The following is a 72,089-nucleotide window of genomic DNA, read 5'->3' on the forward strand; positions in this document are numbered from 1 at the left end:
AGAGGACACCGTGTGCTGTGGAGTGTTTTCAGTGAACATTAGTGACCACATGCCATTTTTTGTTTTTTACCTATCATCTAAAGACATAGCGGACCCCAAACTGAAACATCGCGCAGATTTATCAGCGATAATGGCATTGCGCAATCCGTAACCTTCTATCAGAAACAACATGGTATGACGTCTTGAGCACCGACGACCCGAACGATGCGTATAGCTCATTCATTCGTACAGTAAAAGAATTATATAATATTGCTTTCCCTCTCAAGCAAATAAAAAGAAATAAGAAAGGGAGAAAACCATGGATTACAGATGAATACATCAATAGACTGAACTATAGAAATAACCTGTTCCACTCATTTATTGCGACTAAAGATAGCTCTAAATTCCTAGAATTCAAAAAGGTTAGGAATAAGTTAAACGCTGACTTAAAGAAAGCCCGTACATCGTACTACATGAACAAGTTTACAGCAGCTTATACCTGTCCGAAAGAAGCATGGGCACTTATGCGCTCTCTTGTCTGTAAAAATCAAGATTTTGTTCCCCAGCAAATAGTCATTGATGGCAAAACCTATTCAGGTCCTTCACTGGCAGATAAATTTAATGCTCATTTTCTAGCATCTGGTGCGTCACAGAGCACGCAGAGCTGTTCATCTAGGAGTTACATAACTAAGATAGAAACTAGTTCCATATTCTTGTCCCCAACCACGCCAAGTGAAATCGAAACAGTCATCAAAAGCCTCAAAGATACTATGCAGCCAAATATTATTTTTTATTTTTTTATTTATCAAATACTGCCGGCTGCCCTTCGGTGGCCAAGGCAGGAGGGGGTACAAACAAAATATAATAAAAAATACACTCTTGGCGTTCACATGAAGTTACAAAATGAACACTTTATAATCAAAAGAACAACATCAAAAGAAGTTAAGCAGTACATGGTAGATATGCTGTGGGGAGAGCAGATATGAGCAGCGAGAATTGTGATGACGCACAAAGAAAACACATGCACAAAAAAAGACAAAAGGTCCAGTAGAGTGCTAGGCATCGCTTTGCCAGCCATCGGTTGGAGCAATTTCTGTAATGCTTGTGTGCGCGAAAAATGAAGCAACGATATGGCGCGTTATGTGACATGATTTTTTAGAGCAGTTAAAAATGAGTCGATTGATGGGATGTTCACTATTTCAGCTGGCAGTGCATTCCATTCTGCTATGGTTCGCGGAAAGAAGGAGAAGCGGTGCCCGTTAGTTCTAGTTAGTGGCATAACAATTGTTTTCTCATGTTTCCATCTGGTTAATCTGGTTCTGCTAAACTGTATGTAGGTGTTAACATCCATTTTTGTTCTATTGTTGATTATGTTATGAAGCATCTGCAGCCGACGAATCCTACGTCTTGTTTCGAGTGTTGGAATGCCGTTTCAGTCCCTAAGATTACTAACAGATATATGCCTGCCATACGCGTTATAGATGAATCTTATCGCTCTTCTCTGGACACTTTCAATGGCATTGATATCTGTTTTAGTGTGTGGGTCCCAAATAATATCGCCATATTCCAATAATGGTCTTATTAGTGATGTGTAGGCCACTAACTTGGTTTCAGATGTGCAATGTTTCAGGCGCCGTTTCAACAGCCAGAGCTTCTTAGTCGCCGCCGAAACAATATGCTTAATGTGGCTACTCCAGTTTAGAGTTGACGTAATATGGATTCCCAGATATTTGAACTCAGTGACGGTTTTAACTGCGCCATGGTTTATTTTGTAAGTATAGGCTAGGGGGTTCTTTTTGCGATTTAAGGTCATTTGAGTGCATTTGGAGATATTTAGTTTCATGTGCCACGTAGCACACCAACTATTAATTAAGTCCAAGAAGTAATTCAGGACGAGTTGGTCAGCCGGAGTCTGTATCCTAAGGTACACTAGACAGTCGTCGGCGAAAAATTGACAGCGAACTGCTGTCGATGGTACTAAATTCTTAGTCGCCAACTCACGAAATATAGATTTTCCAACTTACAGCGGGCTGACAGATTTTCGACTTAAATTTTTATTCTGCGCACAAACGAGTTTGTAATGCAGCAGGCATAAGTTTAACTGAGTAGCACTCGTAGCTCGGCGTGTTGGTGCATACTCAGACAAGATACAGTAGCCCAAAGGCGAACACGGTCGTGGTGGTGGAGGCGCTCGCCTTGTTCCCTCACCACGTTTGTGTTCGCCTTTTGCGCTACGGTGTCTGTCCGGATATAACTTTATTAATGCGAGAACACTATATGACCATGTACGCGTCATCAAAAAATGTCCGTAAGTTTATCCGCACGTTCATGTCTTTCTATAAATAGACAAGAAAAATTTCAGGGGGGGGGGGGCACTTTGCTGTCTAAAAGTGCGGTGAGCCGAAAGCCTTTAGCGCTGTGTTGATGATTGTGTCACTGATGTATGGTTAAGATGTTAAGCTTCGCCTCTAAGAGTGGAACGCGACAGCGTCTTGCAACGCTGCCAGGCAGTCCTTAGAACGCCGTCGCCCGTTCGGCTGTACGCCTGGCTCGTCGGTAAATTGGTATTCGAAAAAAAGAAATATCTCGCATATCTCGGTGGACACCTGAACCTCGCCGTAACGGGAAGGGAGGGAGATGGGAGTGAACGAAGACATCGTATTCACTAGACGCGCCTTTGTTCATTCCAAACCATGGGCTGGCGTGGTGGAGTGGTTAGCGTGCTCGACTCGCATTCCGGAGATCTTGGTTCGATTCCCTAACTCGACCAATATCCTACTCAGTTTATTTATTTATGTGGTCTGACTATAAATGTTAATTAGTCTCAATTAGTCATTAATTATCATGCCATTATAATAGAATACCTAAAATCGCGTTCTGATTTCATTCAAATGCCATCGATTACGTATGCATTAAGTAATCATTGGCATATGCCGATATAAGGCACGTAACCGCAACGCGGGCACGTCTGCCGACACGGCTGCTAACGAGAGTAAAGGCTTTCGTTTTAAAAAATTGGATTGCATTATGTACTGCGGCGAAAATTTTGCCAAATTGCAAATTTGGTTTGTGTGCAGTAATAAGTTGACGAATTAAACGCGAAAACACACCTAGATGTCGCAATAGGCACAAACATTGATATACCACTTGGACATCAGAATAGTCATGGCGTCCGTATAGTATGTGGACTTTTCGCATTCGCGTTGATCCATCCGAAAAAAAAAACTCAAAAAAGAAGTTGAAAATAGTAAAAATTGGAGGAAGAAAAGCAGGACAGGGAAAGTCTTTCGCATTTTTGATCTTAAGCAAACTTTAGTGCATTCCTGTGATATCCTTGATTTATTCATATTTTCGCCTTAAACAAAGTGAGGAGGGTGGAGAGATCTCTGATATCCTACTGTTAACTTGAAGAGATGGCTCAGAAAATGACTTAAATGAGGAGTGAGAGTGGCAGTCAGCCAACTTATGCTTAAACTATGATAGGAAACTTGCACGCCAGTAGTTCTTGGAGACATGCGGATCGAGTTCACTTTGTCATAACCATCATTAGCATAACAACTTCTAGAGGAATATAAAGAGCTCTTCCACATCTCTTCAGTCAAACCGCAGTTGTGCCAACTAATTATCCTCACAAGCTTTCTAATCTCTACCACCCACGTGACCTTCTGCTTTTCCCCTATCGTCTCTCAATTTCTCTCAAGATTGCAATTCTCGCCGGCAGCTCTTCACATGCGATCCCTGAGAGAGGAATTTTCAGCTGCAGCCACCCCATGCTATTGCCAGGGTTCGCAGTAGATGATGACTCAACAAACTGGTTTGGTTTATTGGTTAATTGGGGTTTAACGTCTCAAAGCGACTCCGGCTATGAGGGACGCCGTAGTGGAGGGCTCCGTAAATGTCCACTACCTGGGGTTCTTCAACGTGCATTTGATAGTGCGCACGCCATACGCGCGTACGTCATAAATATTTCTTAAATTATTTGAACAGACGCGGTTTGTAGCATGTACGTGTTCACACATGTCGTAAACAGAACTGAACACAGCCATTAAGACGGGCCTAACTCACGAAACAACGCACAGACTAGCAAGAAACAAAGCGCAAATTCCAAGAAACACACAGGCGTGCTTCTAAAAACGCCTCCAGATGTTTGATACACACACAGATGATCGATGTACATATTTGAAGTGCAAGGAATGTGTTTAGGTAGTCTCGCACTAAAGCGAAACTTTGATTGACCTTTTGATTGAAGGGGCTGTTTACTGAGCAACAATTAACGCGCTTAGTTTCTCTTGATTTTTGTACTGGGGTCCAGACTGTGCCTTCATTTTCACCGCATCTTGGCTGCAATATCACTCAGGAATATCTATCATAGCAGTCACTAAAATATATATGTCTGAGTTGCGCGCCTGCCTTGGCTGAGCCCTTACTTTCATCGAAGTGCATAAGACTGCTTACTACAGCTGACGCTTACCTTGGGAGATTACTGCAATGTCACTAATGATGAAAACAATACATTATGGTGGCATTTTAAGAACAGAAGCGATCACATGACGAATGCACTGGCAGTTTGATGATGATATCTCTCCTTTTTTTTTTGCTGACACTTTTGGAGACTCTTGCTACATAAGTCCTTTGTTTAAACTTTGTCACGATGTGATGACGAAGGCGCTAGTGAGTGCAAGGAAATTTTGGAAAGGTGTGTCACCGAGTGGCAGAACATACGGCGGGGTAAAATTGTGAGCACTGCAAAGAGTGTGAACCACGACTTGATGGGATAAGGATTCTGGGCAGGAGCGGTGATAGTAAGGCACGGGAGGTTTTGGAGGCGTAACACATAAGGAAAAGAGGAAAAAGTTGTGTCAGCGATACGTCAGTGAACCTTTTTAAAACTGAAATTTCATATCTTGAACGGTTCTGTTGATTGCACATGAGGTTACTTTCTGCGCATGCCTACGCTTTTGTATATTTGCTCGCTTTTCAGATGTTAAAGTCAGATGAAGTGAGCGCTTGTCCTACGTCGTTCTTGAACTGTGTGTGTGTTTTTCGGCGCTACTGTTTTTCCTTTCTCGAGTACAATGAACCATCTAGCCCAAATAGAAGTTCTTCAAAATTTTGAAATTTTTGTTCACTGCTCATGTGCTGGCTTTGCGCTACCAAAATGAGAGACAAGCTGTGAGCAGCCACGCAATAAACCCAAAATGAGCAGTCATAGGAATCACGGAGCAACATGTACAAAAGAATAAAAACTAGTAAAGGTTTAACGTAGTTAAGCCGAGCAGACGTGTGAACACACGTGTTCAGCCTGGTTGGCTCATGGTTTTGTTTTGTTGGGTCGTCGGCATGTCTGGCTACATATTAGACTCAGGTTAAGCTCTGATCTGTTTGTTCAGGCGGAAGTTGATGAAGACAGCAATGTGCAATGCGCACCACGGGAGTGTGTTGCAGTTTAACAGAGACGTGATTGGCAGCGGCGATAGCGCAGTGCTCTCGTGCAGTGGCCAGCGAAGCTGATCTGTTTGCGCCGTGGCGGCTTCAAAAGCCAGTCACGGCACTATTTATTTCATTTCTGCACCCTCAAAGTCGGGGATGCCACTAGATTCTTGGTTGGGTTTGACCCCGTGAAGTAGTGCTTTCGCACCAAAACCGTAAGCACATTGAAGAGTACAGCTGTCTGAACTGCAATATCGTCACAGGTTCGTGCTCAAGTACACTGGTAGGTCTTTGAATATCCGTTGGATGGCGCCGGGCCTAAGTTTCAGCTTCCCACCTTGCAGCGACACTGCTTCTTTGTTGACCAGGAGCGTTGTCAGGCTGAATTAAATCCGCTGGGGCCAAATGCCTCTTGCAGACACGGACAAGCTTGGAGTGGAAGCTACATCCACCACTTTCCTCTTGGGGTATCGCCCGCTTCTATATTTTACTCTGCTCAGCGTCTCTCGGCAGACAGAACAGCGAGGCCTTTTCCTTTGTACCTTTGTAGCCGGAGCGGCAACCCGTCACGCAGCAAGTATACGGCATAGCAGGCTTGCGCATCATGTGCACTGTACTTGTTTGCGAACAAAGGCAAAGTCGAGAGAGAAAATAGTTTTTTCCACACCACCGGCATCCCTTTCCGCCTGTATTCATGCAACCATACAGATACTGGCTTGCTCGCGTCACTGCCCCCACAGGACTGTTAGTGCCGCCTAGTGGAAGGCACGGTCAACATATGAAGCTCTCGCATAGCATTATGGAAGAGTTTCATGACCCTAAAATCATTGAAGGACAGTGGTTAAGGTCAAAGACTGTAGCTATGCCCCTCAAGATTTCTGGTAACTGCACCTAACCAAATGAATTCTGCAAAGCCACTGTTGGCTGACAGCTTTCGCATGTAACGCTATTTTGATGGCAGCTGTCACTGAAACAGGACAGAGTAATGGTCACACACAACAGCACAGAAGGTCGCCCACTCCACAGGCTACGCCACCCCAGAAGCACCAGCCAAGCACCAGCTTCTGGGGTCGTTTGCACCCTCGCCAATCAGTGAAGATGCAAAGACAACAGTCGCTCAGTGTGGAGGCTAGTAAACGAAGCTTCACAGTAAGCAGCACAGTGGCACCATCTGTGGTTAAATATTGCAACAAAGGGTTGCTTCAATCCTGGTCCAAGCTGTTTCCAAGAGCATGGAAAGGTACAAAGTATAGAGAGGACGGCTTCATTTGCAATCCTCTCAATGTACTACTAGTTTACTTGAGTAGAAAAAAAGATGAACAATTTACCAGGTTAAAGTTAAATGCGACGCAGGTGCAATCGCATGGTGCACAATCACACCTTCTTTGGTACACTACGCCAGTTACATTCGGTGCAGAGTGTGTTCTTCCACTGTGTGCTGCAATCTGAACACGTGTCTAGAAATGGCGCGACGCAAATGACTGCCTTTCCTCTCGGCGTGATGCAGATTTCCCCCTTTCAACTGAGCTGAGACATGTTTCACCTTGGGGGCAACCAGTTCCACACTGATGCAGCTGCTGTGAAACAGGTGTCCCCTCCCCTTGCCATCCTCAGGCTTCAACTGCAGACAGGACGGCTTTGTCGGCAGCAAACCATCTACCTAGTGCTAGCACACTGAAAAAAAAAAACACTAGTGCAGCTTGAGAAGGGGTGATAACTCCAGTAAAGTTTTGTGTACATGTGCTAAGGCTAGCATTGGTGGCCACACTGCAAGCTTCAAGTGTGTGGGGATGCACTCGCCTCCCCGTGGTTCGCTTTCCCGCGATGCACCCCAGCTGCAGTTCGCTCCCCCGAAACACGCTCTTCCCAGTGTGGTTACTTTAACTAAGAGGGGAGGGCGCTCGCGTCGCAGCAACACCAGCGCCACGGATGGCGTTTTGCTGCACGCTCGCGGGGAGCGACGGGCTCTCTTCTCCCTGGGACCGGGATAGCAAGCGGACGTTTAGCTCACGGCTCCGCTCTTCGCCGCAGGCGCCTCGTGGTCAGAACTTACTCCCGTCACCCCGTCCCATCTGGCCTCGGGGTTTCCCTTTGCCCTAGCGTGGGCGAACGTTCGCTCGTAACCGTGCTGGTGAGTCGGACATCCTCGATTCCTCAGTGTATTTTGTTGCTAGCTGGCGTTATTGTTGTTATAGCAATAAATGCCTTGTTTGTGTCAGCCAGTGTGTCGTTCCTTTGTTCCCGCAGAGCATGGCCCGCCGTGGTCGGCGTGCGCTCGATAGCGCTCGCGACCACGGGGTGGGGTCCGCGCGGGTTTGAACTCTGTCAACCATAGTTAAGCGGGGAGAACGCATATACAGTGGGCCTCTTCGATTAACCGCGCTCGGGCAGCCCGCTGGCGGCCCGCAAGTTCGCCTCTGACAGGAAAACGCATCATGATCACGTGGGCTGGCGGCCACCGGAACCAGCCAGCCGGCAATCACGGCGGCAAGCAAGGCGCGGATCACGGAGGGCAGATGCTCTCTCTAGCTTCGCGTTCTGCGTCTCACGCGCGAAAGGTAGGAATCGGCTGCTTGGTATCGAAAACAACGACTCGCAGTTATTGAGGGCTGCGTGCCGCAGACTGCAGAACATGCAGCTGATCAAGCTCGCACTCGTATACATCGGAAACAACAACGCGAGCGTGTGCCTTCGGTGCACTGTGTAAGCTTCAAGCATAGGACGGAAAAACTGCCCGTGCGTTGTTTATCAAACGACAAGCCGTACTCTCGGATTATTGCGTGTTTGCTTACTACGCAGTAAGTATATAATACTGGTATGACCGCCGACGATCGACCCTGGTGGACTCTGCTGTGGTCGTTGCGGTTTCTCCTGTAAGCTGTATAAGCAGCTGAAAAGAATCGGGATACGTTCGTTCAACTGTAGTCTGTCGGCCGCCGGCTTTTGCTGCGGGCAAGGAACGCATAATCTCGGCAAAAGCGCATATCAGCTTGTTGAACGTCCACCTAGAACAAGTGGGTGCACTGTATAAATTTAGCTGCTTCGTTTCTGTAATAATACAGCTTTATAGCAGAGAACTAGCACTGGAATGAAAGGCGCTACAATAAAGCCCTGCGTGTCGGCGCCTCACGTTCCGCGTGTGTTTGCATGACGATCAGCGCTAGAGCTCATTTTTATCTCTTTTTTAAATAAGCCAAACGCGAGGAGGTGCATGCCTATGGTAATTCTCAGATATTTTGAGCATATGTGGCAGAAGGCCCGAGCATGAGGCTGTACAACAGTTGGCGACGACAGAATCAGCACTTGGTAGGCGCGACAATTATTGCCCGCAGAGATGTCTCGAGCAATGTGCTCGTGAGGGCTTTTAATAAAGGACATGTTTCAGTCAAGCGTTTTTCAAAGCATATCCACTTTTGCACTGCGCCAAACGCAATGAAGACCACACGTACGCTCCCGTATCGCGCTCAACCAACCCTTCGTAAAACACGTTCAGCACATGCATATATGCGCGCGTCTGAACGCGTACTCGGAACTGGAATCCGGCGGCTCTCGTGAAAGGCCTCGAACACCATCGCAATATCCGCCGGGCGCACGAAATTAACAGCCGAAATATTTTGTGAATCAGAAGTATGCGATCGTAATATGAAGCGAGCAATTGTGCTTGCGAGGTGGTGAGACGATCGAAATATGATCGCGCATACGCACGCAAAACATATCAATAAACACCGAGAACTACCGCAAAAGGTGCCATTGCAGGCGACACAGTCGATATGCACCGTGGCCTAGTCGAAACAAGCCCCTGCATCGCGCAAAACATCGCATGAAGAACCGCGGTCCTTCTAGTCCTTATAAAAATGGCCGCGCGAGCTTCCCGCTACCGTACACCTCTCTGTCGTCTGCTAGCTGCCCGAGCGCTGCCAGCACAAAATCGTCCTGGCGAGTCTGGCCGCCGGCTGGCAGCCCGAAACCGCCCAGCCAGAGAAAAACGAACGCGTTCCGGGCAGCCACCGGAAGTGGGCGGAGCAACCCGAGAAAATCGAGCGCGTTCGGGCAGCGCGCAAGCAACCCGCGGGCTGCCAGAGGCGGATAATCGAAGAAGCCCAGTAAAAGCTCGTTAATTCGAACTCACGGGACCGGGAAAAAAGTTCAAATTATCAAATGGCCGCGAAAAAACTGACAAGAACCATTTGCATTACGGTATTTACTCGGCGTCGCATAATGAACCCACCCACCCCCGATTTTTGCCTAAGAATTTGAAAAAAAAAAAACAAAAAAAAACGCGCCAGTCGTTAACGCTTCCCTCCATTTCGTTTCACACCGTCACGGTCCACAACGCATTTCTTGGCGGCGCGCCAAGATGCTGCACAGCGATAACATCACCGTGTGTTTACTTTTGACGTTAGCTCCAGCGAGGCGAGGGGGGGGGGGGGGGGGGGGGGGGGGGGGGGGAGCGAACTTTGGCAGAGTGCCAGCCAGCGCTTGTCCTCCGGCTGTGCAAGCCTTGTTTTCGGTACGTTTGCCTTGGTATGGACGCTGTCTACTGCCACTCAATCATTGGAACGCACCATGGTAGCAAACGCCTTTTGCAGGGAACGATGCTAAAAGCCGCAGTAATGATAGCGGCTGACTGCATGCTTCTGTTGGCAACTGACGGGTGGAAGCATAGACGACACTCGCAAAGAAAAAAAAGTTTTTCGCACGTAATTTGTAGGGCCCGTTCCAAGTCATAGCCTTTCATGGGCGTTGGCTGGGACCCCGCTCACAGTACTTATCCGTATTTCCGAATTAACAGGGCTAGAATTAACGAGTGTTTAGTTGCGAGTTCCGGAGGTTGCACGGAAAAGAGGGTAGGCAGCCGCCACCGCCAACCCGTACCCTCCGGTGCCGCCGGCCGCGGCGCTGGTGATGGCGCCATGTAAGCTTTATCCACTCTTCCATGGTTTTATCTAGTTCCATCTTCTGTCCCCGTTTAGGTGGTGTGCAGCCTCTAACTATGCGGAGGTGTTTTTTTTTTTCTTTGCCACGTGCAGTGTGCCTAGCCGCCCAGACGCGGCGGTGCGTAGTTCGAATTATCGGTAGCGGAACCAACTAGCTTTCGAATTAACGGGCTTTCTTATACACAGATCTCTATGGAGCTTGGCCTGACCAAGTAGTGTAGTTCGAATTATCGAGAATTCGAATTATCAAGTTTTGAATTAACGAGCTTTCACTGTATCTCCCCAGTTTAAACCCCACAAGTGCAACCTTTCATTTTTTGCTGGCACCATAAATGCTTAACAGTACCTTTTGATGGGCTAGTGGTGTGACATTGTGTTCAGGAAAGTAAGAGCATTGCTAAATTTTACACAAACCACACAGAAAGTAGGAGAGGATGGGCGATGAGTATTCGTCTTTCTGCATGGTTTGTGTAAAATTTAGTGCTGTTTTTACTTCCCTGAACACCATAAACGCTGTTTGCCTAGTGCTCAGGGCAATGTTACAGTAACCACACAAAAGTTTGACTATTAGATGGTTACTGTGCACTCTTAACACACACGACAATACAAAGGTTTTGTGATTTGCCTGACTGCATGCTAGAATGTACACTCGCTTCTTCACTGACAGTATATCTCAGCAAACTTGACCTGGACTGTAACAGTGTATTCTCATTTCTAAACTCACTCCTGCAACAATTCCAAGAAGTGTCCTGTACTGAAAAGCGTGAGTTCCGTGCCTCTCGTGCCTGTCTGTGTACGCAGGGCTTAATGGCCTGCCAAAACGTTAATCCCAAAGGGGGATTAGCAGTGTGCTCAAATAAATAAAAAAATAAAATCATTCAGCCCCCCCCCCCCCCCCAGACACAGGCAAATGAAGCAAAGCAGGAGGAGAAAAGAGGATCAGCACCTTCGCGTCCTTCATCGTTGGTCAGGATGCCGGCCTCACTCTCACTGCTGCTCAGGCTGCTGCTGCTGCCCTCCCTGCAAATGGAATAGAAGGAATGGACTCCACAGTGGTGCACAACATTGGCACCATCCCTCAGAACCACCAGGCACAACACCTTTAAGGGGACACATTTGTTATTTGTAAACACATCTTCCATACTTGTTCCCACATCAACATAGCATGCAGCCACATCATAGAATGCCGATTTCAAACATCTCACCTGGAAGCAAATATGGGGCAAAATAATGTACTATTCTAATTACCTCATTTTTTATAGACATTTATAGCACAGAAAAATCTTGTTACGAGAGACTTTTGAAAGTGGTTTGGTTGGTTTTCCTATGTTTGCCATACAGCATCGCATACAAGAGACACGGTTACAACAGACACTCGGTTACTGAGGACAACTTTTTTGGGTCCCTAGAGTAAATTCCCCACTATTTAGAAGAGAGACACAACTCAGATACGGTCATGCAACGCGGCCGACGTCATACCAACTCGTATGTGCTGCACTTTTCATTCCCTTGCCTCGATTCATGTCACACATCACATAGTTGCGATTACTGTGTCGCTGCACTGAAATTGCCATATCACAGTCTGCATGCCCTCCTGGAAAGATCGTGAACTTCCTCCTCAGCTACTTCATGGTTACAGCCCCGACAATGTATTCAACGCGGATGAACTTATCTAGTCCAACTCCTCAGTGTTTTTAGAATTTTTGGTTACAAGAAACCTTGGTTATAAGAGACATCTTTCTCAGGTCCCTTGAGTGCCTCTTGTAACGAGGTTTTACTGCTCAGTTAAAAGAACCTTTTTTAAGAATATGCAGACATTTGCAAAGGCCCACCGCACACACTAATGCTAACAAAATGCCCACAGTCACCTTGTTGTTCATAAATAACAAAGTTAGAAAGAAAAAACAATGTGGCAGTAATTACCAATCAGCCCGCATTTGACCTAATTGCTATTCTGTCATGATTAAAGGAAATTGAAAAGGTATAGGATGTGCAACAACCTTTGCAATTGTCAATACATGCTTAAAAAACCAAAAAACCTTTTCAAACATTTTTTCTTCGAGAGTGGTGTTACATCTTAACTACACAGCTTAATGACTTCAGCTCTGAAGACCGGTTCAGCGGGTGCAGTGCTCTAGTTTTCATCAGGAACATCTCATTGCTTACCTTTACCCTGAATAACTCATTTCAATCAGTTTCATTCCAGTACTGTCACAATCAAAACGAATGCAGGGCCACGCAGTTCGCATTTCTTTCGAAGCCAAAGCTTCACTACGGGACCTCGGGCTTCAATCACAGACTGTGTAAATTTGACCTTCAGCCGAGTCAGAGGTCAACCCATGAAAAAGAAATTGAATCAATATTCATGACTGGGAGTTGAACCCGTGGCTACGCAAACATATCTCCTTTAAGGGACAACACTCAGTGAGACCACTAGGCTATCGCCACAGCCAACACGCCTCGTGTTAAGGGGGGACGAGGGTCTTAAAACTGACCTTTTTATTTGTGGCTAGAATCTGACGAAATTCTGCACACAGATGCATTTTGCTCTTCTGATTTTAAAAAGCAGTCATAATTGAGATGGTGGCCTTAGATCAAAAGTTGTCTCGGTAATTTCTTACACAGCTTTAATGAACTTTCTCACTGCAGTTTGCTGCTTTTAATTACATGAATTGATAGGCAGTGAAATTGATAGGCAACCGAAGCGTGGCATAACCGAAGCATGGCCTTGTGGTGGAGCATCCGCCTCGCATTCGGGAGGTGCTGGGTTCGATCCCCAGTGCCGCCGGGTACCCACCGGTTTCTTTAATGGGTACAAGATTTCCCCTGGCCCGGTGCTCGGCTCTTCTAGGGTGAAATGCTTGGGAAAAGGGTCTTAGACCAAACAGTTGCCTTGACGGATGAGTGATAAGTTCCCCCGCCAAGCAACCATAAGTCCGCCTCGCGTGGCATAAGCCCAATTTGTGGCCCTTTTTTGCCCTTTTGCAGTGGTTTGAGCGCCCGTCTCGGCTGCGGGAGGTGGTTGGTTCGAAACCCACCGCTGGACACCCACTGGTAAAAATGGGTACAAGCCACCCCCGGCCTGGCGCTCGGCTCCTTTAGGGGTGTACGCTTGGGAGAAGCTCCGTAAACCCCGCTGTGCCCCTTGCGGGCCAAGCCCAGTTTCGAACAACCTCGCAGCGTGCTAAAGGTGGTAGGTACCCCTCGGCCAACGCGGTTCGAACGCGAGCAAAGCCCCAACGCTGGCACTGGGCGCACGCACGCCCTAACGGCCTTTCACTCTACTTGAGGAGAAAGAAAGCCCCTCCGCAGGAATATAAACCTCCCTCAGCGCCACGGTGTTGTACACACACACCGTCCTGCAGTTCTACCCATGACTGCTGCTGATGCTGCTGTGGTGAGCCAGCGGAACAGTGCCAGAGTTGGGCGTTCTGTGGGTAGAACTGCAGGACGGTGTGTGTGTACAACACCGTGGCGCTGAGGGAGGTTTATATTCCTGCGGAGGGGCTTTCTTTCTCCTCAAGTAGAGTGAAAGGCCGTTAGGGCGTGCGTGCGCCCAGTGCCAGCGTTGGGGCTTTGCTCGCGTTCGAACCGCGTTGGCCGAGGGGTACCTACCACCTTTAGCAGGCTGCGAGGTTGTTCGAAACTGGGCTTGGCCCGCAAGGGGCACAGCGGGGTTTACGGAGCTTCTCCCAAGCGTACACCCTTAAAGGAGCCGAGCGCCAGGCCGGGGTGGCTTGTACCCATTTTTACCGGTGGGTGTCCAGCGGTGGGTTTCGAACCAACCACCTCCCGCAGCCGAGACGGGAAATCCCGCAGCCGAGATTTTTTTTCTCGCAAGTCAGACAGCCAGAAAAACCGGAATGTCTAGTCAGCTGTGATACTCTGAAGTTTTCTCTTCAAATTCAAATTCAAATTTTATTTTGCCACCATGGTACAGATGATGGCGGGGACCCGTAGTAAAAGCTGCCGTTTGACAGCTTGACAAGGCCACGGGCCCCCACTTTGACAGGAATGCAGTGGTTTGGTTTTTTTTTTCACACACACGAAAAAAAAAGAAAATACAGGAAATACAGATAACAAAGGAAAAAATACATATAGCAGAGCTGTTATCAGGTTACAGTGGTCAGCATAAAATCAACAGCATTGTCCTGGCTGGAAAGAAAACTTACAATGATGGTGAAAGAAGAATTAGGTAAACAAATCACAGAAAAAAAAGGTTAGGTGTAGTGTAAAAAATACTCGAACAGTTTGTGGCGTGTTGTGTTTTGGAGATCAATATCGTTTTGTGCGAGTTTGTTAAGAAGTCGTGGTAGTTTATTTTCTAATGTTTGATTACCATAGAAAGTTCTGTATGTTTTTACGTTCCATTGTGCTATATTTCTTGTGTTGTACATTGCATCTCGTTTTTCTAAACCAGCTAATTTAGATAGAAAAGATATATTCTTCAACACCTCGTTTTTCACACACTTGCTCAGACGATAGTCATAAAGCTTAGTAATTGGAAGTAAGTTATACTTTAAGAAAAGTGCGGCCGTATGGTAGGTATGCGAAACATTTTCAACAATTCTTAGAAATTTTTTCTGTAACAAGTGTAGTTTCTGAAGATTGCCTGCTGTTGTTGCACCCCAGGTTAAATGGCAATAGCTGAAATGAGATTGTATCAATGAATTATATAGCATTAGCATTACATTTCGCGGCAGTATCTCACGGTTCTTGTAAAGAAGACCAATAATACGTGAACATTTATTTATTACAAAGCTAACATGATCATCCCATGACATTCTTTCATTAAATATTATACCTAATGTTTTAAATGAAGGCACAACTTCTAAGGGTACGGACTGAAGGAATATATTCTCAGTGAGACAGACCTTCTTGTTTCTACCTCTGAAGACAACGACTTTAGTCTTTGCTGTGTTAATCAGCAACGCATTTCTGCTACTCCAGTTTTCTATTTGCTTCAGTGCATTGTTTGCAGTATCTGTGAGTTCAGCTGCATTATCTCCGGCAAGAAAAATACTGGTGTCATCAGCATAGATGATAAATTTAACGAATGGAGTTGCATGTACAATGTCATTGATGTAGAGATTAAACAGAAATGGACCCAAAATGCTACCTTGTGGAACGCCACAGCCTACAGATTGCATATCTGAGAGGAGACCATTTATTGCTACTGCCTGTTTGCGATCCATGAGGTATGACTGCACAAGCGATAGTGCATGGCCGCGAAAGCCACAACGCTCAAGTTTACGAAGAAGTATTGTATGGTTCAATAAGTCGAATGCCTTCGAAAAATCAAGAAAAATACCAATGACTATCCTATTATGTTCGAGTTCGTTCAATATATATTCTCGTTGATCTAATAGTGCAAGTTCAGTAGAGCGGTGCTTACGGAAGCCATACTGAGCCGCTGTTATAATTTTGTGTTTTTCTTCAAACTGCAAAAAGTTTCTAAGTATTACTTTTTCTAGTAGCTTAGAAAACACGGGTAAGATGGATATTGGCCTGTAATTTCCGAGCTGGTTTTTATCACCCTTTTTAAAGATAACTGTTACACGTGCAATCTGCATTTTACGAGGAAATACAGCGGTACTGACACAAAGGTTTAAGATATGCGTGATGTATGGTAAAATAAGGTCAAAAATATACCGTATAGGCTTTATCTGGAGGCCATCAATATCAATGGATGTGCTATTGTTTAGTTCGTGGAAGGCTGCCGTTACATCTGCTTCTTCAACCGGTTTGAGAAACACAGTGTCGCTTATATGAACAACATCACTGAGATTGTTATGCGGTACTTGATTTCTAGAAGCACAAACAAAGTGCGTATTAAACGTATCTGCTAATTCTTTTCCAGTTATACTTACACCATCAATATTTAGCATATTTAATTCGCCTGATTTGCTATTTCTCCCCAAAATTGCGTTTAGCCGCTTCCACATAATGTCGACACGACCACAAGTTGACGTGAATTGATTTGTGTAATAGGCGTTTCTGGCTTTCTTGAGCTCAGTATTCAAGCGGTTTCGATATTTTTTAAACGCTGTCAGATCACATTCAGCTCTCGATTTAATAAACTTATGGTATAGGATGTTCTTTGTGTTTATCTTTGCCACCAACTCCGGTGTGACCCATGGTTTGCGACTGTGACGCCTTTGTTTTTTTGTTAATATTGGGAAACAGGCCTCGTAAATCGGCTTCAGAATGCTTAAGAATGCCTCGTAAGCATTATTGGCGTCATTTTCTAAAAGGACAGGCCTCCAGTTGTTCTTTTCTACTGAGTTTCTAAATGTGGACAGTGTTTTTTCAGATATAAGTTGGAAAGAATATGTTGAACTACGTTTCTTTTTAAGACGTGTTTTTAACACACATAAATATTGGCAAGTGATCGCTGATGTCAGAAATTATTACTCCAGATGTGATCATACTAGGGTCATGGTTAGTGATAAACAAATCTATCAGCGATGAAGACGTGACCGTAACACGCGTTGGCATTTTGATTGCATTCAGAAGTCCATGTGTTCTAAGCAATAAATCTAAACTCATTTGGGATGCATCAACCGATAACATGTTAATGTTTAGGTCACCACCAAGGACAATGTTTAAGTGCTGACTGGTTGCAAATGAAATCAGGCTTTCAAGAAAATTCAAGAAAATAGCTACGCAACCCTTTGGTGGACGATAGCACACTGCAAAAATAGTGTTGTTCAAACACATTGTTAAGATTTCATATTCTTTCACAGAAACTGTGAACCGCTCTAACATTTCAGGCCGCCACTTCTTTTTAAACGATATGGATACGCCACCACCAATACCAGCGTAACGATTCAGAAAAAATGTCTCATAACCAGGAATTCGAAAGACATCATAATCACTTGTAGACCAAGTTTCACTGATCATGATAGCGTCAATGGGAACATTTAGTTGTTGAAAGAAAGTGTCGAAATATGCTTCTTTACGTCTGACAGATCGAGCATTGATATGAAGACATTTGAATGACGTCTGGAAAACCGGGCCAAGGTAATCTTTGAAGTTCTCTGGGAGTAGATAATTCTTTTCTGTTACAGTCTGCATTTTTGGCAGGAAACAAAATAAAAATTCAAAATCAATTCTCCCTTCTTATTGCAGCTTGCCAAGGTCGCAAGAGTGCTGCACTAGCATTGCTGACGCGCCATCAGTCTTTCTTATCAGAATCTTACCGTTGCTGTGCCAGACATACTTGTACTGATTTGTTTTCGCCCATTCTTTCACTTCCCTCAGCAGTTCTCGATTTCGCCTGGTCAGGTTTTCCAACATGTGAACATTGGCATCCGCAGTTGTCAACTCCCGCCTGCTAGCCCACCATTTGTCCCTCATGCTCTGTCTCGTGAAACGGCAGATGATGCCAGGCACTTTGTCACGCTTTGCCGGCAATCGATGAATTGCCGTGATGTCGTGTTCTGATAGCTGGGGCAATTCACTTTCACTGGCGAGAGCGTTAAGTTTTGACAAAAGATTTTCGCCTTCCGTTTGTGGTACACCATGAATTTCTAAGTTCAGTTTCCGGTTGCGCCATTCGAGGTCATCAAGTTGGACACTGAGCGATTCAAGCTGCTCTTTGTTCATTTCCGTTTTTGCGAGCCTAGTCTGGATTGCTTTAATATCTCGCTCATTTTGTTCTGTGCGCGTCATCAGGTCTGTCATCTGTTCGGACATAAACTGCACCGATTGCTCAATTCCATCGACAGTTTCTTTCAGTCGCAACAAAACATCAAGTTTTCGGTTAATATCCTGAAGTACGACCAACATATCTTCTACGGTCAACGGTGCTTTTTCTTTCTCATCCTGGTTAACATGTGACGTTTGTACCCTACATTTCGGGCATTTCCATTTCTGGTAGGTTGATTTCTTAGATTTTATTGTTGCCTCCGACACTCCTGCGCAGCTTCCTACATGGTACGAAAGCTTACATGTCATGCAAGATATACTCTCTTTGGGATCCAAGATTTCTTGTTCACACTCAACACACTCCATACTGACAGAAACAAGGTTCGCTCCTTTGGCAGCAGCAGTGGCAGCAACACAATAACACTCCCCCAAAAAAAGCCACTAACCTGTAACAGTATGCAGGAGCATTTAGGCAAACGCTCTTCCGAGCACTGCTGCTGCCAAAGTGCCGTCTTGGATGCGATGCCGCAGCTTTAGCAGATGCGTCGATGCAAGCGCCACGCCAGGTGATGCCAGCCGGTGACGTCCTTCCTTGATAACTCTTAGTTGATAACCAGGGTCGAAATGCAGCCTCAGAAAACGTGCGCTTCTCGGCTTATAGTGGTGTCGTCCTAGGATCCAGGGTTATCTGTAACAGTATGCAGGAGCATTTAGGCAAACGCTCTTCCGAACACTGCTGCTGCCAAAGTGCCGTCTTGGATGCGATGCCGCAGCTTTATAGCAGATGCGTCGATGCAAGCGCCACGCCAGGTGATGCCAGCCGGTGACGTCCTTCCTTGATAACTCTTAGTTGATAACCAGGGTCGAAATGCAGCCTCAGAAAACGTGCGCTTCTCGGCTTATAGTGGTGTCGTCCTAGGATCCAGGGTTATCTGTAACAGTATGCAGGAGCATTTAGGCAAACGCTCTTCCGAACACTGCTGCTGCCAAAGTACTGTAAACACTGTAAGCGATCCTTCGGAACGAAGGATCGCTTACAGTGTTTGTCTTGAGACACGCTGGTTAGAGCGTACGAGTTTTGAGTCGGAACTCCTCACTTTGCAGTGAAACACGAACCACCTTTGCAGGCTGAGTGCTCGAAACTAGGTTGCCCCCAAAGGGGCGCAGCGGGGTTTACGGAGCTTCCTCCAAGCGCACACCCCTGAAGAAACCGGGCGCCGGGCCGGGGGTGGCTTGTACCCATTTTTACGGGTGGGTGTCCGGCGGTGGGTTTCGATGACATCCTTAGTTTTGTTGTTTAGGCCACGTATAGAAAGCAATTTACTATTACCTCAACGAGTTGCAGGGTAAAATACTGCGACCTTTTACTCTCGACATAGTATGTCAGGGTGACATGCCTTTATAGAAAAACGAAGAATGTCATCGGGTATGGGAATTCTCTGGCTATCAACTCATGTAATTAAAAGCAACCAAAATGCATTGAGAAAGTTCATTAAAGCTGCGTAAGAAATTACGTAACTACATTCTAGACTTTGCAAGATCTGAAACCAAAAGCTCAAAAATGATTACATACTTGGAATCAGAAGAGAAAAATGCATCTGTGCGCAAAATTTCATGAGATTCTAGCCAAAAGTAAAAACGTTAGTCTTAAGACTCTTGTCCCCCCTTAAACTGCACCACACTGTCACACTGTGCATAGGAGAGTGTCGTCTTCATCAACTTCCATCTGCTCCATCCCGCGGCACTGCCTGCTCACCGTTGAATTATACATAGCACAAATCCGTGCTTTCGCACTAACTCGAATGTGGTAAACATTCTCTGCAGTTTTTTTTCATTGCCCTACTACACTTGACAATTCTGGTTTGGTTCAGTATTGCATACTGGAGCATTGGCTACATGCACCCTCTAGGACATTCTTCATTTATGAGCTGCCACACTTGTTCAAGGCTCTGCATGTACATAATGTGGAGTGTTTCGATCTGGACATCACTTCTCATTACATCATCATCATCAGCCTGACTGCGCCCACTGCGGGGCAAAGGCCTCTCCCATGTCTCTCAAATTAACCCTGTCCTTTGTCAGTCGCGGCCACCCTGTCCCCGCAAACTTCTTAATCTCATCCGCCCACCTAACTTTCTGTCGTCCCCTGCTAGGTTTGCCTTCTCTTGGAATCCACTCCGTTACCCTTAAGGACCAGTGGTTATCTTGCCTTCGCATTGCATGCCCTGCCCAAGCCCACTTCTTCCTCGTGATTGCAACTAGGATGCCACTGACCCGCGCTTGTTCCCTCACCCATTCCGCCCTCTTCCGATCTCTTAACGTTACACCTATCATTTTTGAAGCGAAAAGCTTCACTAGGCTTGTCAACACCGCACTTCGCATGGGCCACCCCTGGGCGCCGCCATGGCGCGCCCTTCCTCCTCCTCGCCACCTGTTTACCCTTCGCCACTGCCATGCGGTCTCTGTCGCCATCGCAAGAGGAGAAGGTTCTTTCACAAGGCGTTGCGAAACGCGTGAGCGGCGGCGACGGCCATAAAAGAGGCCACGCGGCGCGGCGCGCACTCCATAGGCATTTCTCCTCCTCGCCACCGGTTTACCCCTTGTTGCTGCTGTGCGGTCTCCGCTGCCGTCCCAAGAGAAGGTTCTTTCGCAAGGCGTTGCGAGAACGCACGCGTGAGCGGTGGCGGCGGCCGCAGAAGAGGCGCAGACATTCGCCATGGAAGGAGGAAAAGAAGACCCAGAAGTGGTAGCGAGGGTGTTGGCTTAAAATCTACACCGCTATCGTGGTGCTCCCAGTGCCTTGTGCGCGAACTGCGACAGCCATGACGTCAAACAAAGCATAACTGCAGCTTTTCGCTTGTATATCCAGGCTTAACCAGAGCTAAGCCACTGCCAATTTTCCTTTCCATAGCTCGCTGCGGTTGTCCTTAACTTAAGCTGAACCCTCTTTGTAAGCCTCCACGTTTCTGCCCCATAGGTGAGTACCGATCAGGTACAGCTGTTGTATACTTTTCTCGTGATAGATATTGGCATCTGAGCGAACCTGCCATATGCGCTCCACCCCATTCTCACTCTCCTAATTATTTCACTCTCATGGTTCGCATCAGTGGACCCTACCTGCCTTAAGTACACATATTCCCTTACCATCCCAGTGGCTTGCTGCCAGTTGTGAACTGCTGTTCCCTTGCAAGACTGGTGAAAATTATTTCTGTTTACTGTATATTAATTTTTAGATGCACCGCTATGCTTTGCCAATCTAAGCCATGTTTACGAATGCATTCATTCTCCATCACCCTGGGTTTAAAGCCCACACCTCAAAAATGCTTCCAGAATGAATGCAGTGGTACTGAAAAAAAAAAGGCTCAGACCCAGCTAGTCAAATAATTAGATCCGACTTTACATTAGAACACAAAAAGGGGCAGACTCCAACAGTTCAGAAATGCAGAGGCCGTATTCCAATTTATGCAATAGTAAAAAGCACAGCTGCCACACCTGATGCCACACCTGGTGTGAGACCTGTAGCACCCAAATTAGCGAGCGTGTGACCCCACAGACTTAGATGGGTGTCGACAGAAGCCACGCTGGCAGTTCAAATTACGAGGTGTTACTGTACAGGCTGAGGGGAGAATGGGGTGTTTGAGGCTTTGACAAAATTAAACAAAATATTATTACAATTATAACGGGAACTCAAACTCTAAAGTTGTGGGCTTTATGTGCGAATATGGCAATGTTTTGGAAATCTTCAGGAAGGTCCATAACTAGAATGCTTGTGGCAAACGCTCCCATGCGTGCCACCTGCATACTGTGAGCACAATCCTCTACCTTTCACTCATGCAAGCCGCAAACTTTCCATTAATGACACAAGGGTGGAAGAAAGTTGGCTCCTTGCATGCAAGCAGATGAGCTTGGCGGCCGAGTTCTTTTGAAGAGTAGCAAATAAACAAAAAAGAAGGCGCCATACACATACATTGGTTCCGGAAATATTGCAAACTGCATTTTCAAGTAGATAACTTGAGGGGAAAAAAAATAACGGTTAATTAGCGTAGTTAGGGCAAATGCGAATTAGGTGTGCCAACACTGCATGGCCATTGTTTTGCATCGTTTGTCTTAATTTTCCACTGTTTGTCATGGTTATACCTTGTTATTCGTGACATTGCTACATGATATATCAAGTGGTGTATTAAGTGCACTCTGTTTGTATGCATGGCATGGGTGAAGCACAGTAGAAACGTGGGAATGTCTTTTGACAGCCATTCTGTGCATGCGTGTCAGAAGCGGTCATGGTTACAAAGGCTCTCTTGTGGTCAGTAAAGTAGCCAGACACAGAGTGAAGCACTGGGAATTACAGATGCTGTGATTTCCACAGATTCCGGGGACATCTGCAAGAAGGACAAACAGCTTTTCCTCTGAATTAGAGCGCTAGCACACACAAAAAAAAATAAAGTGGTATTATGTATACAAAAACAGCTGCATCTTACCAGTACTCACCTATGGGTTTGCTCAGGACCCATGGGGCAGAAAAGTGGAGGCTAACAAAGAGGGTTCAGCATAAGTTAGGGACAACGCAGCGAGCCATGGAAAGAAAAATGATAGGTTAAGAGATTGGAAGCGGGCGTAGTGGGTGAGGGAACAAATGTGCGTTAATGACATCCTAGTTGAAATCACGAGGAAGAAGTGGGCTTGGGCAGGGCATGTCATGCGAAGGCAAGATAACCGCTGGTCCCTAAGGGTAACGGAGTGGATTCCAAGAGAGGGCAAGCGTAGCAGGGGGGCGGCAGAAAATTAGGTGGGCGGATGAGATTAAGAAGTGTGCGGGGATACGGTGGCCGCAACTGGCACAGGACAGGGTTAACTGGAGGGGCATGGGAGAGGCCTATTGCCCCGCAGTGGGTGTAGTCAGGCTGATGATGATGATGATGATGATGTTCCTGCAAATGTGGCTGTACCCCTGCTTGGCCCTCACCCGTGGGCCGGCTTGGCCTCCTCCTCCAGGTCCATTTCGTCGCACCACTCGGAGGAGCGCCGGTGGCAGATGGACTCGAGGCTGCGCTCGCGGACGCTCCGCTTGCGCTTGCCGCACAGGCTGCTGCTGGCTGGGCCCCCCACCCTGGCTGCAGCCACAGCTGCTGGGGGACCACAGCACGGCTGCTGCTGCTGCTGCTGGGCTCCCCCCACAGACACCACAGCACACCTGGAGCTGCCGGCAGCCTTGGGGCGGGAAGGCAACACTGCCTGCAGGTTGACCATCATCAAACATGACACATAGTGTAGAAAGGTTGACAGTTTCCATTTCTACTCATATGAGTGTGTGAATTACTAGCATATCTGTAGTAACGCTCTTCTTCTTCAAGATATTTATCAATGCAGGGCCAATGCGTAAGCTGACACACAGACGCACAAGGTTCTGCCAAAACATGAATTCGTGCCACATCTAAGCCTAGTGGCCAGACAGCCCAAAATTTGTGGTCCCAATGCTGCACTCGCAGGGGATGGAAAATTTTTGAATCATGCTGGAAGAAACAGAGGTGCGCCGACAGTGCGAAGGTGCTGTGACGAGAGCGGCCACTCAGTGTGGCCAGAAGCGAGCGCCACTGCTGGGGGGCAGCACGTGTTCAAGGGGCCGTCCTCTTTACCGATTTGCTGTGGAGCAGTGGCACAACACGTGCAGTGAATATGCAACCCCAGCCAGCATCCCTAACCTTTTCCTTAATGCATTCTGAGCAAGTAGAGGCTTCCATACCGGAGATGCCACCAGTGGTTTCTCGCTCTGCCTGGCCAATCAGAGATCAGCTTCACGGCACTCACGCCTGAGACCGGCAGCTCAGCTTACAGGTGTACAACTCTGGGCAGGACCATCTAGCGTTCGCTTCCACTGTGACTGCAGATACGTTTTAATACACTGTCCTGAATTGTTCCTGCATTTATCTACTGCAAAAAAGGCACCATTTTGTGTCAATATGGGCAAGTGAGTGCTTGTAACCAGCTGCAATAGTGGCATCCTGCAAGGAGTAAGTACAGTGAAAGCTTGTTAATTTGAACCATGATAATTCAAATTTTCAGACAATTCGAACTACACCACTTGGTCCGGCCAAGCTCCATAGAGATCTGTGAATAACAAAGCCCGTTAATTCGAAAGCGAGTCTGTTCCGCAAAAGATAATTCGAACTACATGCTGAAAAAAAAAAGCACCTCGGCATAGATGCAGCGCACGTCCTAAACGGGGACAGAAGATGGAACCAGATAAAATCGTGGATGAGTGGGTATAAAGCTTAAATGGCGCCATCACCGGCGCAGCAGCTGGCGGTGCCGGAGGGTAGGAGTTGGCGGCCGCGGTGGTGGCTGCCTAGCCTCTTTTCTGCGCAAGCTCCAAAAACTAAATACTTGTTAATGCGAGCCCTGTTAATTCAGTAATATGGATAAGTTCTGTCAGCGCGGTCCCAGCCAACACCCATGAAAGGCTATGACTTCGGACGGGGGCTACAAATTACGTGTGAAAAACTTTTTTTTCTTTGCGAGTGTCGTCCATCCTTCCACCCATCGGCCGCCAACGGAATGGAAGCACGCGGTCAGCCGCGATCATGACGCCGGCTTTTAGGATCGTTCACTGCAAAAGGCGTTTGCTGCTATCGCGCGTTCCGATGATTGAGTGACAGTAGACGGCGTCCACCCCAATCGTCCGTGGCACAATAAGGCGAATGTACTGAAAATGAGGCTTGCACAGCCTGACAAGCACTGGCACTCTGCCAAGTTCGCTTCCCCCCTTGCACTAGAGCTAATGTCTCAAGGCACCGTAGTGTTATCGCCGCACAGCATCTTGGCGCACTGCTAGGAAATGCGTCAAGGACCGTGACGGTGCAAGACGGAGGGAAGCGTTAACTGACGCTTTTTTTTTTCAAATTCTTAGGCAAAAATCCGGAGGGTGGGAGGGGGGTTCATTATGCGAGTGGGTTCGTTATGCGAGTAAATATGGTACATATACCGTAATGCAAATGGTTCCGCTCAGTTTTTTCGAGGCCATTCAATAATTCGAACATCGGATAATCCGAACTTTTTTCCCGGTCCCTTGAAGTTCGGATAAACGAGCTTTTACTGTATGTTGCTTTTCAGGGCTTCCAAAAACAGAACTCGTCTGGAGGAGTGGCGAAAGGTCATTCCCCTTAGTGACCGTACTCTCCTGACAATGAGTGAGAAAACCATTTCAACAGTGGTTATGCGAGCCAAAGCAGATTCTCAAAAACGTGCTGCAAAGCCTGACGCATACAACCTCACAACCACCACGCTGAAAGGCTTGCATCCGACTGAACTTACAAGTGCTGAGCATAAAGCGGATCTGACAGCGCATCTTCTAAATTAATATGTTGCAGTGAGGACGTGACCATTCAGCAAACAAAAAAGATCTGTCAGCAGCAACCCGCGCAATTGAGAAAGCTCTCGAAGCTGGCAGCTGAGGTGTCAAATGTGAAAGATGAACCACCTTCAAACCACCTAGCTTCAGTGATCAAAGGAGGGCCCATCTTGTGCGGTTTGTAAGCGGCTTCAAATTTCCAGCGGCGCGCGGTAATGCAAAGACTCCATTATGCTCATCCCAAAAGAAGCCGCACAGCACGTCCGCTGCCAACCCGTAGCCGTTGTTCCGCACTTCCATCACATAGCAGAGCAGCAGCTCTTCTTCCATTTCGGGAAACTCGCACGGCTTGCCTTGGAAAGCCGGCTTTTTGCAGCTTGTGTTAATGCATCCTTCTGGTTGCACTATCATCAGACGCATTCCTCGGCCACGTAGAATTTCCTGCCCGCCGCACGCTTGCGTACTAGTTAGTTTCATTATATCTCAGTTAGTTTTTGTAATATGCGAACAAAGCTGAAGCTTAATTAACTAAATTCTTACGGATCATTAAGGCACTTTTGGTTTCGATGTTCGGTTCGGTGTTTCAACATATTTTGGTTTCAGTTGAAATGGAATCATAGCCGAAGAACTGCCATGTGAAGCTATATTAGTGATATTGTTTTTGAGGTACATCATAAATAAGTATATTCAATATGTCCAAGCACCGTAATCATAAAATATAGTGAGGTGACATTATGGTTCACAAAATTTGTAATGTTCAACTCAGCGAAAAAAACATAGCATAGCTCCACAGTTTAGTTCTTTGTGAATTCAACGGTATAGGATTGATTGAAATTGCACCTGAACAACATAATAAAAACTTCCGTACAGTCACGTTGGCAAAAAACACACAGCTCAGAAAATTGCATTTGAAGTGTGTGCACCAGCGATTCGGAGGTTCTCGAAAAGCAGCGGAATGCGGATGTTCCAAAAAAGTTTCATAGCAGTGAGTGATACCAAGTTGTGGGGAAGGGACCCAGCTTTCAAACAAAACCAAGATGACAGCCATGAGGGACGCAGTCTTGGTAAGCGACACGCACGAAATTCTGGCGCATTTCGCTCTGAAACCGCCATTTCCGCTCTTTGTAGGTGCAAAAGGTATAATTTTTAGTAATTGGAGGTCGAATTAGGCCTTGAAACTCTTTAGGTAGGTACTCTAGAATGTATTGGCCCCAAATATGGTATTTTTGCAAAATCTGAATTTTTCGAATTTTTTGATCATTTCACGACGTGCGTCTCCCCTTAACTCTTTCCCTACCATGAGGAAAATGACCATTTTCTGAAGGTTTCAGTACATTTTTTTTCTTTAAAAACTACTGAATTCAGTTTCGATTGCAATACCGAAAAACAGAGCTGAATAAAGGTGCTTTCTATTAATATATGTTTAAACAACAAATTGCATGTTGCAACAAAAAATTTTATTTTCTAAAAACGAGACTTTAGAAAAAAATTCAACAAAACTTGCAAAAACGCGCTTGTATATTAAAAGAAAAAAATGTTAAAAATTTTCTGAAATATGGATAATGTTTCTTTGTCTATTGGCCACTCTCTGCAAAAAAAAAAAAAAAAAATCATTTCTATCTTGAACAGTATTGTTGCCACAAAAGAATAACTGGAATCCCTATAGTTGTGCATCGGAGCGTGGCCGCCTGTGTTTCAGGCTGGTTTCCATCATCACCGATGTGAAAAGTGAATCATCTTCAGCACCTTGCAACATTTTCAGGCTCGTTGTTGCACAGGACGTCGATTAAATCACTGGCAGACGAAACGGAGTCCTGAGATTTGCTATGTCTTAGAGCGCGTGCCGCGCATGCGGAGGCTACCAAGCGACTTCTATGGTACCGCATCTTCGGAGTGATTTCATAAAATGCCGGTTTGTAGGGGCAAAAAAAAACTACATCAGAAACAAAACTTCAGTTCTCCGGCTATAAGCCAGATGCGCATCGTGCCTGTAAGCAACGCGGAAGGCTCCGAAGTCGAGCGGCGAAGGCGTCATCTGCGGGCAACATGGCGGGCAATGAGCGCAGGTCCACGTCTTCATTTCTTTGCAGCGCGTTAAAAAGTGCCCCTCGCGAGACAAAAGAAAACTACACTGGATTCAAAACTTTGGTTCCTGGCCTACAAACTACATCTGCAGCGTGGTCATTAGCAACGCAGAAGGTTTTGAAATCGGGGCATGAAATTATCGTTAGCGGGCTAACGATGCTTAATGGGCGCGGTAGGGAAAGAGTTAAGGAGGATGTGGGGATCAGATCGCAAAAATTGTGAAAAAAGACTGTTTTTCAAAAGTACAGTTTTTGCATCTCCAACACTATTTCTATGTTGTACAGAAATATTTCAGCCAAAATTAAACGTTAAGCGCTCCAAATAAATATATTTGTTGGCATCTGCACATAGACAGTGTGTGCTGGCTTAGAACGTTCAGGCTTGTTTTCTAGAAAGTTTGTTTTGAGTTTAACATCCTGCTCGTGGAAAGCGTAGCACAGCAATGGGTGCATGGATTTTTACCCTGTTTGTTTTGTTGTGATCACTGAAAGGTGGTCTACATCGAGACAGTCTCAGATTAACCATTTAGGCTCACATGTTTTTATTACGTGGTAATTAGAGCATGATACCGTTTAAGCATAAAAAGAAGGTGCATATTGTGTCCATCAAAAACATAGCAGAGAAACTAAAAAAATATTGAGAGAGCCTTGATTTACACGACACTTGTTAGTAAATATTAAAAGCATTTACAGACCTGCAGCCTGTTTTTTTTCTAGGCTTTCCACAAGCAAGCAACATGGGGACGACATATAAACAATGAGAAAAGGGAACCTACTGGAGGAGTCATCGTGAAACTTTACATCTGATTGTTTGATGCTGTTTTAAGCCAGTCAGCCAAATTTCATCGGTCTAAGTCGAAAAATATAAAAGTCACCTTCGATCCCCTCATCCCCCCTTAAGAATGTGGTTAAGGGCTTTTTACCCCAGCTTCTCATGGCATGCTTGTTTCTGTCAAGCACTTGGCACCATCTGCTGTGTTGAGTTTGTTGACGTGCAGTTTCTGAGGGGCAGGTGTCGAGCGGCACATGCGTGGGCCAGTTATGGCTTTGCCACAGTGTTCCTCCATCTTGGGTTTGCCTGTTAACTCTTGCGTTACCACGGAAAAACGTCCATTTTTTATGTCTCAGACAAAAAATTTTTTCCAAAAAGGTGTGAGAGATAAAATTATATAAAATGCATAACAATGATTGAGATAGAGTGCGCTTTATAATTAAACTTGTTTGAACACATATTCTGCTTGAAATGCTGTGAAAAAAAAATCAGTAAACACAACAAAAAATAAAAAGGAACAAAAGTTTTGTGTTTATATGACAATAACTTTCCAAACACTTGTACTAAAAAAATTCTAGAAGTTACAAAACAATTCAAATTCTTTCTAAAACATGACATTAAAGTTTTAAAATTATAACTTGAATAGTTTTTGAGCTAGAATTTTTTTTCTTATGCCTCTTGAAAAGGCTCATTTGAGAGTGCCCTTGATATGATTTTTACAGTCCAACAAAAAAAAAAAAAAATTGGAAGTGTAATGTTATGTGCCAAATGAAAGCTTGGTAAGCATGGTTTAAAAAATACAAATCAAAGCTTATTTAATTTACGAAATAAATTGAAAAATATATATATAAAACAAAAAGTATAAGTGCAATATAGCGATATATAGTATGCGATAAGTATAGCTGCGATGTAGCTGCAGAATTGAAATCCGACATTACAACATCTTCGTCCGAGTCACTGCTGCTCGGAGCATCTTGAAAATCAGCTGCAGAGGCTGAAGAATCATGTGCAGCGGGACTCTTTCGAGCGCGCGAAGCGCCCGACCTCGACGCGACGCCATCCTCACTGCGTGTTATGTCGCAATAAGCCTATGCTCCAAGGGTACTTAAAAAATGCATGACTGGCGGGGAAATAACGAACTAAGCCGAAAATGGAACTAACCGTCTGAACAACAAACCTGATGCGCCCGCACAAGCGGACAGGAAAAAGGAAGCGAAACTATCAGGCCAACGTTCTGGGATCGGTTTGTGCAGTTACAGTGTCTGAACCAAAATCCGACAATCCAACATTGTCACCAGAGACTCTGCTACTCGTAGCATAGATAATAATTGCAGTCGACGCAGTAGAATTGTGCGCAGCAAGGTTTTTCCGAGTGCGCGCCGTCCGCGCGCCCGCCGCCATGCACGGAGCGTCCTCGCCATACCCTCCGCTTCAAGGGCATTTCAAAAATTCGCGCGTCATGGGAAATAGCACTCTACGCAGAAACCAAAACTGTAGTCTCCGAAGAACAAGTTAGATGGCGCCACATCACCGTAACGGCTATAATGACGAGCTTCGGTTCACACAAACGACCGGAACCAGGAATCTGAACGCACAGGCGAGCGTTCTGGGCTCTCGTTGCACAGTTTGAGCTTTGAAACAATACCTGACGGTACAGCATTGTCGTCAGGGCCCGTGCTAATCGATACATCAAAAATATGTGGTGCGAACGCAGCAGAATTGAGTGGAACGTGGTTTTTTCGAGCGAGCGCCATTCCCAATGATGACGGCTTGTTCGGAGCGCCCGACGCCGCACCTCCAACTTCAAGCGCGTCTCAAAAATTGCCGCTTTTTGGCAAAAATATAAACTAAGCAGGAAATTTAAGTTGAATGTGCGAACAACAAACCGAATGACTCAGCAAGTCCGTAGCGCTTCGAATTTTTCGATCACCGGTGATCGAAGCGCAGTGGTGTGGTAACGAAAGAGTTAACCTGAGCTTCGAAAATTGTCCCCTTGCTAGTAGCTGAATGTTACTGGGGCACGTCTCTGTGAATTGTTTTTGTGTGGTGCCAATTTCCAGGAGTAGTTCGCTATGGGGGAGTAATTCTTGCCCATATGATGTCAAGATACAACAGAAACGAGAAATATTCGTGCCATCAGTGCTCCGGAAACAAATAAACAGACCAGAAGTGGAAACTAATCTGCCGGCACTTCATGCTGAGGTTGCACAGTTTCATCACCGGAATCAAAATGTGACGACGCAGTTGTCATCGTCCAACTAGCTGCTGCTTGATGCATGGAAAAAATCTGCTGCAGATACAGCAGAATAACGCGTTGCGGGGTTTTCCCTGATGGATGCATAGTGGTGGGGTAACAAAAAGAGTCAAGTGGGAACCATGTGCTGAGCAAAGGCATTGGCTCAAAATTTTCTGCATGCATGCATTTCACACCACTGGTAGCAGACATGCAAAACAAGCATCGTGGGCCATTGCTGTGGGCCGCCCTAGCCATTGAGTGCACAGAGATAAAACAAGCAGTGGGGTTTTCATTGCCTTTTGTTCCGTCAAATGTTTAGGGGAATGCCCCTAGGTGGAGTAGATTTGTAATATGGGAGTAACTACTGATTGGCATCCACCCAAGCGCAGCCATACGGCTACAAAGGAAAGCTATACAGCTTTATATGAAAACTTCGCAGTTGAAGAAAAATTCATCCTGGTCCGAGGCTTGAACCCGGGACCACCGCTTCACCGGAGCAGTCGCTCTACCAATTGAGCTAACCGGGACGGCAAGCTTATGGTAGGGCAAGAGTGAACTGATGAATAACCTGAAGTGGGAACAGTGTTGGTCAAATGTTGGTCAAACAGTGTTGGTCAAACCAGGACGAATATTTCTTTAACTGCGAAGTTTCTGTGAGAACTGTATAGCTTTCCTTTGCAGCCGCATGGCTGCACTCAGGTGGATGTCAGTGAGTAATTACTCCCTTATTGCCTATTGTTCCGTGCCTAACTCGCCCAGGAAGGACTTCCTGGTCTGCCTGGGCATTCGAACCGTGTTGCACTCAGCAGAGCCTGCGATCAGAATCTCCACAAGTGTCCCTCTTCCCCCATGAACCCTGCAGATGGTGTCCATACCGCTGCCTGCTGCCTCATCCCAGCGGTCCATGGAGTTCCTGTCCAAAGCTGAGTAAGTAACGACCACCCTGTGCTCGTCAGGGAAGATTGTGCCAGTCACACTTGTCTGGGCTGCACTGCTCTCACCACCCAAGCCAGGTTACAGTCGGCGTTGGTTGCAGTTTTCAACACTGGAGTGCAGTACTTGTCTACGAAAAGGCATTTCACGCCTTCGGCAAAAGTTGTGAAGACAATTTGGCTATGCAGGCACATTTTTCGGTCTCAAAATTCCGAGTGCACGAGCACGAAACGAAGACTGACAGAAAGGACACACACCACACAGCGCCGTTACTTCAGCTGATTTATTTGCCACTTGACACGAACTAACGTCTTTCGCTGCTCATTCTTTCCGGATGCTATTGAGCACTGGAATAAACTGCCCGCTCACGTTGCTGAGTCTACAGGTGTAGCGGCATTCTTGAATGCACTTGGGGATTCCGTCTAGGCATGGGATTCTTGTAGATGGGCGCGTAACTGATTGTCCAATATTGCTTTTTGTATAGCAGGTGGTTCTACAGTGGTGTGAACTGTATTGCGTTTCAATGCTCTCTTGTATTGTATGCTCAAAGAAGTTTGTTCATTCATGGTTATATGTGCATTTCTTTGTCTCTTCACTTTCCCTCCCTGTAATGACCCTCAAATGAGGGTTGACAGTATTCATAAATAAATAAAAAAAAATAAAATGCGCCCCCTTTTATACAATGCATCACTGGCACCTGCGGAAAAAGTACAAGCATCAAAACAAACCTCACGGTGATGCGCCTGGCTACTCGTTGAGAGCAGTGATGGGGAAGAACCAGGCCAGGTCATAAACAAAAAACAACACAGTATCCAGAGCGAGTAAACACGTGTAAGGGCAACCTTTGCAACAGCCGTTACTGGGGCTTCTTTCTATTTAACTGCACAGAAGGAATGCTGACACAATGGCATGTTCACCGTGAGGCTTGTTATGATATTTGTTCTTTTTATGCGAATGCCAGTGATGCATTGTATAAATGTGGACGCATTGCTCGCAAATAAATCAGTTGAAGTACGGCGCTTTGTGGTGTGCGTCCTTTCTGTCACTCTTCGTTTCGTTCTCATGCGCTCGGTATTTTGAGATGTGTAACCAACTAGCCCGTCAGTTCGTCCTGAACATTTGTCGGGAATTAATGGGCGCCAAGGACAGCTCCATCCAATTTCCATTCTGGGGAAAAATTGTTCCAGCAGCTCTTGCTGGTTGTGTTCATATTTGTTTGGAAGCAAAGAACGCACCTATTGTGGAGAAAATTGGATTTGAAATTTTTCCCATCGTTCGATTCATTATTCGTGACATGAAGGCCGCAAAGGACTCACTGTTTGAAACTGGATGGCAGCGTTGCCGAGCCTCTGGTATATTCAGGAAAACTTTGCGCAGATTAACACAAGACGGACACACACACACGAGCGCAAACTTGCAGCTGTATTCTCTGAAACTATACATCGCCTTAAAAAGCAGGAAGTGTGCAAGCGTACGATAGCCAGTGCAACACGTGTGGGAGCACGTTGGCACAGCAAAAATAGCATCAGTGATAGGCACAAGACAATTCATGCTCAGCGCAAATGCCCAGAAAGCAGGAACATGAAAGCGGGTTATCGGTCGCAAAGAAAATCAAGTTCTTTTTTGAGAAGGGCTACCGATGCCTTACTCATGCAGCGTTCCGTAGTTGATATCTCGAGGGTTTCAACAATTGCATATTACAATTGCACTGGATATTGTACACTTGCACCCTTCCTGCTTCTTAAGGGGGGACGAGGGTCTTAAAACTAAGGAGAGCAGAAAGTTGGGCAAGTTGGTTGATATGCATACTGAAAAAATTGCGCAGAAAAAACGAGGACGAAGCAAAGACAAGACCAGGACGAGCGGTAACTCACAACTGAAGATTTATTCCGAAACACACGCACATATACACAGGAAAAAACAAAAACAAAAACAAAACTAATCATACCAATCTGACATCAAGAACATCACATGTCACCCCCCTGCGTACCCGAGTGATTTGGCCAAAAAGCAGAACTCCCTATCCGAGAAGCGGACGGAAGTCTGGCTGACGCATGTATCTCCGCTGATACGCATATGAAATGCTTCCATGAGTTCCCGCACAAGTTGATCCCTATGCCTAAACAGAATTGTTGCTTTGTCCAAAAGCGTTTACGCTGCATCTTCTTATCGCTCGCATCACAAGTGCGGCAATGTTTTTGGGAGGTTGTCAAGGGAATCTGCCCTGAGTAATCTTCGGTGTTCACCTAATCTTCCGTTGACACATCGCCCTGTTTGGCCGATGTACACCAACGTACATCGGGCCTAGTATAACGGGCTCTTTTTTCTGTAACTTATTTAACTTTAATGACCCTGCAGTTATTGTTGCAGCCATTTCTGTGTGCGCGTGCAAAGCGAGGATCTTTTCCTGGCACCTTCGTTACGGCCTGTGCCCTAAGGACGTACTAGGGCTCACAGGGTTCTTGGAACCTTCGGCGGGACACCGAAAACGACTGTGCCGGATGTTGCGGTCGGAGTGGCGTAGGCAAGCCAGGTTTTTTAGGGACCAGCTGCGTGTTATCAGCGGGGGAACAAGAAACGACCAGGCTTTTCGTCATTGGTGTGCCACATCGTCATACATGACTGAGGTGCTGTGGAATTCAGTTCTTCCAACGTTGCCAAGGCCACGAAAGACTTCGAGATCGAATCAGGACGTCGTCACACTGGGACACGTTGAAGTTCCTGCCCAACACCTGGGAATCCTCAGGCTTGGTCCGAAGTTCAGTTTGCCGCAGGTACTTAAGCCCGTCGTAACGGTGGCAACTGCCCGGTCTGTTTCGCGGCTTTCGCGCAGTGAAGTCCAGGCAAGATGCGTCGAGGAATGCGTCGATGTTGTGGAAAGAACCCATGAGGGGAAAGAAAAATGTGGTAGCACTGCGCGGCTTGCAGATTTCTTGATATCTGCGGAGTTGAGAGTCCTTTGCGCGGACAAGCAAGGAGGGTTTGTGCTGATTCCTGAGGGCTTGTTTGCGGAGAAAGCCCAGACAGCTATCTGAAAAAAATTCAGAGAGGTTGGCTTCAAGGCGAAGAAGGTGAAGGAAGAAGCTGTCGCATTGCTGCTACACCACAACTTAGAGAAATTAGCGAGAGGCGTACAGAAGGCTCAAGAACTTCACCTAGCCGCTTTTTTCACGGCAAAAACCCACAAGGAAGGCATCCCGTTCCGAACAATTGTTTCCGAGCGGAATACCTGGCAATTACTGATGGCCACTTACCTCCAGAAGCATCTGGCAAGCCTGACTGTGGAGGACCCATTCATCGTTCCAAATTCTGAGGCAGTGGTGAGTCTTCTGAGCAACAGTAATCCAGGACAGTGTACCTACCGCCTTCAGTGTGGACATTGAGAACTTGTACTACTCAATGCCTAACAATGAGCTAATGGAAAGCGTCCAGGAATGCATTTTGGAGCACAACGACGAGGCTGCTTTTGTGTCCAGATGTGGTGTATCTGTTCGGTCTTTTTAAGAAATACTAACGTTTTATCTCAAGTCCACGGTCATAGGGTGGAACGGGAAATTTTTTGTACAGCGAACTGGTGTTTGTATCGGGTCACGCGTAGCCCCCATCCTTAGCACCATTTTTCTGGCGAAGGTAGATAGATCCATTGAACAGAAATCAGATGGCCTAGTATAGAAAATATGTAGGTATGTTGATGATTATTTAGTGTTTTCTTCTGAACCTAGCCTGCAACGCAATCTTGTCAACGTGCTCAAATTGTTCAAAGAGTGTGGCCCCGGTCTCAACTTCACAGTAGAGGTACCAAGAGACGGAATGCTCCAGTTCCTTGACCTGTCATTGCATTTCCGCCCCAAACATGTTTGCTGGGCATACCATCCCAGGGCCAAGAAATCATTGCTTGATTACTTATCGGCCATTCCAAAGTCATAAAGAATGGGATAGTCACTTCATGTCTTAAGGCGCCCACATGTCATGAACGAAAGTGTTGTGTCTCAGTTGGAAAGGCTGAAAGAGAGTGGGTACCCTGCGAAAGCAATCGTGGAAGCCTGCGGGAGGTTGTCAAGGTGGATCAAGGCAGGTTCGAGGCCCAAACTCCGGGAAACAGACCGGCGAAGGGTCGCCGTTATACCATACGTGCACGGGTTGGCGCATGGGCTGAAGAACGTAGCCAGACGCTACAACGTCCCTGTTGTGTTTTCCGCCCCTAGAAAGTTGGCTTCAATCTGTTCCCTGGTGAGCAGCCGGAAGGAAGGAGGCGGCAGAAGGAAAGGAAGAAAAAATGAGTGCAGTATCAAGCACACAGCCCCGTTCATTCCTTGCGCCAGGGGAGTTGTGTATAAGCTGCCGCTATCTTGTGGTTCGGTGTACATCGGCCAAACAGGGCGATGTGTCAACGGAAGATTAGGTGAACACCGAAGATTACTCAGGGGAGATTCCCTTGACAACCTCCCAAAAACATTGCCGCACTTGTGATGCGAGCGATAAGAAGATGCAGCGTAAACGCTTTTGGACAAAGCAACAATTCTGTTTAGGCATAGGGACCAACTTGTGCGGGAACTCATGGAAGCATTTCATATGCGTATCAGCGGAGATACATGCGTCAGCCAGACTTCCGTCCGCTTCTCGGATAGGGAGTTCTGCTTTTTGGCCAAATCACTCGGGTACGCAGGGGGGTGACATGTGATGTTCTTGATGTCAGATTGGTATGATTAGTTTTGTTTTTGTTTTTGTTTTTTCCTGTGTATATGTGCGTGTGTTTCGGAATAAATCTTCAGTTGTGAGTTACCGCTCGTCCTGGTCTTGTCTGCTTCATCCTCGTTTTTTCTGCGCAATTTTTTCAGTATGTCTTAAAACTAACTCTTTTATTTATGGCTAGAATCTCATCAAATTTTGCACACAGACACATTTTTCTCTTCCGATTCCAAATATGTAATCATAATTGAGCTGGTGATCTTAGATCTTACAAAGACTGGAATGTAGTAAGGTAATTTCTTACACAGCTTTAATGAACTTTCTCATTGCATTTTGTTGCTTTTATTTATATGAATTGATAGCCAGAGAGTTCCCATACCTGGATGACATTCTTCGTTTTTCTCTAAAGGCATGTCATCGCGATATATTGCGTTGAGAGTAAAGGTCACAGTATTTGACACTGCAGCTCGTTAAGCTAATTGTAAATTGCTATTTATACATGGCCTAAACAAAAAAAGTAAGAATGTCATCGGGTGTGGAAATTCGCTGGCTATCAATTCATGTAATTAAAAGCAACAAAATGCAGTGATAAAGTTCATTAAAGCTGCATAAGAAATTACCTAATTACACCCTAGCATTTCAGATAACTTTTGATCTAAGACCACCATCTCAGTTATGGCTACATTTCTTGGAATCAGAAGAGAAAAATGCATCTGTGTGCAAAATTTTGTGAGATTCGAGCCACAAATAGAAAGGTCAGTTTTAAGACCCATGTCCCCCCCTTAAGGCGATGTATCGTTTCCGAAAAATACAGTTGCAAGTTTGCGCTCGTGTGTGTGTATGTGTTTCTCCCTTCCGTCTTGTGTCATTCTGCGCAAAGTTTTCTTGAATACGTTGCTACACCAACTGGCCCAACGTTCTGCTCTGCTGAGCCTCTGGTGTCGCCGCAGCTTGCTAATGAAAATGGTGGCTACTCTTGTTCCTTTTTTGGCCTCTGTAGCCTGTAGCACCTCCATTGTCAGTGAAAGGAAACATTAAGCAGAACTTATTGCTGGGTTAGTTGGTTCATTCTGACCTGTGAGCATTGCATGCAAGAAACCTTCCAACTGCAGACTGCACGGTTACTACGGGCAGGTTTTTGCGGACAATGATATCGGCTGTGACTGAAGCTTTGCTTCAGAAAGTTAAAGGCAAGAAAAGAAACTCTACTCGGTAAAGCAACAGCTGGGTGAGTCCGTAACATGGTTTAAATTTAAAAATGGTACGTTTTTTTCAACTCTGTGCCCTTTACTTCAGTCTGTCAACAGACCTTTTGTGCGGGAATTTGAATGCATACTTTACTTTTATAATGAATATTGGATATAACGAATGAATTTCCATGCGCAAAATGAGACTCTGTTATGTTGACTGTAGAGCGTGTGGTGATATGTGATTGTCCGTATTCAGTTTGCCCTCGCCCGTGTGTCCTTGTCCACTCAGGGGCTGGTCTGTCCTGGGTGAGCGGACGTCACGCACCTGCCTGGCAGAGGTCCAGCGAAGGCGTCGCACACCCCCCGTGGGACCAATCATCCAGGGTAGGGACTGCTTTCCTCTTCTTGTTGGGACGGAAGTCAACCACCATCTCGCATGGGAACGTATCGACTCTGGTGTACCACAGACGGTGTGATTACTGCAGATGCGGGAAACGGCTCACCCATTTCAAATCGGGAACTGGTTGCATGATGCAAAGTGTCCGTATGTATTTTTATTTCTGTGGGCCTAATTTGCGGCTATGTAGTCTGTGACTGGACCTATTTATTCACATAAACCCAGAAAACAAAAGCGAAAGCGAAGCTGCCATTATTTGAGACAGAAATGGAAATAGCGCTGCAACAAGACGTACACAAGAAAGACTGACACAGTCCTGTGTCAGTCTTTCTTGTGTACGTCTTATTGCAGCGCTATTACCATTTCTGTCGCAAAAAACATGCACCATCTAGCCCCAATTGACGTTCTTCGAAGCTGCCACGCGGCTGCCTAAAGGCACTCCATGTGTTAGTTGACTCCTCCTGCCGTCTGCGGCGAGTTCGAACAGGTGCAGGAGCTGGGACGTTTAATCCGGTTTAAATTAGGGAAATCGGCCGCACAGGACAATAGTTCGATGTTTCTAAGAATGCTTGAATGGGCAGATCGAGTTCCCTTGGTGAAAACATGAGTTCAGATTCCTATTTCGTCAGGGACACTGGTCTTAGACCTATTTTCCTTATTTTTAGTCCAATCCTAATGAAACTATACCACCTTGCTCAGCTTTTTTATGCTGATTTCAACAATGAAATTACCTTTCTCTTAAATTAGTCAGTTCCCTAGATAATTAATTTTAATTAGTCGTTCATTAGTCATCATCATCATCAGCCTGACTACACCCACTGCAGGGCAAAGGCCTCTCCCATGTCTCTCCAATTAACCCTGTCCTTCTTTGCCAGTTGCCGCCACTGTATTCCCGCAAACTTCTTAATCTCATCCGCCCACCTAACTTTCTGCCGTCCGCTGCTATGTACCTCGGTGCAAAAAAAAAAACTGCTCAATAAAGAATAATTTTTAATTCACGGCTGCATAGTATGGCGAGTAGAGAGTGCAATGATCAAAACCATTTTTCCAATTTACCCTCATTAGTAATTTTACAGCACTTGGAATATCAGTGTTCAAGGTGTGAATGTAATGCATCGATAAACATTGCAAAATTATAAGTTTCTGAAGTGCGACTGAACAAGTCTGCTTCAATTATTGCACACACTGTGCCTTCAGCTTCCCTTAGCAAACAGTATGACATCTCTGTCTGTCCCAGATGTTGAGATATCGGCATACTAAGACAGCCGTGTGTCCAAAATTTTCATGCCATTAAATTGCCTGCTCCTGGATAAATTCAGGCCACATGATGGTCTTAATTTGATATTATGGTCAAAATGCTGATTTCTTGAAGGGAAAAATTGGTACAGTTGGAAAATAATAGCTTGAGATTCCACAAATGTCACTTTTTGAAAACCGATTTTTGGGTCATTTTTTTGGTCTCAAAGACCGGTGTCCCCCCTTAAGTCGTGGGAGGTTTCCTTTTGTGCCCTGTGCATTGCTTGGGTGGTGACATGCACACATAGTATGTGCTGTAGTGCATGCATCATGCATTCTAGCAACATGACGCAGTGCAGAGTGCGTTGATTCAAGGCTCATCCTTGTGCAGCGCACACATTTCGTGCTCTGAAGTGGTTCACTATGTAGCATGTACAATTGCTTTTGGTCAGTCATGAGTATCTGATGTGTTGTTCAGTGTGGAATTTCAGTAAAGCTGTAGGGTGTTACTTCTCTATTTTTTCTCTCTGTTTTTCTTTATTCTCTTCCTTGTGTGTACATGTATGTTTCTTTGGCTGTGCGTATTCTTGATAATACTGCAAGCGGCCATGCTCTGTGTTGGGAAAGGACGGTAACACTCCTCGCAGTGTGCAAGTCGAGGGCAGCTTTCAAGCCTGGTTTGCTGATAGGTAACCTGAAGCTGAGGCTCCTGGTGGCATTTTCCCTCAAGTCCTTTTCACAATTGATGCTCAAGTAAAACTCTTGTTTGGGTGAGTTGGTCCATCTTGGAACGGTAACTGCTTGCGCGAAGAAGACGGGACACAACAAAGGAACACACACGACATACACAGAGCGCAACTTCCAACTGGTTTATTTTTGTAGAGGGCAGATGCATTTATACCGGCACTGGGCAATCACAAGATTAACAAGAAAATATACGCACTGTTCATGTCAGCATCTCGCCGGTATACTAAATGCATCTGCCCTCTATGAAAATAAACCAGGTGGAAGTTGCGCTCTGTATACGGTATGTCGTGTGTGTTCCTTTGTTGTGTCCCGTCTTCTTCTTCATGCAAGTACGTACCCGTTCAATCGATGCTGTGAATGAAGAAATTTCGTACTTGGTCTTTGCTGTCGTTCAGCCCCTCTTGTGTTGTGCAGGGCTGGTGGGCAGCAAAGCGCCCCCCGTGGGGGAGTCCAATGCGGGCCACCAGCTGCTCCGGCGTCTGGGCTGGGAGCCCGGCCGGGGCCTGGGGCCCGCCGGAGCGGGGGCCCTGCTGCCGGCACCCGCGCACGTGCGCCCGAGGGGCCGCCCGGGGCTGGGCTTTGCACCCCATCCGCCCCCTCCCCCATCACCTCAGCCGGGGACTGCTGCCCTGTCCAGCTGATGGGAAGCGCCAGGGTGAGTGGACGCCTGGCTGTGAGCAGCATTTAGGTGGAGACATCGCACTTAACCGATGCAGGTAGCACGGAACATGCGCTACTGACCAAGCGCGTATTTTCAACTGAATAAAACATGGTGCTGGGCTAGTTGGTTATTCATACTTGGTGGGAATACAGTGCAAAAAAACGACACCTCAGGGGAGGACAAGACATTAAGGAATGTGTTTCGTCATCAAGTCAGATTTATATAACCAGCTAGTCACATCACATGTCACACTTTGCAGCGCCAGCCATCTGAGACTAACAGATAAGAAAGGTTTAATCACGTCTTCAGGTGTAAAAGTAGCTATTGTGAGAGACAGATTGCAAAAAGGAAAAAGAAAAATGAAAAAGAAAGAACCGCGCATGACATACGACCAGGCAAGGAAGTACTTTTACTTCGTAGAAAAAGCAGGAACAAGAATGTCCTAAGCAGTCAAAAGGGCGCTGTGCTGAAGACCAGCTTGACAGTCTCAACAAAAAAAGGAAGACCCTCGAAGCACCGGTTAGTGGCCTGACTACACCACCAGATGACTATGCTGCAAAGGCAGAAACAGCTATAATGGCCTTGCTTTCATAACCAAATCAAACTCCATGAGAAAAGCGGCAAAGTCAAAGGCTGAAGAATTGCTGAATCTGAACAAAGGGATTGAGGCAATGCTTCACAGGGTCTCTAGAGCTTGCCTTAGCATGCATTGGTCATTGCGTGCAATTACAGAGTGCAATAAATGTGGCGGTTACATTTTCTTAAATGTGCTATGTCGCAAAACTACAAAGTAGAGCTGTCTAGTAGGTCCGTGAAAAAAAAACTTCTACAAAAGGCCGTGAAAGTCCTTGATTATCGTTGAATTTTTTTCTGTGTACCCTTTGCAAACCCTGCACTGACAGATACCTTGCATCTCGTCGTGTGATGACTGTTTGTATTCAGTTATCACATTTCATGTTATCACGTTTTCGATCTAGTTTACGTCTTAAAGAGGTACCACGTTTTACGCAAACATGAATGTGATGCGAGTTTGATTTCGTGTGGACACAAAAGTTTTGCATGAGGACATCTTCCGCAGCCTCAGTGACGTTTAACAAGAGCTGAAGCACTTCGCTGACCTAAAGTGCGGTGAGGTGAAAGTTTTAAGCATGGTGTTGCTGCTTGTGTCACTGATGTGTGGTTTCTTAAATGCTGGAGACACTGGAGGGCGTTTGGGGGGCATGCGTCTGATTCGACGCCTTTCTGCAAACACTCTCCAGCGTCCTAGACAAGGAGAACTACATATGCGTTGGCAGGAAGTAGCGTAGCCATTAGCATGCTCGGCTGCGGAACGGAAGGGTGGTGGTTCGAATCCCATCGTGCACAAAGGTTTTTCTTCTCATCTAACTAGAAAAAGCGTGACACCTCTGCTGACAACCTTCTGTCGACAATGATGAGGCATTAAAGGCTTTTGCCTTAAAATCACGGTGTAGATGTAGTCTGTGCTCGCCCCCCTTTGCAGCGAGGGAATGCGGGTGTTGGGGAGGGTGACCGCGTGTCACACTACCCTAACACCTTCGGCAGCATGCATTCATCAGAGCTCACCTGTAGCAGTCACAACAGCGTATAAAGGCAGTAGACATGCTCCCCACTGCCCCCAGGGTTACGAGACACTTCGACTGCCATCAGCACTTTTTACCCCCGCTGGAAAAACTGTGGGATAGATTCCTGCTGTGTTGTCTACAGTTAGTGTATAATGTTGTTCTTGCAATTTTCCTGCATAGACACCAGTTGAAACGGGTTTCATTGCCCTCACACGGTGCACATGGGTCACCTTCTGGAATGTTGGAATGCCTTTCATTGGAGTCCCGCCGCGGTGGCTCAGTGGTTATGGCGCTCGGCTGCTGACCCGAAAGACGAGGGTTTGATCCCGGCCGTGGAGGCCGAATTTCGATGGAGGCGAAATTCTAGAGGCCCGTGTACTGTGCGATGTCAGCGCACGTTAAAGAACCCCAGGTGGTCAAAATTTCCAGATCCCTTCACTACAGCGTCCCTCATGGCCTGAGTTGCTTCAGGACGTTAAACCCCAATACAGTCAAACCCACTTATAACAATACCGGTTATAACAATATATTGGATATAACAATGGTCAGTTGTGGCACCGTCAGCTTTTGCATGTGTTCTATGGTATTTTCGGCACAACCCTGTTATAACAATTATTGGTTATAACAATGGCATTTCCATGGCACTTCAGTATTGTTATAAGTGGATTTGACTGTAAAACAAACCAAACCAAGCCTTTCATTGGATTACCGTGTGCGATTAGACTAATCTGAGCAATAATCCTCCCTAATCCACCTTAATCTGTCACCTGCTGTTGATGCAGTCATGACCCTCTTGACTAATCAGAGAATTCTGTGACAGAGAAACGAGAAATCTTTGTGGGATGACAACCGGACTGCTGTCGCATTAGTCTGCACTACCATGAGGGCAAAACATGCGTGCGTTTAACATTCGCTGCCATTCCCACAGGTTTGGAGGTGTCCCGCGGTCGATCCCCAGCATGTTTGGAAGTGCACACCCGGCAGTGCCCCCCCCCCCCCACACACACACACACACACACTGCAAGACCAGCCGGCGTTGGACGTCGTGATCATCACTGCCCAATGGGACCGTATTGGTGCTCGTGTAGACTGGCATGGCCGTGAATGGACCGTACGTTAACAGCATTGGTGACTCATCAGTGGCACAAGTGAAAATAGGTCTCCCAGCTGTGTGCGGCTGTTTCCATGCATTTACTGGCATCCTTATTCCTTGGCCCTTGTGCAGCTGCAACTCGTGCATTGTACTTTTTTTTCTTCCCACTGTTGCACAAGAAGGCAACGTTTTGTTCAGAATCTTTCTTTTTTTGTGTGTGTGTGCTCTCAGTGCTTGTTTTCAGTGTATTTTACAGTGCTTCTTTCGCCCTATAAATTATCGGCTGACGACAACGTGACTCCTGGCAGATCGTTGATTCTTTAGTACCAGTGAACTTGTTGTTCAACGTAGCACTCCTACAGCATGCAGCCAGGTCAGGTTTTTTTAGCAGCACCATTGAAATCTGTGAATGGTCAAACACATGGAATGGCCTCTTGGGATAGCACAACCTTTATGGGTTCACTGGGGTCAAGGAATTGCATAGTCCGCAAGCCACTCATTATGCCGTCATGATCGCGGAAGAGACTGCTGGAGTGTGCAAGTGCTTTGCAGCATTTGCTTGCATTGGTTTCCATTTTCCCAACTCTGCACAGTTTCCTGCATATGCTTCATGCTTAGGCTGTGAATTTCTGCAGAATTAATGGCATGCTTTTCATGGGAATGTAATAAGAGGGGGGACAAGGGTCTTAAAACGAACTTTTTATTAATAGCTAGAATCTCGTGAATTTTTGCAAACGGATGCGTTTTTCTCTTCTGATTCCAAATATGTAATCACAATTTAGCTGGTGGTCTTAAATCTTACAACGACTGGAATGTAATTAGGTAATTTATTGCGGAGCTTTAATGAACCTTCTCACTGCATTTTGTTGCTTTTATTTGCATGATTTGATAGCCAGAGAGTTACCATACCCGGTGACATTCTTTGGTTTTCTCTAAAAGCATGTCATCCTGATATACTACATCGAGAGTAAAAGGTTGCAGTATTTGACACTGCAACTCGTTAAGCTAATTGTAAATTCCTATATATACATGGCCTAAACAAAAAAAGCAAGAATGTCATTGGGTATGGGAATTCTCTGCCTATCAACTCATGTAATTAAAAGCAACAAAATGCAATGAGAAAGTTCATAAAAGCTGTGTAAGAAGTTACCTACTTACACTATAGAATTTAAGATAACTTTTTGTCTAAGACCACCAGCTCAGTTATGATTACATATTTGGAATCAGGAGAAAAAAACCACATCTGTGTGCAAACTTTCATGGGATTTGAGCCACAAATAAAGAGGTCAGTTTCAAGACCCCTTAAAAAAAGCACAAAAGGACCTGCAACCATTTCCCAGACCCTGGCTCCGTTGTTCAAATCCTAATCAGCTGCTGGGTGGCCACGCACCTTTGGTTGGTTGCACCAGTTGCTTAGTGCAAATGACCAAGCCTGTGCAGTTTCGGATCTTGGTCATTTCTTTGAGTTCCGTGCAAACTTTTTGTCATTCGATGTATATAAAAAGTATTCAGCACTGTTTCATTTTGATTTGGCTCAGCCTGAAACTTCTTTTAGTGTGTCGGACTGTCATGGTGATCTTGATACTTGAACTCTGTACTGATGGCATGTTCCCTTATAAAAATGGTCTATAGACTTCTTCCTATAAATATCCTGTTGCCTATTCATAGTCTATAGGCGAAAGTCGGCCATAAATCTATACGATGGCTTTTTTTAACCTTTACAGATTTTTATTTTTTTTAAGCTGTGATACGTAGGGGTGGTCTGTTAAACTAGTTTGTACACCAAGGCGGACATTGTGTACCTGATATGGATCATTAATCAATAGTTAACTTAAATGAACCAATAAACTTTCTTTTTTATTTTACAGGGTGAGGTGATATTGCAAAACTAAGGGCTATCAACTTATGACAAGCCCTGTTTTTAACTTTTAAATTTAAATCGGCAGAGTGGTTCAAAAATACGTAGTTGAAAGCTTGCTTAGTTGGCTTTCCTGCATTACCCAAGTATAAAATGGCATCATTGTGCATCGTATCATTGTCAGAATCAAGTTAGCTTCTACATCATCAAATACATCAACTGCTCCTGCATTTGACTGACGCATAAGAAGTAATAAAGACTCCATTTTATAGGTGTGCAGTGCAGGTGCACTGAAATGCCGAATTGTGTTACCTGGGGCAGGAGCCTCTGTCAGGCTATGAGCCTTTAGCTCCTGCTCCTTTTTTCTCTGTTGTGAGAAAATGAAATAAAGAAAGAAAGAAAGAAAAGGTAAGCCAACTCAACGAGCTTTTGAATGCTTATTTTTGACATCCGATATTTAAAATGACACTGCTAAGAAAATTTGGAAATGCAGCTCACCATCGATGTTGATGGGCATCAATTTTGCAATATACCCTTGCCTCCTAAGGTAAAAAATAGAAAGTTTACGCGTTAATTTTGGTTAATTCGTTAATTAATCATTTATCAATAAGAGGTACAGTCTTTGTCAAAAGTAACCAGACTGCATGGTTTGCTTCTCAGTCGTATATTAAAGCTACTGTACCAGCCCTCAAGCTCTAAATCTATCTTCGTTCTATACGCTGATGTCATTTGTATGCCCCTCCTGCTTGGGCCGTAAAGGCCTGCAGTATTGAATAAATAAATAAATCTCTGTATGGTAAGCAGAACCCCTGTTCTCATCTTCAAAGAACTTTTTGGTCTTTAGGGAATCCGTGGGGGTTCTGTTATACGAATGAGAAGCAAACCATGGAGCCTGGTTACTTTTGACAAAGACTGTACATATCTGCCTTCCTGTACTATCTAGCTCAACAGACCACCCTGATATATCAGTTTTTAAAATAAAAATTCGTAAATGTTAAAAAAAATCACCGTTAATAGATTATCTATAGGATTTGTGTACAGAAGGTATTTAGACTTCATTGACAAAAGTCTATGGACAGTATACACTGTCTTTAAAAAAGTATTCGTAAGGGTTGATTGGTAGCCATTGTTGCCAGTACTAGTGACCAAAACAACCTGCCTTCGTAGGAATGCATATTTGGTAAAAGCCAGTGCCCCAATGTGGTTCTATGCTAGCAGCTACTGTGGGTGGATCTTTAATTAGAGGCCGATTCACACGATAGTCCGTCGCCTGCACACCACGCGTTCACCCGTCACCACACGAAGAGGCAGGCGTGCTGTTGGTCAAGCAAGGAAGCTCGGGTGCCTCTCCCCTCGCGGGAATTAGTTCAGTCTTTCATTCATTCAGTCGCACAGTCATGCCTCGGGAGGAAAAACGAGTTCGCCCAGCGCTGCCAAAGACTCTCTAAAATAATCTGGCAACTGTGGTACACCCAGCGCGTCGCCTGCTGTTTTGGTCCATCGCATCCACTTGACTCCATCGGACCGCAGGCCAGTGTTTAGTGGCATATGAACAGGTAATGCGCGGGCGAACAGAGACTTGTTTGAATCGGCCTTAAACAAAAAAGTGAATACTGTATTCGAGCTCGTATAGGCTTTGTTTGTACAGAGAACCAATCATAATTAAATATTTTTAAGGCGCCAAAAACAGACAAGACACATAGGTAGGTGACAGGACGAAGCGCCAACTTCCAATTGATTTTATTACATGCCTGAAACGTACTTACATAGCTTGTCGTTACATGCGCAGGAGGGTCACCTAAAGCTCAGGAACGCCATGATGAGGCGCGCTCCAGGAATTTCTTTTCACTGTTATACAATACAATCGATGTGTCGCTTACGCACAAGTTGCCTTTCTTTTTGATAAAAAACGCTTCTATCAACTCCCTAGCATTCGTATCATTGCTTTTGCCCACTATGCGCACATCAGTGAAGCATGTCGTCCTTTCACCTACCTATGTGTCTGGTCTGTTTTTCGCCTTAAAACTATTCAAATATGAACCAAAACCAACTAGCCCAGCAGCAAGTACTCTTAGACAGAACCAATCATTGGAGGTAGCCTTGCAGCCAATCGTATCCTACTGCATTAGGAATGTTGGTACGATGAGGAATCACAATTCCTGGTGGTGCTTTCGCTATTTTCAAACCCCGGGTTGCAGCCTTCTTTCGGAGTTCTCTTGTCGTGTCCACTGTTGGAAGTTTAGAATTGTTTTCTTGGCTTCACGCAGCTTCTTCCACGGGAGCCTTCCTTGAGCACAGAGAGAGAGAATTTGTGGGATGGCATTGAACGAGGTGTGGATTCCTTTGTGGTTGCGATCCCCAGCTGTGCTTGGCTTCATGTGAAACGTTTGCGCTGTTCTGTTGTGCAGCCACTACCACCAAAGCAAAAGCGTATGAATAGACGGGGGGTATCTGTGGACTCCATTTGCTGTACCCATTTGTAACATGCGTCACCATCGTGATATTCAAGTAAAACTTGTTGCTGGGTGAGTTGGTGCATAGTTTTTGAAAAAAAAGTTAGCGCAACACACAAACACAATCACGAGGAAGAAAGACAGGACGACACACTACTGACAACTAAATTCTTTATGGAAAGACGCACAGAATATATATAGGGTCATCATCATGCCACCTATCAGCAGCAGTAAAGGTCAGAAGTCGGTAAAAGAAGATAAAAACGATAAAAGAAACCCTTTGACACGAGGTGAGTTAAAAGCCATAAGAGAGTTTATGATTCGTTAAAAGCAAAACAACCAAAAGAGATGACGGGGTGTATAAGGCCATAATAACATGTTTGAATGGAATCCGATAGGGCGAAAGTGGTATGAAAAGACCAGAAAACAAAACACACCTTTTAACATATTCAAACTGAATTCAAGCACTGAACACCAGTGACCACAAGAATTCAGTTGTCAGTAGCACGTCGTCCTGTCTTGCTTTCTCATGAGTGTTCTTGTGTTGCGCTAACTTTTTTAAGACACCATCGTTAAGTATCTTGAGACCGCCCAGCCTTGTGCTTGTGTGAAGCACGTACCTTTCTCATCCTTCCAGCATTACTGGCCGGCGTCTAGTTTGTGCTATCTGTGCATTTCTATCGCCTCTTTAAATTCGGAATTCTTTGGGTTGAATCTACGGAAATCTCATTTGCAATGCCTACGTCAGAAATGTCAGGTGTGTGCAGATGTCAAATGGCTGGCTGTACATTTAAACAGTTTGTTATGAATAACTGTAGCGTGATTAGTGGTCCGAAAGTAAAATGGGGCAAAAAAGTTGGCAGTTAGGCATGCATGCATTTGGAACCCCGAAAAGCACTATGCAGAACCCAGTTTGAGAACCCTTAGTCTAATGTTCTTGCGATTTTCCCTCCAAAACTCCGGTTAGTTCCATTGAACTCGCATGGTATGGATAAGCCATTACCATCTAAAATTTTCCAGTACATTTCCCTGGTTTATCATATAAGATTGTACTAATCTGGCCCAGTAATCCACTTTAATACATGTTGTTGAGTGGGCCAACTTCCAAGTTTTGGGGATCCTCAGATTTTCAAATTTGGTGCTGCTCTGTGATTGGTCCACTGGTGGTCACACGGTGCTCACGACGTCTCGAGCAGTCATGGAAATTTTTGCGCGACAGCATAAAGGCTGTCGCATTAAAATGGGGATTTGAGATTGGAGTGTGCAGCGGTCTGGTATCCTCTCCCCCACCACCTGTTTTAACATGCTGACTTTCTCTCATTGGAATTTTATTTGTGTTGCTCTAAGGTGATGCCTAAGCCCTTAGAGTGGATGTGCAAAAACAGTGCTTCATGACAGTCTTTTTTCTGGAGGTTACGTAGTGCAGGCTTCTGAAGGAACCAGCGCACAAAACACAACGGACAAGAAAAAGGCGGAACACGACGGACAGGAACGCTGAACTTACAACTTTATTTCGGAAGTACAGATGCAACGTATATATATATAGCCATGTCAGGGGGGCGTACCACACAAGGAAAGCAAGAACAAGTGGAATCTACAAGGTCATGATGAGACAAGCGGCACAAGCAAACCCAAAGATCTTAACTAATATAACAAGTGAAGGTGAGAAGTTTCAATGGAGGCAAGAAAAACAACAGGGAAAAAACAAGGAAAAAACACCAGATCTCGTGAAGATGAAAATTGATACTGATAATAAAAACGGATAAAAACAAAAAGTTAAAAACCAATAAAAGCGATAAAAGCAATAAAGTTAACAGGGCAATGGAAATGAAAAAGATAAGATGCCAACAAGTAACACGGCAAAAATACTAACAGCTAAAATTAAGAAAACACCGCGGAAAAACTAACAGCTAAAAGGTAAAACCCACAGAAACATAAAGTTAAGTCTGTGTATCAAATAGCGGAATAAAGTTTGCGGGAAAAAAGACGGATGCATAAGGTGGGAAGTTAAAATGCTAGTGCCTCGAATCAACGTTTGCAGAATGGGATGACAAGGTTTTTCTTCAGAAGAAAGGAATCTGTATTGGTTCCGTCATTGCCCCTTTATTGAGCGACCTGTATTTAGCCAAACTTGATAAAAACGTGAACAGTCGGTTGGAGGGTACAAAAACAACAAAGATTTTTCGTTTTGTAGACGACTTTCTCGTTTTTCTAGATTGCAATCAGGATACCTTCCAAGTTGATGTCTCGAAAACATTGGCAATTTTCTTAGAACGCTTATCTCCTTTAACCTTTACACATGAACTTCCGAATAATGGGTCCTTGAGATTTTTAGAATTGGGCCTTCATTTCAAGTGTGATCACCTATGCTGGTCTTATGAGCCAAGGGGCCAGAAGCCGGTACTTCCTTTTGACTCAGCCCACCCTAAGTTGGTTAAAAGGAATGTGGTTCAAGGAATCTTTAGAAATGCGCTGGCAAAATCATGTGAACACCAAATTGAGACCAGTTTTTTAGCGCAAACAATTAGATTAGAAAATGCTGGCTACCCCACTAAGCTTTTAGCCTCAGTCGCTGAAGCAATGCTTAAAAACTCTAAACGACCCGATTCGACTGCCACGACTGGCAACGCCAATAGAAAGAAAGTCTCCGTTATGCCGTACTTGCATCGGATTTCGCACAACATGAAAAAAATTGGGAAACGTGTTGGAGTTGAAGTCGTCTTTAGTGCCCCAAAGCGACTTTCCCAGCTTTGCAGAAAGGTCAATGAATCTCGTAAAAAAAAAAGAGAGTATATGCAATGTCAGGCACCAGAAGAATTTTGTGCAGTGTACCGATTCAGTTGTCTATTCCATCCCTCTGTCCTGTGGAAAGCAATATATTGGAGAGACAGGGCGTTGTTTAAATGAAAGACTAAAAGAACGCGATTACAACGCAAATGTCCAAAAGTGCCGTCACATTGGTATCCATTGTCGAGACTGCAAAGATGTAGAAACAGGATGTGTGCCACACTTTGAAAAAACTCGGGTAATGGCCACAATCAGAAACACGAGGCCCCGTGAAATAGTTGAGGCAATCACAATAGCTGCGTTAAAAGAGCAGTGCATTAGCCAGCCTTCAGTGTCGCTATCTGAGAAAGAACTCGCCTATCTGGCAAAAAATTCGAGGCACTAGCATTTTAACTTCCCACCTTATGCATCCGTCTTTTTTCCCGCGAACTTTATTCCGCTATTTGATATACAAGACCTAACTTTATGTTTCTGTGGGTTTTACCTTTTAGCTGTTAGTTTTTCCGCGGTGTTTTCTTTATTTTAGCTGTTAGTATTTTTGCCGTGTTACTTGTTGGCATTTTATCTTTTTCATTTCCATTGCCCTGTTAACTTTATTGCTTTTATCGCTTTTATTGGTTTTTACCTTTTTGTTTTTATCTGTTTTTATTATCAGTATCAATTTTCATCTTCACAAGGTCTGGCGTTTTTTCCTTGTTTTTTCCCTGTTTTTCCTTGTTTTTTCCCTGTTTTGTTTTTTCTTGCCTCCATTGAAACTTCTCACCTTCACTTGTTATATTAGTTAAGATCTTTGGGTTTTCTTGTGTCGCTTGTCTCTTCATGACCTTGTAGATTCCACTTGTTCCTTCTTTCTTTGTGTGGCACGCCCCCCTGACATGGCTATATATATATATATACGTTGCATTTGTACTTCCGAAATACAGTTCAAAGTTCAGCGCTCCTGTCCGTCGTGTTCCGCCTTTTTCTTGTCCGTTGTGTTTTGTGCGCTGGTTCCTTCAGAAGTATGTATTACCAACTAGCCCAACAACAAGTGTAGTGCAGGCAACTTTTAAAGGATTAGGGGCACCGAATTTTGCACATGTGTTCTTTGAAACCTGCACAAGACGTCAGTTAACATGGATCACCTTGTAGAGCCTGCAAAACCTGGCATATAATTCATGATTAAATTTTTTTCTCTCGCCTTGTTTTTGTTTCACCATGGACAGCCCGACGACGGCACGACATTATTGACGAGGTGAGACTGCGTTGATGACATGCGAGGTATGCAAAAATTGCAATGTAATGGCTGTTTGTTTATTTATTGTCCTTCCAGCTATTAAAGCAAAAGAAACCAGAATGACAAAGTAGCGATTTCATTGAAGTTTTTGTTTCCTGCACGTTGACCTCAACACTGCCTCAACTAATTTGTGGTGTCGTAGCCACCATTCACAAAAAAAAATTGAGAGTTAACAGGCGAATTCTACATGGTAGTCTATGCATACCAAATGCTTCATGCACCATTTCATAGAAAAAAATGTGCAAATAAAAATTTGGTGTCCGTAGTCATATCCCTTATGTGTGCCTTGCCTCTAATAGCAAACATATATTACGAAATTTACAAAACTTGAGATGTTTTTCTACCACTCGGGTGTCGCATCTGCTGGAGTGAATATGTTGCATGCCCTGGTACGACCAGGGATAAGTTCTTTTGTTTCCTTTCGCACGAGGCTTGGATGCATTGCCGCTCTTATGATCACCATTATTTATATGAAATAAAGGAGTCGGGTCCTGTCTGGCTTCTCTCTTTTGTGCCGGTATTGCCTGCAAAGGAGCCACAATCAAATAAGTGGTTTGTGCAAGGTCATTCTTTAAATGGACCTCTTGAAGGTACGAATTTATTGCTGCAAAAATTGGACATGAAAGTGAACATTTCTGCTTTCCGGCGGTTTTGTAGTGTTCACAGATGCCAGTAAATCCTCTCAATGTCAAGGTTGTATGTATGTCAAACAACTTCGCTGAAAGCAGTTTGGTTTTCTCGCAAAATAGCTTTAAGTACATTGCCCAACCTCCTGAATTGTGCTGTCAAACAGGCAATATTTTGTGGCCAACCCTGTGCATCAACATTTGCATGGCCCGGCCATAAAAAAAGGGGTTGTCAAAGAGGACACTCCCATAGGGCCCAGCGGTCGAATAGAGTTACTGTAAGCATATACAGTAACTCTACGGTCGAACTGACTGTAGCGCACCAAGTGGCTGGAAGGGAAACTGGGAACAACTTCCGGTTTCGATGTCAAGCACTCGCAGTTTGAATGCTAGCATGCGCTGAGCCTTGCCGCACCTGGATGGCGTATTGTTTCTGTTCTGACGGTCTGTTGTGCTTATTTATCATTGGTCTAGGAAAACGAAACTAAATTAGCTTCCAATTAGTGCTCTTAACTGACCATCAACAACGCTCTGCCACAGCCTTTGTCAAACAGAGGCATTTTTACTCGGCGTCTGAAATCAAGGTACTTTGTGGTTGACATGAATGCGGAAAAATCGACGAAGCCAACTTTTTAGGGTCTGTGTTGTTCGACTCTTACGATCGATGACAAAAGTGTCAAAGCGGCGTGAAGCGTTGCAGTATGTGATGTGTGGTCGTCTGTTTCTTTTTCCTCGATCGGGAAGCAGAAGACGACCACGAAGTGCGATTTGCAGGGAAAAATAAAGTTCTTTGCCAACATAACATGTTTTTTTTGTATGTAGCTGGGGCACGTGAGGTGAAGTGGGCTTTGCGATGCCGACCAACGGCAGCTTGAAAGCCGCCGGTTGCAAAGAACCGCAGTGCACACAGCACCTGCCGCCGCACCGACAGTGCACTCGCACGCACACCTTTCAGTCTGGCGATGGTCGGCGGCAGCGATTTTCGTGGCGTCGGTGCGTCTGTCACACTGCGCAGACGCCGACCGAGCGCCGATCGTCGCCCGACGAGCGCATCGCCGTAACGTCGGCGACATAGCAGCCGTCGGCCGACCCGTGTTGTCACACTGCCGACAGCAGCGCTGACCTCACGCCGACGTTGTCCTATCCCGACAGCTCGACGCTGCTGCTTCGTGCGCGCGACTCGTCTGCTATAGCTCCATTGCTGAAGGCGTCGTGGAAATCGACATATGCCGAGTTCGCAGTAAAGCGATGTGAATAGTAGGCCTTTTATGATATAGCACAGGCGACTTCCAAAACGCCGTCGACTGCGGTTTGATGCGAAACCAGCTAGGCGTAGCGACGACTAGGGCAGCCTGGGCAACCGTTGCCCGGCGTTGCCGCAGGCGGTGTCGTTGCCGAAAGATCCACTTTTGCACAGGCATATTGTCGTTGCCATAATCTAGGAAGCATCCTCTCTGGTATCGTGGCTGTTTTGTATTTTCTTGTGCGAACGTGAATTCGCTGAGCCAGCGCCGGCCGACCAGCCTGTATCCCGTCTGCCGGCGTCATAAAAACGAGCTATTGACGTAAATAATAAACCCTGGCATAAGAAATATGACAGATGTGTCATTTTTGAGGATCGCTGACCAATACTGAGCTGCTGGCAAAGGTAACGACTGTGACACGAGCAAACTTCTTGCCACAACCGCCTCGCAACTGCCGCTGCGCTCGACGTTGGGGTCCGGCTCGCCTTGCGCCCGCTCGCTTCGCTGCTGAAGGCGTCGCGGAAATTTGCCATACTATTATTTTGTTGTGAGATGATGCTGTTGGCAGTAAAGCGATGTGAAGAGTAGGCCTTTTATTATAGCGCTCGTCACCCGGAGTGCCCACGAGCGATGCCGTTGCCGAAATGTCGAAACATAAGCAGGCATGCTTTGTCGCTGCTCGAGCAGTCTTTCTGAGGCGATCTTGTCTTTTCTTGTGATATTTGTACACCATGCCAAGCAGCGCTCAGGCACTGCTGCATAGCGGCGAAGTGTTGTGGGCGGAGCTTGGGTACAGCGGCGCAGCGGTGCTCACCGCTCCATGTGTCCCTGCTTTACCTGCTTGCAGTGGGGCGGCAGTTCACAAGCGACGATCGGTGCGGCGCGTCGGCCAAGTGGCCGTATGGCTTGATGAATGTTGCTGCGCGTGCATTATTTGTTTGATTGCACGAATTCGCGCTCTGAGCTCGATCGGTACTCGCTTTGGTCGGCGAATGTTTTCGCTCGGCCGCCGATCTGCCCAAGACACGTCGGCCGACGGGTCTCGTCGGGATCTTTGGTCAGCGACGTTGTCGCACTAGGACGACTTTTGGTCGTCGTCGTCGCCGGTGCAGTGTGACTGGCTAGTCGGGGAACGACCAGGTTGGCCGACGCGACCGCCAATCGTCGGCGTCGCCGTCGCGCCGGCATCGGGGTTAAGCAGTCTGCTTCTCCAGTCGAAAAAGGCGTCGAAACAGCTCATCCGGCAAGTCAAACGCGCCTTCATGCGCCCTCCTTCGCCGCCGCCATTTTCTGTCAAAAACGCAACGGTCAAATTGACCGCCTCGAAGCGGTCACAAAAAAACGTCAATTTGCGCCTACATAATTAGGTGTGCAATATAGTGAACTAGAATACTATCCTAGTGGCGCGAACGGAAGGGCGCGGGCGTGCTCTTTGGCGTAGAAGCCACCAGGTGGCGCCACTGCAACTTTTTGCAGCGGCGTCGTCGCGGCTCCGTTCGGAGCTTGTGTATGCTTCTCCACGTCGTTGTGTCGGTGTGGTGCTCTAATACGCCGGTAGTTAATAAACATGCATGCCATTTGCTTCAACTAGCTTCAGAGTAACCTGATAGGCACTTTTTTTCCCAGCCGTGCCCCTTTGAGCAGTTCGGCGATGACGAAAAATCGCGTCGTTGCATGCCGTATGCTACCGAGAACGGGCAATGAGAGAGGCTCACGGTTTTGCCGGTGGGTGTTAGTTGTCTAGATGCATCTCTTACCAGGCTCATTTTGTTTACCTGTGATTATAGTTTGGTACTATGGGGTTTAATGTCTTTTTTTTTATTCGACTTGTGTTTATATGAAAATTCTTTTTCCTGTAATGAGCTTTGCTGCCCTAACCTCTCGCCGACGTGTGTGGTGCTTGTGGCCTAAAGGCATTTTTTACCTGCACCGTTCTAACTATCGCGTTTTTTGCTTCTCTTTATGTTCCTACATTGCATTGTTATATTTTTGTGACCTTTGTTTTTCCACATCAACCTTGTATACGCTCCCCCCTTATGTAATACCCCGACAGGGGCCTTTAAGGGACAATAAATGATGATGAAATGAATGTCCCAAAGCAACTCAGGCTATTGGGACACCGTAGTCGAGGGCTCCGGATAATTTCGACCACCTGGGGTTCTTTAAAGTTTTCTGACATCGCACAGCACACGGGCCTCTAGCATATCGCCTCCGACGAAATTCGATCGGCGCGGCCGGGATCGAACCGGCGTCTTTCGGGCCAGCAGCCGAGCACCATAACCACTGAGCCACCGTGGCGGCTTACAGTCATAGAAAACTGCCTTCCTCATTCATCTGTGCGCGCGCCTACGTGTCATCCAGTTTACGGAAACCTGTTTTTTTCTGAGGCGCTTAAGTGGCCTCAGAAACATATTTTGTTCACTGAATGTTATTCACGATTGAAAATATTTCCACCCCAATTTTCGGCAAGTCTTGCAATGTATGCATGACATATGCCAAGTTGAGAAGACACGGGAGGCGAGCATTATACCTTTATTGGCAAGTGCAGACATGTGAAAGAAAAATTGAAGCGAATATTGGTTTGATGGGAGGCACATTATTGGCGTAATCAGCCGAAATTAGGTTACATAGCAATGCCATCCGCGGAATCAGGGCTATAGCTTTCCTAAGAAGGTGCTTCGGAGATCTAAGTGCAACGACTCATTTTCAGGTACTTAGAAGCTTGGCGCTTCCGGTTGTTGCTGCTATTGAAGCTTTTTTCATAAAACAGTTGGTTGGTTTGGTTGGTTTATGGGGTTTAACGTCCCAAAGCGACTAAGGCTATGAGAGACGCCGTAGTAGTGGAGGGCTCCGGAAATTGAAGGCGGGTTGTTATATAAAAAGCAGTGAGCTCTGCTGCCACATTCTCACAGTGGTCAGGACAGCCAAGCCGAAGCTCTGTTTTTGCCTTAACCACCTGTACAATATCAACGATACTGCCTGCATGTAGTTCTAGGAGGCTAAAACATGTCGTGAAGGCATTTTTTAGGTCAGCTACAAATTTGTAGAGGGGAGCAGCGGGATACAGAAGACGACCGTTGTCTTTCATGCGAGTGAACGGGGCTAAGTTTTAGTTCCCAGCCGCCTCTTTGGTCCGCAAAAGCAAATTCAGGCAGCTTTCACAGCTCGTCTTCAGGACACATTTTCTGGCGACATAACCAGCTATATAAAATATTAGCCGGCTGTCACTTGATGCCACGGTGCAGGTGACACCCTCTGAACCTCAAAACTGTTTGGGTTGGTGTGGCTAGATGTGATCCCGTACAGGGCTTGTAATGCAACATTTTTGCCATGTAGAGCAATGGTTTGGTTTGGTTTATGGGGTTTAACGTCCCAAAACGACTAAGGCTATGAGAGACGCCGTAGTGGAGGGCTCCGGAAATTCCGACCACCTGGGGTTCTTTGACGTGCACTGACATCGCAAAGTACACGGGTCTCTAAAATTTCTCCTCCAAAGAATGGCTCTACGGACATTTTCCAGTTACACCTGAAAAGTAGAAAATGTATTACACAGATGTTCTCTTCCTGGTAAAAATACTGTGCGGCGAACAAAGACGCCTTAGGAGCTCCCGGATAACCGCTCCGACAGCCCGGAGCAAAGCAATGGGAGTCCGTCTTTCTTTTCGGCATCGTGCCTCTCTGTAGTATATAGCACCAACTTCACACACGCAATACGATTTTCTCCGGATCACTCACATCTCGAGGAGTCACGCCGAAACGTAGAACGCACAGAAAACACTTCGGTTCAGCGCCCGGAGAGCCGTTCTGAACGTGAGAAGCAGCACGGCAGCGGCAGCGCAGGCTGGCGCAGGGCTAGTAAAAGGCGCAGTGGCGCCCCTTGCGGCGAGGAGCGGCGTTTTGCTTCAGCCGCTCCGCTGCCGCGCGCCTCCGTTCGCGCCACTAGATGAGTATTCTAGTTCACTATAGTGTGCAACGTCATCACTTCTGATTAATTGATAACAACTTTTATTTCCACCGATGTAGGAGGCCCCTTACTCCCCGTCCCTGGCAGGCAGGCCTAGGGAACGGGGGACGGGACCTCCGCGACTAAAGACTGGCGAAGATACATTGTCTCTTCGCGGCTTCAGCCGCCAGGCGGACAGCTCGTTTCTGGTCGGCGGGGACCTCGCTTCGCAGAAGGGCCTCCCAGGTTTCTCTACTCTTAATATTGTCCTCAGCACCCGGGGATCCAGGGCATTGCCAAATTATATGATCGAGGGTCCCCCTCGCTCCGCAGGTCTTACATTTGTCACGTTTTTTATCGTCTAACGTGGTTTGAAATAACCAGACAGGGTTAACGAAATTTCCGGCCTGTAATCGTCGCCAGGCGATGGCCTCTGTATTGGTTAACTTTGGATCTGGTGGTGGCATTAGACGCCTGTCTAACCTGTAGTGCACGGCGATTTCCGCGTACGTTTGCAAACGTTCGTCCATCCCCTGGGGGTCGGGCGGCGCTACAGTTACCCGGAAGTAAAGATCTCGGGCTAACATGTGGGCCGCCTCGTTACCGGGGACGGATGTGTGTGCTGGGACCCAAATTAAGGTGATCTTGCGATCAATTTTGGCTGCGGACAGAATTCGAGCCGTTTCTGGCGAGACCCTGCCCTTTCCGATGTTGCAGATTGCTGCTTTGCTGTCACTAAGAATCAAACTAGCCTTGGTTCCGGCGCAAGCAAGCGCTATTGCGACCTCCTCGGCCGTATCTATGTTTCTACTCCTAATGGAGGCGGCAGCGACTGGTGCACCTCGGCCGTCGACTACTGAGGTGACCGCCGCCCCCGACCTGCCACTCGCTGCGTCCACGTAGGCAACCTCATTTGCCCTGAAATTTCCGGCCCTTTTAACCAGCGCCTCCGCCCTCTTCTCCCGTCTTTCCCGGTGATGTTCTGGGTGCATGTTGCGGGGGAGGGGGGGGAACGATGATATTCTCGCGACATTGTGGCGGTAGGGCGACCTTGTCGCATATGCCCCTATCTACTTTTCGGCCGACCCACTCTAAGATGGTCCGGCCCGTATTTGTTGTACTCAGTCTTTCGAGCTGGGCGATTCGCACCGCCTCGGCCAGTTCAATCCAAGTATTATGCACCCCCATTTCCAACAGGCGGTCTGTAGAGGTGGAGATAGGTAGACCCAGCGCCCTCTTGACGCAACGCCGAATAATTGCGTCGATCTTCTCTCTCTCGTTTACCCTAATATCGAGGAATGGCGTGGCATAGCATATACGGCTAATAATATACGCCTGCGTCAGTTTCAAGAGGCTGCTTTCTTTGAGGCCCCTGCCCTTCAGCGCGACCCTCCTGAAGATCCCTGTTACTTGCGCAGCGTAGTTGCTGAGCTTCTTGATCGTTCCTTCATTGTAACCGTCCTCTTGGATAAAAAGTCCGAGGATCCTGATGTGATTAACTTTCGGTACAGCTTTGCCCTCTACCTTAATTTCAAAATTCCAGTCGCGCTTGCACCGGAGCGCTTTCGGATTGTAAACAAAAAGTTCTGATTTCTGCGGCGAACACACAAGGCCCCTTTCGGCCGCGTAGGACACTACAGTGTCTGCCGCTGCCTGCAGCCGCTCTTCTATGCTACCGTCACTACCACTGTTCAACCATATGTTGATGTCATCTGCGTACAAGCTAAATTTTATATGCCGTCTATGTTCCTGAGTGCGGCGGGAAGGCCCCTCATTGCCACGTTAAAAAGGAAGGGGGAGAGCACCGATCCCTGTGGCGTTCCCTTACTTCCCAGGTAAACCTCGGGGAATTCGAAGTCCTGAAATTTTACTTTCATCGTCCTGTGCGACAGGAAATCCTTGATGTAATTATGCGTCTTTTCGCCGACACCTATGTCCTGAAGCCCCGCAAGGACGGCTGCATGCTTAACATTGTCGAAGGCTTTGGTTAGATCTAAACCTAAAATCACCTTCGCGTCTTTGGATCTCGAATTTATAATGTCATGTTGCAAGCGAAGCATCACGTCCTGCGTACACAAGCCCGGCCGGAACCCGACCATCTCGTGCGGCCACAGGTCGTTCTGCTCCATGAAGCGTGTCAGTCTAGCCTGGATGACGCGTTCCATAAGCTTTCCTACGCACGAGGTTAGGGAAATTGGTCTGAGATTTTCTAATCCGGGCGGTTTACCCGGCTTAGGGATTAGCACCACGTTCGCAGTTTTCCATTGCTGAGGGAGACGGCCGCTACTCCATACCTCCTGCATGTATTTCGTGAGCGCCGTTATGGACATGTCGTCCAGATTCCTTAATAATTTGTTCGTAACCCCGCCTGGGCCGGGGGCCGATCGCGTCTTTAAAGTCAAAATTTCGGCCCTAACCTCCGCCTCTGTTATGGGCGCATCGAGAGTCTCGTTAGGAGGGCCCTTGTACTGCGGGAGGGGGAGGGATTCTGTGTCGCCGATGTAGGTGTTTACTAATTTTGCCACGAGCTCCGCGTCCGTCCCCTCGAAAGCGTGCCTGGCCTTCGCCAATCTAGTGCCTGATTGTGTTTTTTGAGCTATCAGGGTCCAGGAGATGTCGCAGCAGGCCCCACGTCTTGGAAAGGCTCATATTGCCTTCCATTTCATCACATCTACTACACCAGTTTTGCTCAGAAAGTTTAATTGCGTATTCCTCAATTTCCTTATTATGCCTGGCTATTCTTCGCCTCAAATTTCTGTTCCATCTCTGTGTGCGGAGACGCTTTTCCATGCCTCGTTTAGCTTCCCACATGTGCAAGAGTTTGCTGTCGGCGGTTGTCGGTGCGTCTTCCTCCTGTAGGGTCGTGGTAACGGCCTTAACTTGGCGCATGAGGGCTTCCACCCATTCGTCGATATCCTGGATGTTCTGCTCTACGTCGGAGCTTTCTCTGAGTTGTCTGAATTTATCCCATTGAGTTACACTGGGTTTTCTGCTGCTTCTTACTTTGGCTCCCCGTTTAAGGGTTACTGCGAGGACGTAGTGATCGCTCCCAAAGTTGATATCGGTGTTTCTCCATGTAATCTCTGCAACGTTTCTGGTGAAGGTTAGATCTGGGGTAGTGTCGACGCTCACGCTGTTTCCCACCCTGGTCGGACAGCCCGGGTCCGTTTGCAGTGTGAGGCCCAATTCGTGAAAGTCTTCCCACAGCTGCCTTCCCTTCGGGTCGTGCCTATTGTATCCCCACTCTTGAGGGGCCGCGTTAAAGTGCCCTACAATTATCAGCGGGTTTGTTCCTGCCGCCTTGATGGCTTTGCGAAAGAGGGCCCTGAACCTAACTTTACGCTGATTGGGGGTGCTGTAAATGTTTAAGAGGAAAATACTGGGCTCCACCTTCCTACCCGTGAGAATTTCAACGAGAACCGCCTCAATGTCACGAGAAATGATTTCGTGTGCGATTGCCGCTACGTTCCTTTTGACGAATGTAGTAACTCGAGATTTTTCCCCGCGGTCGCTAGCAAACGCTTGATATCCGGTAAGTTTAACCGCGCCCTTGCCCGTTTCTTGCAGCGCTATGGCTAAAGGTTTCTCATTTTCCTGCTCGAGGTACTGTTGCACGAGCGCTCGCTTACGCGGGAACCCTCGGCAGTTCCACTGCCACACAGTCGAATCATTCTTTGATAGAGTCTGGCCATATTCGGATTGGTGAAGTACTGGCTGCGTCCCCGTGAGAGCGCCAGAGGCTGCGTTCCCGGCAGCAACTGTAAGTTGTTCCTGAATCTTATTTAGGAGACCCATAATTTCGATTATGCCAGTCTCGATCCTCTCGAATCTCGCCTGGTACTTCGCGTCTAACCTTTGTTCTAATGCCACAATCGGATCTGTCTCCCCACCCCTCCATTTCTGGGGGGAGGTCTAATCGGCTCAGTGATAATCTTTTCCTCCTCCGTCGCCGGCGGCGCGTTGGTGTGAGTACGTTTGACGCCGGAGGTGGGGGAGCGGATTTAGCGACTTGTCCTGTAGGAAACGCTTGCTGAGACGGGAGGGACCCCGCGCATGTTTGTGGTTGAGGTCGGTGAAGGTTCTGAGTGAGTTTTTTAATGATCTTCTTAAGTTCACCGACTTCCTTCTTCAAATTTTCTATTTCTCTATCTTTCTCATCTTTCGCCTGGGAGGCCGCGCTGCTGAAACTTACGATTTTACGGTCCCCGCTCGGGCTTCTCTTCCGGGGGGCCCACGGGTTCCTCGCGTCCCTGGAGCTGGAACTGGCCCTGGCTCCGGACCTGGATCCGGATCGTCCTCTGCCGCGGGAGCTCGAACTGGAACTGGCCCTGGCTCCGGACCTGAATGCGGATCGCCTTCTGCCACGGGAACTCGAACGGCCTCTAGGAGGTGGCGTAGGCCCTCTGGACCCGGAACGCCCTCTGCTGTTGGAGCGCGAGCTGCCCCGACGATGGTGCTTTCCGGGGTGCCTGCCCATGGTCTCTTGCAGGGTCGGGAAATCTTCGGCACGGAAATCCTCGTAGTTGTTGCCGCGCTTGTCTCTGGGGCGATCTTGGAGGGTGGAATTCCCCTCCAATGTTTGCTGGGTCCCGGGTTTTAGCGAACTGCCGACGCTTTGCTCCCACCGCCTCTTCTTCACCTCGTAGGGCGTGCGGAAGAGCTCCTTGCATTTCTTATCGCCGAGCAGGTGTCCTTTGCCGCACAGCTGACACTTGGTCTCGCATTCATGGTTTTCGGACGGGTTTTCTGCCCTACAACCGCGGCACTCTACGTTTTTAGGGTCCGGGCAGACGTCGGCTCGGTGGCCCATTCTTCCGCATGCGTGGCACACTTCGTATTTTTTCCGGTAGAGCGCGCACCGTTGAGCCAATGGCGTGATGCGCACCCACCTCGGGACTTTGCTATCTTCAAACAGTATCAGGACTGTCTTCGATTCCTTGCCTAATCTTCGAACCCCCAGTACCGGGGGATTGCCGTGCGTCTTGAGACGGTGCAATATGCCGCCTCCGAGAAGTAGAGGGGAACGTCGTGGATTACGCCCTTTCCGCAGTCGTCCGGCATGGCGACGTAGGTGGTCATATCTATTCGCTCCCCTTCGAAAGTGAGGTGCTTCAGCTCTACGTATTTTCTTTTTCGCCCGGCGTCTCTCGTCGCCACGAGAATGGACTGTTGACGTGTATTTATGGAGACGATGTCCTCTCCCGCTGCGTCTTGGTCGACTCCGGCAGCCTGGATTATAGCGTTCTCCAAGTGCGCGTTCCCGTGTTTCGTCAGCCGCATGACGCCGCCGCTGGGTCTCATGATTATCTTTTCGGCGTCGCTGGGGAGCCTGATGTTTTGCCTTTCCACCGACTTCGCCGCCATTTTCCTTCTCGCGAGCTTCTCGGCAGCCCGCTGCCGCTCCACGATGCGCGCCTCTTGGTTGGGGCTAAGGTTAGGATTAGCCTCCTTCGGAGCCGCTTTGCCTTTTTTCTTGCTAGTGTACCACTGCCCGGGCACATTTAGCTCGCTCGGATCAATGTCCGTCCCTTCGACGGTCTCCATCATCATGCCTCAGCCGTTGGGCGGGACTGGGCCGCCGTCGGTGGCTGCACCTCACTAGGCCTAGCGTTCGGCTCGGACGCTCTCCGCGGAAAAGTCCCAGAAATGACAGACAAAACAAAAAAGGCTCCCACCTCGGAAAATTTGATATCCGCAGTGGACGCTCGTCGTCTTCTGTCGATTCGGAAGGATTTCGGTTTCCGCAAAGCAAGATTTTCGTACGAAGTGGCCTTGGTCGACGGAGCCCATCGACCATACGTCCGCTCCCTACCGCGGCCTCGACGGAATCCGTCGGGGCTAATTGACGCATTTTTGACAAGTTTTTGATTTGACAGTTCCGTGATACGGCCCTTCTCCTGTTCAATGCGGACACTTTCCATGCGCTGAGCACAAATCGGACTTAACAGTGCATCTTCCAAATTACTACGTCGCAACGTGTATGCGTCAATTCAGCAAACAAGTCAGCAGCAAGTCGCGCACTATGAGAAAACTCGCAATCGATGCTGTCAGCTGATCGCGGCGTCAGTGTGAAAGACGATCGACCGTCCAGTGGATGGATGGATGGAAACAACTTTATTACAAAAAAAAATCTTCCAGGGTGGTCCCCTACTGGTCCAGGAGTCCACGGGCTTGTGCTTCACGTAAAGCCCGATCCACCAGCCATTTCTGGCCGGCGGGCTGAGCGGTCCGTAAAGCAGCCTCCCAGGAAGAATGAGTGGGATTGGGGATGGGGGGTACTGCCTTTGGGGAAGGACATTCCCAAAGGTAGTGGAAAAGTGTGGATCTGGGCACGCCACAGGTGTTACATTCAGGAGGAAAGGTGGGTTGAAATAAAGCACCCTGTCTGTAATTGTCGCCATGTGGCGCTGGATAAGGGCGACAAGGTACTGTGGGGTGGTGGTAGTGTCATGCGGCTGAATTTGTAAAATGTGGTGATATGTAGAGAGGACCGATGGGGCTTCTTGTGCAGGGTTTGGTGCCTGATCATCCGGGGTCAGGTAGGAGAGTTCTCGGGCCAGCGCATGAACGCGCTCATTACCGGGGATCGAGGCATGCCCAGTGACCCACGACAGAGTAACCGTTCGGTCGAGAGGGGTCGTGGTAAGAATACGGTGTGTTGCCGGCGTCGCCACGCCCTTTAGGTAGTGGCGGTACGCGGCCTGGGAATCTGTGCAAATTTCGGTTGCATTTTTGTCAATGGTGGAGTGGGCCAGAGCAAGTGCGATGGCGGCTCCTTCCGCCTCTGCAGGCGAATTAGTTCGGATAGTGGCGGCGGCCCCCACTGTGCAGTCTTCATAGGCGGCGACTGCCGTGAAATATCCTGGTTTCGAATTTTGTGCCGCGTCGACATAAAGGATATCGGAGCGGTTGCTGTATGTTTTGGTGTAATAGCTCGCTCGTACCTGCCGCCTACCGTGATGGAGACAAGCACTCATATTGCGCGGTAGGGGCTTCTGATGTATGCGATCCTGCGTGCGCAGAGAAATCATTAAGGTGTAGGACTTGTTTGGGTGGTAATCGGTGGATTGAGACGTAGCTGTCGCAGTAGGCATTGTCCTGTTTCCGTGCGACTCAGGCGGACTAATTGGTTGGTGCGTTGAGCCTCTAATAATTCGATCACCGTATTATGGGTACCAGTGGCCAGGAGACGTTTCGTGCTAACCGTCCGTGGAAGACGTAGGGCGGAGGTGACAGCAGTGCGTATTAGGATGTCTGCCTGTTGTGTTTGCCGCTGAGTGAGTATGTGGTATGGAAGGTGGTATGTAATGCGGCTAATGATTAGTGCATTTGTCATATTGAGGGTCTCGCGTTCAGACAGCCCATGATTGCGTGCTGCCACTCGCCTGATAAGTGCAGCGACCTGTTTGGTCTGTCTCTGCAAGGGTGGCGGTTGCATCGAGTGTGTTGTTAATGAGAAGGCCGAGAATCTTCACCTGAGGCACAATGATCACAGCCCATCTCCCGCGGTTTCTACGAGACTTCAAAGTTCCAGCAGCTCTCAGTAATGCAAAACCGGACACCTGCGGAATGAACGAGTGAATGAATGAATGAATGAATGAATGAATGAATGAATGAATGAAAAACTTTATTGTACTACAAGGGTACTTTCTCGAAGCGTAGGTGGAGCCCTCAGTCCAGGGCCCCAGCGGCCTTTGCAGTCTTGCGAGCCCTGTCGATCAGCTTGAGCTGCTCTTCAGGCTTTGAGGTGGACAGCGCAGCCTCCCACTGCTCCGGTGTTGGTGTGTTGTTTATCGGCGCTGCCTGCATTTTCTGACAGGCCCATGTAACGTGGTAAAGCGTTGGGTGTTCACCGCATAACGGGCATTTATTGTCATAGGTGGTAGGATAGATTCTGCTGAGTAAACTGAGATTGGGGTATGTATTAGTCTGCAGTTGTCTCCGGGCAACCGACTGCTCTCTACTAAGGTCTTTGTGGGGAGGAGGGTAGGTCCTCCGGAAGGCTCGTTGGTGTTCTAAGATGGCTCCATACCGTGTAGTGACTGCGTCCAGTTCCCCTTCTGTGCGCGCCTCCCGGTTGGCGTATGCTCGGGCATTCTGGTTTTTTTTGCGCAAAAGACACGACACAAAAGAAACGAGGTAGACAGGACAAGCGCTTACTAACAACTCAGGTGTTTATTGACGGAACGTTTGCTTAAATACAGCAGCTGCTCTTATCAAAAAAGAAGAGAGAAAGAAGAGACTTCGCGTACATATATATCAGACCAGCACATATCCCATCATCGCACGAGTGAATGCACGTTTCGAGCTCTAATTCTGCGCAAGATAACTGATTTCTTTTTTTGAGAGCAAAATTGAAGGATTGCTGACACACGAGTTACCCGATTTTCCTATCTCATTAGCCTCAATTATCTCCCTTCCAAGTTGTGTCTTGCACCGGCGCAGTACTGACGTTTTGTCGAGCGCGGGAGTGCAGTTGCGGCAATTCCGAATATGGTCAATCATTTTGCTACCTGACTTGTTCTTGACATCTCTTGCGTGCTCCCTCAGCCTTTCATTAAGGCACCTGCCAGTTTGGCCAATGTACTGCTTACCACAGGCAAGCGGTATCGAGTACACAACGCTCTTTTTACATGGCACGAATCGCTGCTGGTGCCGCTTCGAACAAGCGACGGCCGCATCCTCCGCATTCACTCTCTTGCAAATCCTGGAGAGTTTTTCAGGAGCGTTAAAAACCACTCTAACTAGGGCTGGTGTTAGAGTGGTTTTTAACGCTCCTGAAAAACTCTCCAGGATTTGCAAGAGAGTGAATGCGGAGGATGCGGCCGTCGCTTGTTCGAAGCGGCACCAGCAGCGATTCGTGCCATGTAAAAAGAGCGTTGTGTACTCGATACCGCTTGCCTGTGGTAAGCAGTACATTGGCCAAACTGGCAGGTGCCTTAATGAAAGGCTGAGGGAGCACGCAAGAGATGTCAAGAACAAGTCAGGTAGCAAAATGATTGACCATATTCGGAATTGCCGCAACTGCACTCCCGCGCTCGACAAAACGTCAGTACTGCGCCGGTGCAAGACACAACTTGGAAGGGAGATAATTGAGGCTAATGAGATAGGAAAATCGGGTAACTCGTGTGTCAGCAATCCTTCAATTTTGCTCTCAAAAAAAGAAATCAGTTATCTTGCGCAGAATTAGAGCTCGAAACGTGCATTCACTCGTGCGATGATGGGATATGTGCTGGTCTGATATATATGTACGCGAAGTCTCTTCTTTCTCTCTTCTTTTTTGATAAGAGCAGCTGCTGTATTTAAGCAAACGTTCCGTCAATAAACACCTGAGTTGTTAGTAAGCGCTTGTCCTGTCTACCTCGTTTCTTTTGTGTCGTGTCTTTTGCGCAAAAAAAACCAGAATGCTTAGGCACCAACTAGCCTGCAAAAACATACTCGCAAGTATGCTCGGGCGTTGGCGTCCGCACATTGGTTCCCTTTGACAGCCTCATGGCCTGGTGTCCACGTGATGAAGCATCTCGTAAAGGTGATTGTCCTCGCCTTGAGTATGTGAATGGCTGCAGTGGATATGCGTCCACTGCTGTACCTTCTGCACGCCTCTTGCGAGTCTGCAATGATGTGTGCATGGGGCTCATCACTCTGCTGGGTGATGGCGAGTGCAATTGCTGCTTCCTCAGCGTCGAGGATGTTGTTGGTTTTTATCGAAGCTCAGTTGATTTCCCTGAGCTGGTGATCCACCACGCTGGCTACCGAGCCGTGTCGGTGCCTGTATGTTGTTGCGTCAACGTATAATACGTCTTTTGCCCCGGCGAAACTTCTTTCGTGGAATTCGGTTCTTGCCTTTCTTCTCGCCTTATGTATATCTGGATGCATGTTTTTTGGAATTGGACTGATCTCAATGATCCTCCTGATTTCATTTGGAACGCTCGCTGTGCTATTGGTTTCTTTCAAAGCGTCCCTCATGCCCAGCAACCGCTGCGTGTTTCTGCCTGTTTCGGACAGCATGAGTCTTGTTTTCTGCGCAAGAAGGTGGGCCTCGATATGTTCTTGTACTGTGTTGTTTATGCCAAGTTTAAGGAATTTCTCCGTCGAAGTGTTGACCGGCAGTCCGAGAGTGCATTTGTATGCTTTTCTAAGAATTGCCTCTAACTGCTCCTTTTCTTGCTCGAGCGGTGTTTGGTAGGGGACGCCATATAAGATCCTACTGACCACGAGGGCCTGTACTAGCCTACATACATACATACATACATACATACATACATACATACATACATACATACATACATACATACATACATACATACATACATACATGCATACATACATACATACATACATACATACATACATACATACATACATACATACATACATACATACATACATACATACATACATACATACATACATACATACATACATACATACATACATACATACATACATACATACATACATACATACATACATACATACATACATACATACATACATACATACATACATACATACATACATACATACATACATACATACATACATACATACATACATACATACATCTTTATTCACTCTCACAAGGTTACATTAGTAAGAGGAGAGAGAGGACGCAAGGCAAAAAGCTGCGTTGGTGCAGCTTGAAGGCCACCCTGCGCCCTCTGACGGCGGTATCGCCTGGCAGCTAATCACAACATGTGTGGCAGCTAATCACATGTGTCTTCCTCCTTCATACCTCTTCTTCTGTTGGAAATTCTTGCAATCATCCTGGTGATCTGTGCTGTGGTATTTGCTAGCTGTCTGATCGTGTGATCAATACGACGGTTGCTTTCGATCCACATGCCGAGGATCCTAACTTTCGATACTTCCGGAACCTTCGTTTCCCCTGTGTAGATATCTATGGAGTTTTGCACATCATACCCTTTTCTGTAGACTCTGTAGCACAGCCCTGTGACTGACGTTGTCGAAGGCCGCTTTAAGATCGAGAGCGAGCAAGATGTTTTCTCCATATTTTGGGACGGTAGCGAGCACCTCCTCCTTGATCTGCAGGAGAACGTCTTGTGTTGATAGGTATTTTCGCGCATTTTCGCGATAGGTGGTTGCGCATTCACCCCATCAACAACACCTGCACCATGAGCACCCCTCACCAAGCCGACGCGCTCCGCCTGGTCGCCATTCAACAACTCACCATTCGAAACAAACCCTACGCCGTCAGAGCCTACATCACCCCCCCCCCCCAAACAGTAAGAGGAGTTATCACCAACGCATACTGGGAGGAAACCCTCAAAATGGTTCTAGAGGAGCTCATCGCGGGCAACCCTAGGGCCCCTGTCATTGATGCTCGCCGCATGGGACAGACCCATTCGATCCTCATCACTTTCCGGGGGGGGGGGGGGGGGGGCGGTGCCCCGAACCATCTCCTACGGCGGCGGACTCCACACCTGCACCCTGTACAGAGGACATCTGGACGCCTGTACAAACTGCCGCCAACCAGGACACCGCGCGGATGTGTTCACCGTTGAGCGCACGCAAAACTGCCCAAGATGTGGCGTCCCCCACCCCCAAGAAGACATCCCCACATGCACCCCAGTCTGCATACCATGTGGAGGCGCCCACATGCCGGGCACTAGAGGTAGCAAAGGCAGGGGACGCCGCTCACCGCCCGCCTCACCGCAACTGCACACCTCCCGCACACCGGACCGAGAGGCAGACTGCACCAACGTCCGTTGCTCCAGCAAGTCGCGTTCATCATCTCGTCGCCGCCAAGACAGACAACTTTCCTGGGCGGACAGAGTGGCCGGCAGAAACCACAATGCCAGGAAGCCCCCGACCCCCCGCACCAAAACAAAACAATGAACGGACTAGTACTGGCTAGCCAGGACATACTGGCTGTGGAAGAAGTGGCGATTGCTTTAGCTGCAACACACACTAGCTCGGAATATATTCTTACAGATTCACAAACAGCGTATCGCAATTACCTCAGGGGCAGGATTGCACCACTAGCAGCTAAAATCCTGCAAGACAGCTACACCCGTGGCTACCAAACCACACACAAACACTTAATATGGGTACCAGGGCATCCCCGGGAACGAGAGCGCACATGCCTCAGCCCGAGCATTTCTTCCCCAGGCACCCATTGCGGATGCCGTGGAACCTCCTACCCCACTACTAACTTACAACGACATACTTCAGCACTTAAGTTTATCCCTTCGGGTATACCCTCCGCCGGCTAAGACACTGGACAAAGGAGAGGAACTACACCTCCGAAAGCTACAGACCAACACTTACAACAACCCACGAAGACTACACGCAATAGACCCGGAGTCATTTGACTCACACTGCAAATTCTGCGGGGAGAAGGCGGACCTGTACCATATAGTATGGGCCTGCCAACGAAATCAGGCCGTCACTGTCAATAACCAGCCAACGCGGGGGGGGGGGGGGGGGGGAAGCAGCTCTGACCAGCTCGGACGAAACGAGTCAAAAAGAACTCATCGGAAGAGCGCGGACAGCAGCCTACTCCAATGGGGTTCCGGACTGAGAGCTCCACCCGCTGCTACAACCTCCTAAACAGTTTCATTAAAATATTTTTACCACCACCCCGCCCACACAGGTGGATCCCCGTGACCGGAAGCTCCAGGCCCTGCGAGAGGAGGTGAGTCGTCTTACTCTTATCCAGACCCCAACCTCCGTCCTTAAACAGCTTACAACAAACGTCCCGTCATCTCCTCCTGAGTGGTGACGTGGAACTCAATCCAGGCCCATCATCAAAGTCAGCGAACTCCAGTAAAAGCAGTACATCTGGTACCAGACCGTTAACCCGGTCTGGTACCAGACCCGGTCTGGTACCAGAGTTGGCGGAGGCGTTCTGCATCAAACAGAAGGATAAAGATTGCGTAAGTGACCCGTCTATCAAACTGTATCAGAATGAAGAAAGGTTTTTGGTTTCCACATGTGTGTGTTGTGACAGTTTGAAACTATAAAAGGAGTATCGTGTTTTCAAATAAAGTTAGTCGCGAGTCTGCGCTTGTTGTGTTATCTTCTTGTCCTTGTCTTTTTGTGCGCAGTACCCCCCTTGTATTCACCGTTAACCCGGTCTGTGAGTGGTTCCAGTCTCACTCTCGGGGAGGCTGACGATGCGAGTTCTTCCGTTGTGAATCTTGACAGTGAAATCTCTTCAAATCCTTCGGTGTCTGACATGTTTTCTAGAATACTAGCAGGGCAGAATCAGTTGGCCCGTGACATCGCGAACATTAAGCAATCTTTTGCTTGTCGCTTTGATGCTTTGGAGTCACGTGTGGCTGCATTAGAGTCTTACCCACGCCCGAAAATTCCTATCTAATTTCTGATTTACACGCTGAAATTAATTCTTTAAATTCCAAAGTAACACAGCTGGTGCAAAAGAATGATGACCTTGAAAATCGCTCTCGAAGAAATAACATTATAATACACGGCGTTTCAGAAGACCCGAGCGAAACCGCTGAGACTTTGTTGGCTAGCATCTCATCTGTATTTACTGATAAATTGAAGATTAGCTGTCCCAGTATTGAGCGCTTCCACAGGCTCGGTGCAGCTCGCAGAGGTTATACTCGTCCAGTTATCCTAAATCTTTCTAGCTTCAACGACAGAAGTGTGGTTTTTAAAAACGTCTCTAAACTCAAGGGCTCTGCCTTCTTCTTTACAGAAGATTTTTCTGCAAGGGTTAGGTCCATTCGGAAAAAAATATGGGACGCATCAGTGTCTTTTCGTGACATCGGTTCTATCGTGACGTTAAGTTTCGATCATGTTTTCATTGACAAGGTTAATTACAATTGGGATGAAAGTTCTAACTCGTTGGTAAAAGCATACAATGATCCTGCTTGTTCTGCGCCTGTGTCCTTGACTGCCGCATCATCGACTCCCGGACTTAGCTCATGGCCGTCCTGATAAGCTAGTTGTTCTAAATATTAACGCTCGGAGCATTGTTAAAAAATTTCCAGATTTACTGTCCGTTATTTCTGTTCACTCCCCCCATATTATTGGCATAACGGAGACTTGGCTGCATAGTGGAATTTACGACTCCGAATTCACTCCACCAGGTTTTGTTACCGTGCGCTTAGACAGAAGTTGCAGTACTGGTGGCGGTGTGGCATTGCTTATTAGATCGGATTTACGATTCTCAGTTTTGCCTTCTCCCCCTGATACAGAATCCTTGTGGTGCAAAGTTTATCTAAACAATTATAGTATCCTAATCAGCGTTATTTATCGTCCACCTGGTTCTTCCGTTGATGTCCTTCACGCTGTCGCAAATTTCATGACCTCCCCGCAGGGGGGCGTCTGCAGCATGCAGACGTTGGTGAGTGGCGACACCACGGGGTTAACCCGAGCATCCGCAGGGACATCCCCGCAGGGGGATGATAGTGAACAATGCGTCACCACGGACCCGAACATCCGCGCTTAGCCGTGCGTGGCATCGCCGTGTCCGGGGAAAAGGGGATCCTGGTGGTTGAGCCGATGCCGAGCGTTTGGACCCTTAAGGCCCCTCGGCGGAGGCAACACACCACTTTGGCCCCAGCTTCCTGCAGACGGCACCTCCGGCCTGACCCAACCGGAGGAAATCGGCAGTCGCCTTTTCCTGTCCTCCCCTCTATCTTTCACTTTCCTATTTTCTTTCTTACAACTTTCCTGTACCCTCCTCTCTTCTTCGTTTTTTCCTCTTCTTCCTGGGGGCGTGGGTTAACCGTGTGTGACCAACTACCCTGAGTTGAGTCATATTAGGTTATAGTTAAGGTGTACAGCTGGCGTGGGCAGGACTTGCTCGCAAGTTCCTGTCCCGTCCCCTTGTTGGGCTCCATGGTGGGTGGCTGGCACCATGACCGAAAAACATCAAATTTTTATGGCTCCCCCCCTTTCCAAACGTGATCGCTCTCTCAAGAGAGAGCGGAACGAAGCAGAGAACTT

At 47.0% G+C, this 72,089-nt stretch overlaps 1 protein-coding gene across 1 annotated transcript; it reads left to right on the top strand.

The window, feature by feature from the left end:
- Window positions 1–26,378: 26,378 nt before the first annotated feature.
- LOC149334647 (uncharacterized) lies at window positions 26,379–40,365 on the top strand. The gene is made up of 4 exons (XM_089555858.1): window positions 26,379–26,405; window positions 31,296–31,360; window positions 37,535–37,629; window positions 40,040–40,365. Exons 1-4 carry the CDS (start codon window positions 26,379–26,381, stop codon window positions 40,264–40,266), a joined length of 414 nt encoding a protein of 137 aa, XP_089411984.1. The 3' UTR covers window positions 40,267–40,365.
- Window positions 40,366–72,089: the final 31,724 nt, after the last annotated feature.

The sequence above is a fragment of the Amblyomma mixtum genome, chromosome 8 (genome assembly GCF_055824585.1).
Source record: "Amblyomma mixtum isolate Tamu chromosome 8, ASM5582458v1, whole genome shotgun sequence".
NCBI lineage: Eukaryota > Metazoa > Arthropoda > Arachnida > Ixodida > Ixodidae > Amblyomma > Amblyomma mixtum.

Coding starts and splice junctions, on each gene's coding strand:
- LOC149334647 (XM_089555858.1), top strand. CDS start 26,379: ATGACAGCCATGAGGGACGCAGTCTTG. Junction 31,361..37,534: donor GAGTTCCTGTCCAAAGCTGA/GTAAGTAACGAC, acceptor TTGTCCACTCAG/GGGCTGGTCTGTCCTGGGTG. Junction 37,630..40,039: donor CGTGGGACCAATCATCCAGG/GTAGGGACTGCT, acceptor TGTGTTGTGCAG/GGCTGGTGGGCAGCAAAGCG.